At 42.3% G+C, this 71,486-nt stretch overlaps 4 protein-coding genes across 7 annotated transcripts; 1 reads left to right on the top strand and 3 right to left on the bottom strand.

Moving 5' to 3' along the window:
* Positions 1–25,091: 25,091 nt before the first annotated feature.
* On the bottom strand, positions 25,092–32,791 carry cdca8 (cell division cycle associated 8). Its single transcript, XM_030064258.1, has 11 exons — positions 32,656–32,791; positions 32,304–32,396; positions 30,987–31,115; positions 30,542–30,582; positions 30,238–30,313; positions 28,954–29,027; positions 28,683–28,765; positions 28,101–28,199; positions 26,960–27,089; positions 25,970–26,056; positions 25,092–25,796 (listed from the first exon to the last, which is right to left on the bottom strand). The coding sequence occupies exons 2-11, from the start codon at positions 32,392–32,394 to the stop codon at positions 25,761–25,763; spliced, it is 846 nt and encodes a 281-aa protein (XP_029920118.1). The 5' UTR covers positions 32,395–32,396; positions 32,656–32,791; the 3' UTR covers positions 25,092–25,760.
* A 71-nt stretch (positions 32,792–32,862) lies between these two features.
* Positions 32,863–35,167, top strand: airim (AFG2 interacting ribosome maturation factor). Its single transcript, XM_030064260.1, has 4 exons — positions 32,863–33,286; positions 33,473–33,652; positions 34,022–34,140; positions 34,616–35,167. Exons 1-4 carry the CDS (start codon positions 33,018–33,020, stop codon positions 34,654–34,656), a joined length of 609 nt encoding a protein of 202 aa, XP_029920120.1. The 5' UTR covers positions 32,863–33,017; the 3' UTR covers positions 34,657–35,167.
* Positions 35,168–35,931: 764 nt separating this feature from the next.
* Positions 35,932–36,664, bottom strand: cldn35 (claudin 35). Its single transcript, XM_030064259.1, has one exon. The coding sequence runs from the start codon at positions 36,662–36,664 to the stop codon at positions 35,978–35,980; it is 687 nt and encodes a 228-aa protein (XP_029920119.1). The 3' UTR covers positions 35,932–35,977.
* Positions 36,665–41,444: 4,780 nt separating this feature from the next.
* Positions 41,445–69,199, bottom strand: ago4 (argonaute RISC component 4). Of its 4 annotated transcripts, none has more exons than XM_030064254.1 (19): positions 69,016–69,199; positions 62,263–62,434; positions 61,728–61,848; positions 60,200–60,381; positions 58,964–59,100; positions 57,042–57,176; positions 55,960–56,047; positions 55,611–55,758; positions 55,319–55,438; positions 53,857–54,018; positions 50,664–50,812; positions 49,832–50,016; positions 49,406–49,565; positions 48,626–48,797; positions 48,031–48,174; positions 47,278–47,412; positions 47,086–47,187; positions 46,417–46,616; positions 41,445–45,798 (listed from the first exon to the last, which is right to left on the bottom strand). In XM_030064254.1, exons 1-19 carry the CDS (start codon positions 69,032–69,034, stop codon positions 45,690–45,692), a joined length of 2,640 nt encoding a protein of 879 aa, XP_029920114.1. In that variant the 5' UTR covers positions 69,035–69,199; the 3' UTR covers positions 41,445–45,689. The 4 variants fall into 4 exon arrangements, with proteins under 4 accessions (XP_029920114.1, XP_029920115.1, XP_029920116.1 ...); XM_030064255.1 differs by having other exon boundaries at positions 50,664–50,797; XM_030064256.1 differs by having other exon boundaries at positions 53,890–54,018.
* Positions 69,200–71,486: the final 2,287 nt, after the last annotated feature.

Raw genomic sequence — 71,486 nt, 5'->3', positions numbered from 1 at the left:
TTGCAGGTGGGCCGCCAGAGAGAAAGAGGAAGAGACAGACAGAACAAGCTGCCTCCTCATTTATCAACACCGCCGATTCCAGCGCAACCGCCCTCTGCCTCCGCGCCATGATGGACGGATGAGAAATAAACGAGCGGATAGCTGTCAATGCCACCGCCTGTGTGTCTGTCCGCGCGCTGACAGGTTGAAGAAGTGGATGGCATATGTGTGTAGGCAGGGTCAGCGCAATGAAAGAGGACAGGGTCAGGCAGGCAAGAAGTGCTCAGGTGGAGGGGGGAAGGAGAGGGTGGATTTGCTAATACGGATCCTCTTGGTAAAACAGTCACAGGAGGAGGATGGGAGTTGTTCGGAGGAAACACAGGTGCAGGTGAGGGGTTTTGTCGAGTAGCCATCTAAAACAGACGGACAGACTTCACAGCACAGGAAGCTCAGAGGAAAGACAAGCCGCGCTCAGGAAAAGGGGGGGTGGGGAAGCTGTTGCGGCGATGCAAATGAAAAGTACAGGGTCAGACAGGCAGTCAGGACTCAGGTGGAAGGAAGTGGATTAGTGGATTTTTTTTTTTTTTAAGTGCAATAGAGTTACAGACAGACAGTATCAGCTGTCGGGGTATTTCAAAGGAAGTAAAGGCTTTGTTCAAGTGCAGCCGATCTGGCACTGACGGAGGGAAAACAGAGGACTTAGGGTCAGACGAGCATGGGAGGAAGGCCGGTCAGACCAGACGATAAGGCGGCAGGCTGCGCGGTGGATAATTCAAACACCACCCAGAAAGACGGGTGGGCAGCAAAGTCTAAAAGATGATGTAATGCGCCCAAGACAGACAGCTGAAGCGGCTTTGTAATGATGAAAACGGATAGAGCGGACTATCAGGAGCTGTTCAGGTAAAAACTTTATTTCGTCTTTCTCATCCCCCCCTTTGGACCAGTCTGTTCTCTCCAGCAGCTTGTACCGCTTATGTTTGCTTTGTATTAAATTGTTTTTGTATCGGCGTGGATTTTCTTCTTACTGTTTCGTTTTTTAGTGGTTGTTTTTTTTTTTTTTTTTTTCCCCCACAGCGCTACTGCCACATCATGAAGCAAATTCAGATGATTCACTCAGGGGTGAGAAACTTCGCTCCTCCGTATCGCCGTACTATAAAACTTTATCACAGCGAAAACAACTTTCTGCAAATCATGCCTGTTGTTCCTCGAGCACGATCTGCATATGAAACGTTAAAGTTCTATTATCGTGCGGGCTTAAGTTTAACAATGAATGTTCACACCGAAGCTGCTAATTTTCACACAACTCCCACAATCCTTCTTGTACCCAGAAAGAACAACAGCACCCACTCCTTCCAGTACAGAGAGTGGAGGAGGGGACCTGCTCATCTACATGAGGCAGATTATGCAGCACTCTGCATAGATAGAGGCTTCGCCATTGCATAAGAAATCTCCACGCAAACACGACTGGCACCATCATGGAGGTCCAAGTCCAAATTTAAATGCATACAGCTCAGTATTTATAGCAAATACACTAGAAAGAGGTGCATGAAAAAGATGTGTTGTGGACGCAAGGTAGAGGTTGTCGGGAAGATGACTTGCACGCGTTCACCTAACTTGGAAGGCAAAATAATCAAATGTTACAATTTTTCAAGTCTCCAAAAAAAGCTAATACTATCAATCTGTAAATTTAACAGAATCTGTTCAGTGTTTGAATAAGCAGAGCTGGTTAGATGGTTTAAAACAAGCATGCAAGGTAAAAGAAACACTAAAGTAAAGGATTTATTTGTTTAATGGTTGCTATTTCCATGTTTTTTGTTTTTTGTTTTTTGTTTTTTTGCCTCAGAGTTTTCAGAGAAACATAAAGTTATGAGCTGGATGTTAACATGAAAGCTATATTTAAAAGTCAGAAGGTGGTGCTTATGGTAAACATCACATTAGTAGGCAGCTCCAGATCCCAACAAGTTGTAGGTTGAGAAGTCAGCTCATACAACCGAAAGAATTTCACAGCTGTTTTAATTATGTTGCCAGCTAATTAGCCAGCTAACTGAGCAAAAACATTTTAACCCTCTCCACTCAAAATGGATTTTTCTTTTATTTTAATACTTTTAAGCTTAACTTATTAATTACAGATTCGTATTAGTGTCAAACGTGCCACTTCAGTGCAGTTTTCACATTCCTCCACTGAGGGGGATTGGCTTGTCTTTGCTTCTCTACTCTGCAGTTTGTGTGCCGTGCACATATGAGCACAATTTGTGACAAGACAAATGAGTAGAACTCAACTTCTACTATGGAAAGATATGCAAATTAGAGCATGACATCTGATGCTGCTCAAACTAGCAAAGGTTAGCATTTTGGAAATGTAAAACCTTGTCCACTGTGAACAGCAGAGGCAGCCTGGCAAGCGGTGTGAGCTTAAAATTATATAACTTGCTACACATAAGAAATTTCATCTTCTGAAAATTTGCTTGGCACATACAATCCCTACAATTACAATTTTACTCTATAATAATCCAATAAAATTTATGCATCAACAACAAACGTGTTCTGCACTCATGGCCTGTCATATGGCCACCAAAGTGTGGGCTAATCTCTTGTCAGGTTCCTAATGACCGATAGACAGAAAGACATACACGAGAAGAAGTTGTTACTAATTTTTAGTTAAGAGTGTCAATTATAGCACAGAGAGACAGACAGGTCCACCTCATGCAACAGTCAGACAGACAGGCAGCACAGAGGAAAAGCCCGGCTCAGAGAGGTAGATGGAGAGATTGCTTCCTCAGCACCTTTAACGAAGACAACAGCAGGCACGACTGCTGCAGCAGGTGTACTCTGTATGTGTGTATATGTGCGTGTGTGTGTGTGTGTTTGAGACCTGAGTGAAATGTTCAAACAGAAGCGCGAGCCACAGCAGCCTGCTTTTCCCACTGTATCAGCCATCAGTGAGGCCTGAAGGTGAGTCAGGCTGGGAGAAGAGCGGGGCCTCTGCAGAGTCTGGCCTTGGATGGAGATGTAACAGGAGGTTAAATAAGAAGAGGTGGTGGAGGCCGGGGAGCGCGCTCTCCTTCACTACCACAGGCATATACACATGTATTATTTATCTTAAATGATACTTATTTATCCAGGGAAAGACAACTGACGTGTACGCAACACAATGCCTCAACTTTTCACACAAAGGAGCTGCCCAGTGCAGCTGCAATCCTCTCTGCCTCTGAACAGCTGCAGCAGAGCAGCTGAGGGTTAAGTGCCTTGCTCAAGGGCAGCTTGACGGCAGTTTATGAAGTAGGAGAAAGTGAGCGTTGCTTATTTACCCAGATTTTCACAGCCAACAATCCTACTTACACCAAGTTTGAATCACAGCTTTCACCGGGAGTATCACGCGTAGGTAATGATTCATTTCAAAACAAAAGAAAACAAATGCAGTCGTACATAGCCATACGTACACAGACGTCATAAACCATCTGTGCCCTACAGTACAAAAAATATGACTCAAACTTCACAGCTCTTGTCACCGCTGATGCATTAAATAATGTTTGAGACATTGTTTTCACCTGCAAATTTGCAAATTGACCAAGAAACTGCTTCAGAAAAGCATTTCATGTCGTAAACATGATTGAAACAGGCAAGTATTGACAAATCTTTAAAAACCCAACACAAGGCTGTAAAGTATGTTTTGTTAGATCTCATTGGTTCCTCATTCCAGGAAACATAACTATTTTTTTTCTTGGTCTCAACCGGCTATATTCACCAAATGCACAATAGGAATAAGTGGCATCAGTCAGTATCGTACATAGGAAGCATAATAGATCGATGTATGCCGGAACAGGGAGGAGTGGGAGTGAATCCTGTCCTCCCTTGGATGTGTGCAGTTCAGTTCAACTAAACACAGCAGAATCTAATAAAATATGAGGCAGAAAGCTGAACAGGTTTCTAGCAGATCCCCAAATGGCTGGAGACTAGTACATTTTAATCAGCCGGAGGTCCCCTACAGCATATAAATTTATTCACTAAAAAAAGAAAAAAAAAAAAAAACATCAAAGTTTTGAAAGCCCTGAAAAAGTTTAGGAACCCTTGGTGTTTAAAAAAAAAAAAAAAAAAAAAAAAAAAAAAACATATTCCTGTTTAGGGTACAGTGCCTCTTCAGTATTCTCCTGTAAACTTTTGGACAGCGAAAGAACAGAACGGGAACTCCTACCATCTGGAGGAAGTTGCTGAAATTGCTGGACAGTAATGAGATGACAAGAACACAGACATTTTGCTGACGCCTATAGAACTCCCCAATCCAATTAATAATAAAATCCCCCCATGTCCCTCCATCCCTCCGTATCCCCTTTCCTTTTTATGATGAAACTGTATTTAATTCATGCTTGCAGGGCACCGAGATGCCATTAGAGGCTCCTACAACCCCCCCTCCCCAATGAAAGGTCAAAGGGAGTTGAAAGGCCATCAGCCCCAACCTTATTCACTCACAGATGATTTACTGCCAGTGTTTGCATGTGGCACTCCTCCAGGGATTTTTGTGAGGTGATCTGAGATGGGGAGGGGGGGGGAGCACCATGACAGGGTCAGGTTAGTCGTGTATTAATGAGGTATGGCCTGAGATGGGTGAAAGGGCCTCTGGTGTTGATCAAAAATCTATCTGAGGTATGAATGATTTTGACAATTGGCACATATTTATTTGGAGCGAGTGTGTTCATGCCGTTATGCATGAGCAACACGACTTCAGCCAGGAGACTCTTCAGGCGCCGCAAGGTGAGAGGCGTTCTCAATAACGCACTTCTTCATAGTGGAGCAAAAGCAAGTCACCTTACAGCATTTATATTCTATAGGAGGATTATTTTTATCCCTATGAGATCAGTGTAAGTGATTCATAAAACCATGTGCAGCAGCTGGACAAACATACTGTTTAGTTTAGTTTAGTTCAGTTTAGTTTGTTTATTTGCACAATAAAAGTGACAAAAACAACAACAACAACAACAACAAAGCAGTTAAAAAAATGTGCAGGGTGAGACATGAAACCCAAAGGGCTTATATAGGAGCCTCACCCCAAAAGAGACATAATAACAACACTATACAATACAACAATACTATATGATAATAACAATAACAGTATAATAATACTAATATTCTGTACATCATTTACATATGTACACATGTATGTACATACATATACACATATATATACACACATCCACATCACTCCATCCATATGTATCAACATCTCATATCAATACATCAATATAATACAAAAATAGCCTCAATATTAACTGTGCTAAATAATGTCCAAGATATCCCGACTGAAATGTGTGTATTCAGTATTTGTGTGCATGTGAGTTTGTGTATATTTGGATGTGTGCATTACTGTGTGGTGGTGGTGGTGGCGGTCTGTTTAATGTACTAGCAAGTTGCAAGCTGAATGCCACAGATGAATGATTCCTAATTGATGGGTCACTGTATTGCAGCGTTGCGGGGAGTATGGGCAGCTTGCAGACGTTGATGCATAGCCAACATTTGGAGGAAACAGATGCAAACATACTATCGAGGGATGTTTTGCTGCAAGCGTAACAAGCACCACATCAGTATCACTGCTATTAGACCCTTATAAAAGCTATTATGTCTTTTAATTGATATAGTCTCATATGCGCATGGTGGAGTGTGTTAAAACCCTAGAACAGGCACATTTGCTGTGTCCTGCACCTGTGCTGGTTGACAAAGCCAATAAAGTGTGTTTAAAGCAGCGCCGTTAATGTCACATCAACATTTTTACATCATCCCATGCTATTTTACTTTCAGATTTCAACACTTCAGTAAAAAATATATTCACATTCATGCTACCTGGTCAGTCAATGTAATTTTCACTCTGCTAGACATGAGCTACCATAACATCTTTTCTGTATAGTTCAACCTCATAGAGCAGCGATGTGAGGATAGTTATTGATTTCAGCTTATAAAGTTAATTATTCTTTCTGTTTTATAGTCTGTTGACAGCCGAGGCAGGAGTATAAGTGACACCAGCGGTATAAAAGTCTAAAAATGAAATGAACACTCATTGCTTTCACTTCCTAAATGGAAAACAGTGTATCCTTAATACTGCCCTCATGCTAGACCAGGAAGCTTAAATAAAAATTTCAACCCATAAAGTCTTCACAAATTGCATCCCATCAAATAAAACTGCCTCTCTCCCTGACTGGTTTATACTTCCGAGTGATTCCTCTTCACATTATGCCACACTCCAACATCAACAGGAAACAGGAAATACATCAAATGACGAAAGATGCCATTTCATGTCTTTTTCGACATGAAAACAGTGTATTTTTGCTACTTAAGTTACAGACAGTCAGTAATAATTCCTAAATTGAAATCTTCTAATTTTCCATTTATGTTGCTCATGTCAGACTGAGAACTACTATGACAACGAGGGTTACTGCATGATGCATGTGTGGCTTTTGCAGCGTACAGGCATTAAGAAGAAAGAGCGGTTATAACACGAGGGGCGAGGAGAGGCTGTACGGCCTGGCGAGCAGTAGCTTTGACTAATGGACGATGAACTGGATTAGGTCAAAGGTTACTCGCACCGGGCAGAGGTAACCTCTAACCTGTTCTCTGGCAGATTTGCGGGTTTGTGGAGCTGTAAGGGCCCACCCTGACAGACCTCTAATACCTTTTCGCCTTACAGAATCAGACATATGATGGATTGGGACAGCGCGAAGGTGGTGACTGCCATCTGGGAGTCTGTGATACAGAGGCTTGTGATTGACTGGGATTTAGTGGGAACGAACCTGACTGTGTAGCCTGACAGGGACTGATAGCCTCACTATCATCATTCTGGGTCACAGCAGGGGCGGTCTCCTCTCTCTCTGGGAGGTCAGTAAGGAAGGACAACAACAGTATAGCTGAGGGTATGGACAGTTAATCATCTCATAGTCTGGAGTATATAGAGCACTGGGCAATTTTGTCATATCTATAGTGGTGGAAGTAGATTTCCCCCCTCCATTTTACCTGATTTGCACAGTGAATTGCAGGCATTTCATGACTTCTCTTAATAAGAGGCCACATCTTCTCATTCTCCAATAAATGACCCTCTTTTTATATCAACTGTGCAAAATATTAGGATTAATGCTTTCCACTAAATATACATGAGTCCATATAAAGGTATTATCCCATGCTGATTACACTATTTAATCTACTTCACTCTTGAAGTGAAGAGATAAAGACCGAGTGGAGGTTGAAGGAGAATTAAGTTTAAGCTTTGAGACAATTGAGACATGGATTGTGCGAAAATCGGTGTGGCTCATTTTGATGAATTTTTTCACCCTCTTTCTCTACAGCTGGATGTAGATTTTATACACCTGTCAGCTTTATTATTCTCAGCTTACACAGGAAGATGCAGTCACAGGCAGGCAGTTTATGATCATGATACTCAAAGCTTTTGGTTTAGTTTTAAAAGTTTTATAGTTTAATGATGCCAGAAACAGCAAAACATTGTGTAAAAGTCAACACAACTCACTAAAATATAAATAACTGGCTTAAAAAGAAGAAAATGGATGTTCATAGTTTTGGATGGGGATCTGCAGGTAGGGAATCAGTCTGTAATGTATCAGTGTGTTTTTTCCTAATTTAGAGGAAATGCACAAGATTCCCAGAGATCACTTGTCGATCAAACAGTGTGATATTTTTTTCCCTTGCATCTTTCCACTGATAAAGTTTGAGTTTCTGTAGGTGCCGCTCTTTTATATGCAAATATCACAGATTATTTCCAATTTGCCACTGGATGAAGAGACCTGAGAAGTGATTTCTGAAAGAATGTCTGCATAATTTATAGATATCACTAATGTCCATAAGCATGACTGACAAGGCAAATATGTTTCATTAAAAAAAAAAAACACTTCTCATTGTGCCAATTTTATGTATATGAGTAAATCAGACGGCTAATTTTATTTTTTTACATCCCCGGTTGTGCCATTAAACCCAACATGCAGCTAAAAAGTGTGACTAGCGTGGTGACGTAATAAAAACCCACCGCCCATAAACGCTTCAGTCTTAAATCATGTGGCATCTGCCTCTCAGGGAAAATCATTTACAGCTTCAGCTTTTCTTTTCAAGTAAGATCATGTAAGATCCTCATCCGTTTGTAGCAACCCTTTTCATCAACAGGATGGGGAACAACAACCAATCGCTGTAGCCTGAAGATGTGAAGATGAAAAATCCTTATTATTTCTCCACTAACTCTATCTGACTTTATATTTTCCCCTTTCCCATCTCTCTTTCATTTTCTCCTTTTATTTCTCTCATTTTTTCTCACTCCCTCTCCTATTTTTCTCCATTCCTCTTTTATCCCTTTTTCCCCTCCCCTCTCTCTCTCCACAACTCTTTCTTTCTCCATCTCTCTTACATCGCCCCCCCCTCCACCACCACCACCACCCTGTAAAGCCAATAAATCACATAGTGATAGATTGGCCCCATTGGGAATGTCTCAACCCAAGGCTCCGAGCAAGGGTAGTTCACCAGATATGCCTCTTCTTTGTTCTGAATCTGCGTCACCGGGGGATATTTACATGAAGGGCACACATCCCAGTCATTCTGGCTTGAAGGAGCAAAAGAGAGGGTTGTATTCATGGAAATAGTCCAAGGACAAAAAAAGGCTAAGATAGCAGATATTTCCCAGGGACCAAATTGCAGGTTATATTCAGACACAGACCTCTGGTGGGACTGAACACGGCGATAGTCTCTATTTATAATGCGGCTTTGTGACTAAACTGAGACCTGACCATCAAGCTAAACAGTGTGTTTGAGTTCAAGAGGCGTAACCCAGAATCTGAAACATGGCTGTGCTGCGTGGAAGACGTGCAGAAATAACATCACTGTTATTCCCTTCCTGTGGCCTGGATCGTTGATAAGCGGTTTGCACCATATAGGCCAAAGGCATTGTAGGCATCTCTTTTTTTTTCTTTTTTTTTTTACATTGACATTGTTATGTTGACAAGAGTTCAGTTTAACTCGTGTTTCACACTGTAAATTAGACACTTCAGTTTCAAATGACCTTCATCCCAACATGCCGCCTCGCCGCATCCTCCCGCCAGTGAGCCACCATGGAAATCCTGTGAAAAAGACACGCTGCTAGGGGCTCTCACTATCCATCACACCTTGCGGGCGACGCCGAGGTGGCTGTCACACAACTCGAGCTGCTCATTTCCCTTTAATTTATTTATCTTTCCACAAGAACGCCAAAACCAACAAGGTCACCCTGCGTCATCACCAATTGCCAAAAGCCCCCTCTGCCATAAGTTACTCATCCCAGAGTTTTAACCCCAGGCATCTTTCACAGCAGCTTTAAATATTTATGCAGCACAGCCAGGGTTCACAGCTCCAGCAGCATGGGCAGAACTGTTTAACACAGGGCCTGGATCAGTTTTGTCACCTAACTGTTAATGACTATAGACACTATAGGCAATAGATCATCATCTCATACACTGCAAAAAATAAAAAATCTGGATCTTAACAAGTCATTTATTCACATATTCAGTGTTAAAAAAAAAAAAATCTCAAATCAAAAAAAAAAAAAAATCTGACAATCCCACTTGTTTCTGTTGCACTCACTTGTTACAGATTTTTTTTTTTTTCTGGGAACAAAAATGTTGAAATAAGGCAGAATAAGGCAGATCAGCAAGTGTCAAGAATCTGGACTGAGCAGATTAGCACTGGAAACAAGTAGGATTATCTCATCCCTCATGTCACATTCTTTCATGTTTGAAGAAAAACAAGATTTTAACACTGAAAAAGGAGACTAAATGACTTGTTAAGATTATTGGCAGCGATACCAGAGATACTGATGGCAAACACCATAAAAGGTGGGCAAAATACAGCGTGCGTGTTTAGCCTCATCAAAGTTTATCAAGAAAATGTTTGAGGCTGTAAAACTGACAGCAGCCTGCATGTGTATGAGCAGGATGGTTGAAACTCTACAGATCAAAACAGCAGTGACAAATCAACCGGCTGACCAGTGGCTCACAACACAGCAAGGATTATTAATGCACAAGGACGCTTTGGAGAAACCGACTGAATGTGACAAGACAGTCTGTGGCACTACAAAACAGAAAGCGCTTGCTCAAACCTATCCTTGGCTATAAGCATTTTTCTTTCAGGACTTTGGGGCTTCTGTCACAAATAAAAAGGTTGGTGAAAAAAAACCTCTTCTGCTAAGCCTGTAATTGCTTTTCATTATTAACTGGTCAGATTCAAGATGTGATTTTAAAAACTTGAAGGTTCTCTCCTGTTTTCAGTTCCTCCCGTGCATTAGTCTTACCGGCTCCATGGGAGACGATTCCCTCCAAGAAATTGGGTGCAATAATGCACAATGCACACTGACAAGGAATGAGACTTTTTAATAAACGAGAAGAAAGCTGAAAATCCTGCCAGGAGACGGGACCTGGAACCTTTTGCAAGCTGCCTGTTGAAAGTGTCTCGGTCTATATTATACTGTGGAGTTTTTTGGGGTCTGCTTCAGATAAGGGTAAATAAAGTCTTTTATTGCTTTGATTCCTCCAAAGATAGACTCAGCTGTGTAATATAGCCACCAAGATATCAGGGGACTTGGAGACAAATAAGGGAAGGGAGCAAGGTAAGGAATATATCATATGAAGAAAATGTTTCTTTTTAACTTGGTCGAGTGATGACACAGGAGCACAGATATGGAAGAATAACCTGTGAGCAATAAAAATTTAAAAAAAAAAAAATGTAGTTCATTATCATCCAAAGGCCGAGACATCATCAGAAATGACAATTTGCTTTTTTTGCTGGCTGTTTAATAAAGGTTTACGTTTGCGTTCCTGTGATAAGGTTATGTCTTTATATTACGACGTTAAAAACACATTCAACCGCAGAGTGTAAACAATGTTTTTCTTTAATGCCTGCACCTTTACTCTCTCTCTCTGTATATGATAGGGACCGTAACCTGTGGATGTGCTGACCTATCCTGCTTTCGCTCCACAGTACAGCCTGGTAATAAGGTCATATCTGACATAAAACGGCTTTCTTTTATTACCCACATGTAACATTTAACTGTGTGCGTTCACGTACAGTAGCCTTGACATGTATTGATTCAGTATTAGCGCCGCTATAGGACGAATCAATACACAAATACTTGCCACCTCATAGAAAATTCCTTTTCTGTAAAGTCAAGTCCTCAAGTGGTTTAAGTAATTTGTGTCGGCACAGTTGAATGCTCCTCGAAATTACTCTTTTATTTGTGTCTTATTAGCAGTTATATGATAATATGACAATGATTTATTTCTCAACTCGAGCCTTCTTTCTTGCTCGCATTTTCTAATGTAGTGCCTTCGTGCGGCAAGCGGAGCCACCTGTCATTTCCAACAAGGTCACCGAGAAGTCAATCTCGCCATCGGTTTCTGTACTTTTTCCCCGTCTCCTCCAACTCATACAGGGAGGGATTCAGCTCTTTCCAGGCCTGTCAATCCAAAGCAGAAATGCCAATACCAATTTCTCTCTGTTGCTCTCCCCCTGCCTCTGCCTCTCTCTCTCTCTCTCTCTCTCTCTATCCACCATCATCACCCCATGCTGCAACCATGATCCATGTTGTAAATCTGTTGTGATTTCAGAGCAGCAGGAAGTAATACTGTTTCCTGTTTTTTGGCTCAGGACCAAAATGGCTGCCCTTGGCATGTTGACTAAAACCAGTATCCCCGGCGCGAGGGCGGGGAGCGAGGCAGCGGGCCGGCAGATGGTGTGAGAGGTGGAGGTGATCCTGGGAGGCCAGCGGGGCTGTTAGACGCATCCCGAGCCTTGGACCACAAGTCTCGGCTTCTACCAGGTTTACGCTGCTCGTCCGTCTGTCGTCTCTACAGCAGTTTGAATAAAAAATGTCCTCCCGTATATACAGGTAACAGAACGGAAAGCCCCGGTATTCGGCTTTGCTCAAAACTGGCTTTTTGTAGGACGTTGCGGGGCATATGCAAACAACAGGCAAACAAATGACAAGACCCTTTCAAAAACACGAGCAAATATTGGTATTGCTCATCACACATCGCCTGTACTCACCATCTGCCTCTTCTGCAGCTGTTTGGGCATCACGGACAGCGGTCGCAGCCGTTTTGGGGCGTGAACTTGCCCCAGCTGAGAGACAGGAGGACGGGATTAACAGTCAGCATCGGAAGCGGCATATTGTAGCTTTAAATGCTGTCGAGCAGCCACCAGAAACAAATAAAAAACAGCTAAAATGCTTCTGTGTTTTGGGAGATGATAGAGGGATGGACAGAGACAAAAAAAAGATCAATAGGTTTATTTTATTGTATTTATCAAGTTATCTGTAGGGTACATTTAGATTAGTTTATTTGGCACAATAAAGCCATGAGAGTCATTTCCATCATTGTCCTTGATGATGCAATTACATTATGATGCAGTTAAATGATAAAATAGACACTAGATTGTGTATACAATAGGAGATAGCTAGTATATTTGTTGGGTGATGTCATATGAAGTGGCATATTTCATGTAATTCCCCCTTTCCTGTTGTTTCAGAGTGTGCTACATTTGTGCATCTTCACACAACCTTGATCAAATATAATTCTCCCACTGTACTCCTAGTTATATTTGATTCTTTAGTTTTTACAATAAGACTGTAGGTGAATGGATTAAAATAGACTCAGGTAGACACTGTGCCGTGAATTACAAGATTTTCTCTCCCCTGCTCACATCCATATTTTACTCCACAGTTTCATCCCTTTGGTTCAGTGCCAGGGTTATGAAACTCGTCTAACACGTGTCAGACCATGTCAGCTGTCAATTCCGCTAAAACAAATGGCTATAAAACAGAGATGGAGTCTCCTGCAGGATACTGAGGATGAGCTGTGTTTAGCCCACTGTGCCTCCCCACTGAAGGTGTTGGCAGGTGAAACTACACCGTAGCGGCGCTCAGTCAAGTTTGAGTAAGCTCTGGTGCAGCTATGATCACCGTGAAACTCGAGATTAGAGCGGCTCGCGCTCAGACGTGTCACACGAATGCTGATTCGGCTCCCTGTCATTGGAACGCCGGTGGAAAAGCAATGACGATGCAAATGAGAGACGTGCTTTTGCAGCGGCGGAAACTGTTTGTTTCATTGTTTCCAGGAGACGGTGGACGCGTGTTCACGGAGAGGGGGAACCTTGCACTTCTGTGAGCCAAGCAGAAAGCATTTAATGTTTAAAATAAGTATTTGCACACAGGAGTGGGCCAAGTTTAACAAGTATGAAATTCTCACAACAGCTTTGGAAACTGTTTTGAGCCAATGACAGATATCTAGCTCCAATTTCACAAAAGAAATTGAGGCGAAGTAACTATATGGACGTTAAACATTCTAAAGAAAATATTTGTTGGAAGAGAATAAGTGCTGAATTCATCTTATTTATTCTCTCTTTTGGAACGGCGTGATCTCTTGCATTAACAATGATGCTCCTTTTTACATCCAACAAAAGCAGAAATCGCTCTAAATAATGCACCCAACCCCCTGACTGATTATGCAATGTATTCTTTGATTGCACATGTTTTCCAATATACTGGATGAAAGCGAAACACAGCAATTCGGCGACTGAACAGGCATGATGCTGTGTGTGTGTGTGTGTGTTTCAAGGCATCCTCCGTGGCACTTTACCGCCCTGTTGTTTTCTTGAAAACAGGCGAGAAAATGGGCATCTGTTGGAAGACTGGAGCACTTAAAAACACTTTGCAAGTTTTTGCGGCTGACCAATCGGGCATGGGGGTCTGAGGGCTGACAGCTCTGTGATGCGTGACCGTGGAACAGGGTTTTCCGCTAACGTTACGCCGGTGTTGCTTACAGCGGGGTCAGCACTTTACCAACTTCACTCACACTCACACACACACACACTCCTCTGCTCGTGCTTTCTCCTGCAACACCACGGAGACAGGCCGCCAGACTGATGGGCTGTCTTCTGACGTGTGTGTGTGTATGTGTGTATGTGTGCTGGCCTATTACTGTTACCGTGTGAGAGAGCACACGTATGCAGGTGCCTATATGTCTATTTAAGCATGTGGCTATTTTAGTAAGTGTAAGTGGGTGTGTAAATGGCAGCTGAGGGCTGTTGTTTACGACAGTTTCTCCTGACCTTCTCTCCCTCTCCCTCGCTCGCTCTCTTTCTCTTCATTTTGTGCAGCACGGAGACAAGAGTTCGGTGGGGAAAGACTGAATCAATACGTGCCCCATTTTCAGTTGAAAACTCCCAAAGTCAAACATCTCTTCCCTTCATGGGGTAAGATTTATTGACTGATGACTTGTACCATAAAACCACTTTCATAAGGACATGAAAAAAAAGTATTTAAAGTTGCCTGATCCACTTCCTCAAGAGCAGAACCGCTGTCGCCCATCCTTTACTTTGGCTATGATACATCAGTATTTTGATCTCATTCTCTGCGGGGCGACCATGTAATGAAAAGGCTGTGATGTCGCCTGGTGACTCAGTCTACTGTTAAAAATACCATGTATTCTCAATTACATGGGATTAGATCCTGGCTCATGTGGCGCTTTAACATCTCTCTCCACTGACTTTCCTCGCTCAGTCTCTCTCTCGCTCTCGCTCAACTGACAAAAATGACAAAAGGAAATGTGGATGGACTGCCAAATCATGAAAAAAAAAAAAAAGAAAAAAGAAAAAAAAAGAAATTAGAATATGTTTTTCAACCGTCCAATTTCAACATGAAATTACGACACGGGCACTTCTTCCAAACATCTAGCCAGGATCAGTTTCCTCCATTTCAAATAAAAGACACCCCAACCATCAAACCGGGCATTACACAAGCAAAGCATTATTTGAAATATTGAAATATTCACTGGCTAATGTGGGTTCTTTCAGTGATAAAAATGATTACTGATTAGATATTCCTTTATCTTATTTAAAAACAGAGGACTGTTTGTAATGTTGAAATTCGTGGACTACTGCTGATGTGTTATGTGTGCGTGTGTGTGTGTGGGAGGTGGGGGACTTGGGGGGGTTGAGGCAGGCACCCAAATCATATCAGTCACCGCTGCATCTAATAAAAAGAGAGCCTTGAAATGAAGACAAATTGATCCCCCAACCTATTTTATCATATAACCTGCAGCCAAGAATCCAAGAGAGACAGGTGTTTCTCAAATGATCCAAGAGCTGATGTGTGTCTGTGTGTGTTAATATGTTTGTGTGTTTGTGTGTTTGTGTGTGTGTATGCACATGTGCAATCAATGTCTCATGCCACAGCTAAGTTCATCTCCACATAATGTTGTGTCCAGAATCGCAAGTGCACAGCTGGAGAAGAGCTGCTGCGTCTGCAGGCAGCGAGCAAACACGCCAGAAAAAAATATATCATTCCACGTTGAGGTGATGGTTTTCTTTGAAAGCGACTACCTTGTGCAGCAGCTAGTTTTAATGCCAGGTGTTGGAGATGTGGAGAGCATTATGCACCACTATATACACCACATATGGGGCTCATATTTACTTATGCACCATGAAATTACATACAGTGTAAGACCGGAGGTGGGTTAGGGAATACCACAGAGCAATTCCTGCCAAACCAGCTGAACCAATAATATCAGGGCCCATCCGACTGCAACACCATCATCTCTAATTCTGCGAGCAATTCTGGGAGCAATCACCAAAATTCAAATGTTGAATGGGAAGGAAATGTCTGAAGTTAAACCTGCATTGATGTTGAAAATCAACCTGGGCCATCACTTGTTCCACAGCTCCAGCCGAGGTTATTTCCCAAAACAGTTTCAGAGGCTTTCGACTAGTCTGTCTCTTAAAATACCGTGTGCCCCCAAGATCTCAATGAAAAACTGTCAGCTTGGGTTTTCTTTGTTTTCACACTTGGTGACACCCCGCACAAGCTGTTTTCCTCCAAACCAGGAAGTGAGTTGAGGTGGAGTCAGGCGGGACTAGGTACAGCCTGACTATTTTTCTAGCCTTTGACTATAAAAACCTCCATCTTAACAAGACATTTATTTTCATATTCAGTGTTAAAGCCTCTCTTTTCCCCAAACAAGTAGAAAAATCTGCCAGCAGGATGAGATAAACCAACTTGTTTCCAATGCAGTTTCACTTGTTTCAGGATTTTTTTTTTTTCTTTCTAGGAGGAAGTATATATAAATATGTTTTCAGAATAAGACATTTCAGTCCACTAATTTAAGAAACAAATTGATTAGCATTGGAAACAAGTGGGATTATCTCATCCCACTGGCAGAATGCAAGACTAAATTTTGACAGGTATTTTCTGAAGAGTACAAATTAGTGTTTTACACATTTTGGTGGATTACAACAACAAAACTGTGTTACTGAAGAGCAATATCAACATACAAATTTTTTTTTCCCGACAGCTCTCACAACGTACATGCACACTACTTTACATGATTTCGGGGTATTGAAAATTGTTCAATTACTTGCTTGACGCAGCTTTAACGCACATGAACCACAAGTCATGAGTTCACTGGAAATTGATCATCATCTGCAAACTTTAAAATTCATGTATGCGTATAAAAGAGAAGGAAATCCACATTCTTCGCTATCTTAGATTAACTTAACATAAATGCAACAATGACCACGTTTCACCCCGAGGCTTCATCATGTCCTTGATAGTCATTCTTGTTTGCTGTAAGCCAAAAACTCTTTATTTGAAATGTTAAATAAATCAGACTAGATTATCGTTTTTCAAGAGCAAAGATTCCATTTTCTCCTGTTTTCATTTTTGGATTGCCTTTATTAAAATTGACATGCCAGAGAAAGATTCCTTGAAAACATTTTCTCCAACAACGGGTTTGTCATTTCTCATTATAGTCAGACTTGACAAAACACAAACAGACTTACAAAGTCATTTTAACGGGTGTTAAAAGTCCAGTTTTAATACCTGAGGGGTGCCGCTGCTCAGTTTTATTATGACTTTATAACAGCAAGAGTAAAAAAGTTTGCCCTGACAAAGCAGATGCCATTCACTCTGACTCAAATCGCTCATGACTCTCGTCTTTAATTCATGACTTGCCATCACATATAATCTATAAAACCTGAAAAGACCAAATGAATTGAGGTTCTGCTGCAGTTTCATCACAGTTGTAGTTAAAAAGGAAAGTGGCATGTTTTGCCCTGATAAGAGAGATGCCATTCCCTCTACTTCCCGCACAAATCGCCTGTGACTCCAACCTTTATTTCCATATACTATATGACATATTAAGTAAAAACATCACTCTCCGAAATCACCCCATGACAAGGTTAGAGCGAGGCATCTGAGCATAAAGAGGGATTTTCTATTGGAGGACAGAAATGCCAGATCCTTTGTCTCCTCTCCAGTCTCCTAATGAATTGGTTTTAGCCTGTTTTGGAGCAAATTACCCTTCCCTCTCCTCCTAATTTTCCAATTTGCTGTGTCATTTATACCTAATTGAGGACCGCACTGGGCTGTATTACTCTCACAAATAGGGTGATATAGTTTATTGAAGGTCTGCTTTATACAGAGAGGCTGGTAAACCAAACATCAATTGTAGACCATACAGAAGATGGGGATTTTTCCCGGAGGTTGGGGAGCATTGCAAAGAGGCTTTAATTATTTCTCAAAGGCAATCCTGGCCATTGCTCCACCACTCATTATATGGTCACATTTCTTTTTTTCTGTAATGAATGGGGTGAGAATTCACTTTATTGTATCCCTCCTGTGTCGCCCCTACAAGTATTTGCATCTCATATTTGTCTAACCAAATAAGAAGAGCTTGTTTGCAACCTAGCCAGGCCAGGTCCAGCATAGGAATGAATGAAGTCATGAAGCCTGGGTTGGCGCCCACGTTATTAGTGCCTTTCCACATCACAACAGTGTGCATGCAGGCTGCGCTTCTTCCTGTTAGGAAAGTGTAACTTTGTGCCCTTGACTCTCAAATTGTTCATAACCAGAAAATGGCTGACGATGGAACTTGCATTTATTTATAAAACCAGACACGCTGCCCCTGGACACAAAAGGTGCTGGGCCAAATTGTAAAACGTCCATCCTCCACGTCCAATTAACTTTGGGGACACAAAAAACAAGGATGTGCTGCAACACTCCTATGTAGCAACCTTATCACAACAGACTGGTGACCCAGGAAATTCGTGGGTCAACTGACAGTGTAAAAGGTTTGACCTGGGTATGTTGATCCTGCAAAAAACCTTCTGCTCCTCCGAAGGAGCTGGCTGAGATCCAAAACAAGGTTCTCCACATTCATAGTGCAGCTACCGACTGACTCTTCCCGTGTGTGACTCCTATAGCTCCTATACAGCCTCTGAAATTCAGAAGCAAATGCTCAGAAACGGGCATCTCATTGCTGTGTTTTTCCATTTTAGATGCCCCACGAAATAGCCTTATCTTCATAATGTAATCTGAGCAAGCATGTCCAGAAATCCAGTAATTTCATGCTAATATGCTGCTATAAAAGTGTATACTTTCTCAATTTGATCAAGAATATTTAAACCTGAAAACTATAGTGTTTTTTTAATCAAATGATATATTCGCTATTTTGGAACCAAGGCCCTATTCACAGATTACCTGGCATCATCCTCGGACATAGAGAGCATCATTTCACTGTTTGCTGTTGTAGCTGAGCGAGAGTCTATAGCACATTGATATCAGGATCAGGCCTGAAGCAGTCAATGGGGCAATGATAACAGTTTTGAAAAATTAAGATAATGGGAATATTCTCCTGAAAAAGGGTTTGCAGACTGATGATTAAATCAACAGATGTGCTCCATTTGAAACAGAACTACTTTATTTCACAAACGGGGCACTGCCTTTCAAATGATAAACTTCCACGCTGCAGCTAAAGTCAAAACAAATCACAAATACTACTGTCTAACCGCATATAATTATTGGCAAAATGCTTGGTATGTGAACTCTTTCTAAGGAGAACATACTGACATTATACACTGATCTTGCCATTTCGGCTAAGCAACATTATCTTAGTTTTTCAAACCCATTGACGATAGCCCCACTGACTGCTGTGCTGCAGGTTCCTGCTGGGCGGGAGTCTGCAGCACAGCGATATCAGGCTCAACACTGAAGCCACCGGTGAAATGATGGTCTCTGCATCTGAGGATGAAGCCAGATAATCTGTAAACAGGGCCTACGTTCCAGAGCAGCGAACGTCGTCTATAAGAAGTTTGCTTTTATCGTTATGATACCCATGTGTATGGTGAAATATGGCATATCCGCAGGATTTGAATGGAGTAGAAATGTCATTGTTTGCCATGATCATTTGTCTGGTACAGCACATACAGCACAACACAAGCCAGTAATGCCGTAAGGTGCGATATACCTGCTTGACCAGCAACTAGAACCACTTCTTCTCACAGTGCAAAGATGTCAAAATCAATCCGTAACTGCACCAACAATCTTTAACTCCCCACTGGTAGCAAGGCGAAGGAGATGGTGAGTGAAGCCTATCCAGTTCCTCGCTGCAAAACTCCCACCTCTGAGAGCCAGCAACATGCCACTGTAGGGAAATTCACTCATAAAAATGACCACATCTCCGATTAACCTGAAATGTTGATTTGCATGGGAGAAATTGGTCCATTCCACTAAACTTCTGTAAGTTAAACTGGCACATTTGCTGTGGCTGGAGACTCTCCATGATCTTCTATTGAAAAATGTCCAAAATATCAGTCAGCTTGTTGGGTTGCACCTGTCGTTGTTGACAGTGCCAATAAAGTATGTTCAAAACAGAGCCATTGCATGATTAAACAGATTAATCACAGATATTCCATTTGCCATCTCAGATGCACAGAGATTTGACTAAAGCTATACGGAAAATTGTCTTTTCACATCCAAATTCGTCAGGATGTGAAAAGATCCTGAATGACACAGTGCTAGTTACTGTGAGCTTAGTGAGCTTATGTCTGTTTTGGTTCTATGCAGATAAAGAGGTATATCATGACTTCTTTTGCAGAATTTTTTGAATTTCAAAGTCTCTAAGGAGCCTCTCTCATGTGAAAGTTTGTCTCCATGCAATCAGAAAATGGCATTAACCTCCTGCCTCCTCACAGAACTGCCCGTTATTTTTTTTCCAGGGCCCAATTTTCACCGGCTCCTTTTGGCAGCAGATGTTCCTCTCCTCCCCGCCCATCGTCAGGGGTGCCTGAGTGACAGAGGGGCCGCCCATCAAAACGCCATCAGGACCCTGCCGGCCGCCAGACGAACACATGCCCAGAATGCATCATGTGAGGGCCGTGCGGTCCCATTTACCTCTTCTCCCCTTCTGCCACCTCACTTTAGCGTCAACCCATGTCCTCTTGCCTCTCCATCACAAAACTGCCTCAGCAGACAGAACAAAGAACACCATGTGACATGTTTTTTTGTTTGTGCTGACAACAGCAGACAAAACAACTTAGCAGCAAATGAGTCTCGACCCCTGGCTGGCTCAGTAAGAATTGAGTGAAAGACAGTGGCAGACGGAGGTGTGTGCATGTGAATAAATCGATTACAGGAGCGCTTGACGGATGGGGTTTTTAGGGGGGCACGACGCACCAGACAATTAATTTGGCTAGGAGAACATGCCTCAGCCAGGTCCATTCGTCTTGGCAGAAAATTTGGCAATTTCCCCCAGTCTGGGGGCTCAATTAAGGAACGTTTCCAGCAGTTTGGGGAGGGAAAAGCCATGTTGACGAATACACTGTGTTTCAGTCTCAGACATGGGTTAATGGTAACAGATTTTAGGAATACAAAATGAGAGAGGAAGGGTGAGGGTGGGGTTAGGGAGTGGGATACACGATGGGTGGGGTTGGTTGGGAGACAGAAAGGTAGGTTGAAGAGGGTGGTGACAGCATAAATAGAGATGAGCTTCATGGAAATAAAAGGCAGGTAAAACAAGGCTTCATTAAACTAGAATAATTTTACTGAAACCACTCAGTATGTAACAGAGCAGAGCCAGTCGTTTAACCGTGCTTGTAGGTCTACTGCTTTAAATCCCTCATTCTCTCAGAATCGCCATTAGGCAGGTGCTTGTAAAACTGCACACAGAATAAAAAACACTACTAATAACAGTTTGCCTGCTAAATGTCTAAGCACAGTCTGTGTGCTGTGTTTCTCCCTCCCACCATCTCAGGCTCCAGTCCCTCATTCTGAACGTCTCGGCGGATGATTTATGTAGCAGGGTTGCTCTGTGACCTCAAAATCCGCCCCATCCATACCGCACCTGTCACTGCACCACTGCCTGCGTGCTTACTGAAAACCAAGCCATCCGTGCAAAATGGCAATTTTCCACCCACCTAGAGAATAAAAAAAAAAAAAGGATCCAATCCATTCAGCGGCAAAAGTAGGAAAATTCGATGATAAGTAGAGCAGGTGCGCGAGGGCTCTGTATTTCGCTAACGAGGGAGCTGAACTGCACGCACCGCTGACCACAACATCTGTCGTTGCAGGGATGCAGAGTTTGGTTTTACCTCTGGAACACAGTTTGCACAGCGAGAGACAGCAGATGATGAAGCGTTTAACAGGGATACAAATGGAGGGGACCAGGCCTGGTTTCGGGTGAGGGCACAGGGGCCCCCATGCCAAGGTTTGGTAGCATATGATGCAGGGGAGTCCGGTGGGAATTGCAAAGAGCTATGCCTGCCTGTCTAGGGCCCAAGGTGAGGCCTGGTCTGACCTGTCCCCTATCCCAGGTGGACACCCTAATGAGCTCATCACGCTTAACGAAGCTTAACGAGCTCCTAATTGGCAGCATTATGATCTCCCCAAAGGTCAGAGTGCAGGTTCCCTTGCCAGCAGTGGAACCAGTGGCTTGGCATTTCCTGCCAACTCCACATCACATGACTCACCTCCATCCCTCCGTGTAAACAAAGTCATGGAAGGACAGGGGGAACTTCTTACATAAGCGTAATAAAAGCAGTATGGCAGCTTATGGAGAGAAATTACATACAACACTGACTTGCAGTGGTAGCAAAATTAGAGTTGGGTTTTGGGTGATATAAAATCAATAACAACATCCTTGGTCTGCATTAAACAACACTGAATAAAATCTAGCAAAACACAGTACTGATTTATTTTTTGTTACAGTATTTTACATGATATTTAGCTGCATAAAATAAAACTGGAATAACCAACAAACGTGTTAAAAGTACTTGCAGCTAAGAGCGAGAGACATCCTAAATACAATACTACTCCTCCTGGTCTTTGATGGAGGGAGGGTTCCCCCAAACTTTATGTCAAGGACGCCCCAATCCATGCTCAGTAGACTGTGGACCTCTGTTCGAGGATTGCATCCTCGGGGTTTGTTATGTGGGAAGATAACAAAAACAGTCACAGTCATACAAAGACCTGACTAAGATTACTATAAATAATCAGATCAGTCACACTTTTACATTACCATGTTTTGTTCTACCTTCTAGGGAATGTGATAAAAGTAAAATTATTCTATTCCCCCTTTTGCTAGGGAGTTCCTACAACCCTGTCAAGGACCCCAAGTAGTACTCAGACTCATTTGGGAACCAGTCTGTATGAAGGATTTGTTAAATTTATTAAAAAAAAAATAAAATAAAATAAAAAAAAGCTTAACAATCAGCCATTACAGCACACTGACAACAGTTCATCACCATGGAAAAGGAGAGCAGAGCAGTCAGCGTCTGCAGATGTGGCCCAAGAGAATTACTACTTCTATGGTGAAATGCTACCATCTTGTGGTTAAAATGAAGAGATGCACCTCAGTGTTTTAAATCATGAATACATTGTTTACTAAAATGCTCAGTGTAGAAGGTGCTTCCAGTTCTTTTTTTTATTTTTTATTTTTTGTTCTGGACCCCTAGATTGGCTTTCATTAAGATGCAGACCCCACATGAAGTGACTTTACCTAAGAACACTAATATGAAGAGATTATTTGCTTTAAGAATATAAAATTGTCCAGATGGCACACTTGAACACTGATAAGTAGGTATAAAGTAGTGACATTAAAACATTTAAAATAACCTCTCATGCATTTAGCATCTTAACAATATCCGGTGAATTAAATTTTAATTAAAATATTCTTAATTTTGTTGAGGATGCCCTGGAAGACACTCAAGGACCTCTGGGAGTCCCTGGACCCCACTTTGAAAACCATTGCTTTATAACATTGTATACAGTGCATTCAGAAAGTATTCAGACCCCCTTCACTTTTTTCACTTTTGTTATGTTGCAGCCTGATGCTCCAATCGATTAAATTCATTTTTTCTCTCATTAATCTATACTCAGTACCTCATAATGACAGCACATTTGGCAGCAATTACAGCCTTGAGTCTTTTTAGGTATGACGCAACAAGCCTTGCATACCTGGATTGGGGGATTTTCTGCCGTTCCTCTTTGCAAATCCTCTCAAGCTCGGTCAGGTTGGATGGGGACCGTCGGTAGACAGCCACTTTCAGGTCTCTCCAGAGATGTTGGATAGGGTTCAAGTCAGGGCTCTGGCTGGGCCACTCTGGGACATTGACAGAGTTGTCCCTAAGCCACTCCTGTGTTGTCTTGGCTGTGTGTTCAGGGTCAGTGTCATGTTGGCAGGTGAACCCTCGGCCCAGTCTGAGGTCCTGAGCGCTGTGGAACAGGTTTTTATTGAGGATATCTCTGCACTTTGAATCATTCAGCTGTCCCTCAACCCTGACCAGTCTCCCAGTCCCTGCTGCTGACAAACACCCCCACAGCATGATGCTGCCACCACCATGCTCCACTGTTGGGATGGTATTGGGCAGGTGATGAGCAGTGCCTGGTTTCCTCCAGACATAATGTTTGGAATTGAGGCCAGTTTCTTTTCTTGGTTTCATCAGACCAGAGACTCTTGTTTCTCACAGTCTGAGAGTCCTTCAGGTGCTTTTTTGCAAACTCTAAGTGGGCCTTCATGTGTTTTGCACTGAGGAGAGGCTTCCATCTAGCCACTCTGCCGAAAAGCCCAGATCAGTGGAGGGTCACACTGATGTTTGTCCTTCTGCAACATTGTCCCATCCCTACACAGAATCTCTGGAGCTCAGTTAGAGTGACCATCGGGTTCTTGGTAACCTTTCTTACTAAGGCCCTTCTCCCACAGTTGCTCAGTTTGGCTGGTGACCAGCTCTTGGAAGAGTCCTGGTTGTGTCAAACGTCTTCCATTTGAGAATTATGGAGGCCACTGTGCTCTTAGGAACCTTCAGTGCAGCATTTTTTTTTTTTTTTTTTTGTAGCCTTCCCCAGATCTGTGCCTTGCAACAATCCTGTCTCTGAGCTCTGCAGGCAGCTCCTTTGACCTCATGGCTTGGTTTTTGCTCTGATATGCATTGTCAGCTGTGAGGGCTTTTATAGAGCTGTGTGCCTTTCCAAATCATGTCCAATCAATTTAATTTACCACAGGTGGACTCTAATCAAGGTGTAGAAACATCTCAGCAACCATCAAGAGAAATGGGAGGCACCTGTGCAAAATTTCAAGTGTTGTTGAAAAGGGTCTGAATACCTATGCCACTGTGATATTTGTTTTTCCTTTTTAATCTGTTTTCACTTTGTCATTGTAATCTAGTGTAGATTAATGCAAAAAAATGAATTTAAACAATTGTAGCACCAGGCTGCAAGATAACAAAAGTGAAAAAAGCAAAGGGGGTCTGAATACTTTCTGAATGTACTGTATATGAATGTAACATTACTGCAATGGCATGGCTATGCTAGGTTTTTTCACCTACAAACCCAGGTTATTTAATGGGACAGGTTTTCATGCCAAAAAAAAAAAACTCTCCTGCTCTCCCAGTACATCAAATATACTGACAATTTTTACCCTTCACTGATATTCTTTTTGTCTAATTCATCTTTGTTGTCTTTCTGATGTTTTTTCCTGCAATTTTAACATTTTTGTTTTTGTCTGTCTTTGTAAAGCACTTGTGTACTACCGTGTGTGTGAAATGTGCTATATAAATTAAGTTGCCATGCTACTTTGATCATTTCACTTAAATTTACAGCTGGGGTCAAAATCTGTCAGTTGCATTAATGTTGTTAAAGTCTTTATTTATTTATTTATTTATTTTAAAAATGCAGTGATGTTTGTGCTATCAATACAAAGTTGAATAAGTGAATGATAACTATGAGACATGGTGAGGGATAACAACTGCAACATGATGAAGGAACAGAAACTGACACAACAGAGTGGACTGAAAATATATTTTCAGCAAGATCAAAGAATGGACCATACAGTAAATCATATTTACAAAGACCAAGATGGACGTATCAAAGTGAACAATCTTACAAGCCATCAGACTTAGAGAGTAGAGTAACATCAGAAGTTGTCTGACAGGCCAGCGGGACAAAAACAGGACAGACTGGAATCGTACTGAAGTGAGAAAACAGACATATGAGGCAGATCTTCCCCCAAACATGGATTAAGCCTAATCCTAGAACAAGACCACAGAAAATAGCCATATGGAAATAAAGAGTCCTGGAGCCTGTGAAGCACATCACATGACAATATTACAAAAGAAAGCAGGAGAATCTAAAACAGAGGGTTTTTTTAACCACACTTTACCACATTTACACGCTGCGAAACTGTCATCTGTTGACTCCCACTAAATGTCCTTTATCTGACAAAAAAAAGAAAGAAAGCTATGTACAAGTAAAATGTCGTTCCTTGACAGGTTATAAAAAAATCCATTCATATTATCTCTTAAAATCTGATCAAAAAGATAATGTATACCGATGAAACTTGAAACAGCTACTTTAGGTTTTATAAAAGGCAAACCTCCAAGAAGATAGAAATTCTCAAGAAAAAAAATAATGATAAAAATTTGTACAAGGCGAGAGCAGATCACCGGTGAGGTCACTCTGACGGTCCACACAGTGTTGTGAGGCGATTCTGTCAAGGAGGAAAAACACTGATGAGAATGAAGGCAGCAGGAAATATTTCACAGCTCCTGCTGGACTAAAACTAGAGGCCAAACAAACAAGTTTAATGTGTGTAGTTAAACTCAAATATGACATGTTTTCTTGGGAAATTTTCAATGCTGCGATCATCAGCGATCAATATACCTGCAGCAGCCGAATGCTCTTCAGGGCGGTCTCATCCAGTAACGACAGATCCACCGAGTCCATCTGACTGGCCAGCAGCTGAATGCTCTGGATCAAGACAACATGAACACAGCAACACACAAACACACACACAAATGGGGTTAACAAAGTGATATCCATTTGGCTGTAGCTGGCAAATTTACCTACTCAACTAGCCACTGAACTGGTAACACTTATAAGAACTTATTAGAAAAGTCTTGTCAGCAGGGGGAGAGAAATTCTGGGATGAAACTGAGGTTGTAACTGATGGACTATAAAAAAAACCTGTCTTCTGTTCTGGGAGTCAGCCAAGAGGCTTAGAGTAAAAATGTAAGAAATGAAAGTCATGAAAACATAAACCTTGGCTCACTTTCAACAAGAGCTAGACAATATTATCATAGTAATCCTAAGAAACTGGCAGTGATTACAACAACCTGCTAACAAATGCAAAAAGACACTGATGTCTATCAAGTTGAACTGCACTTAAACAATGTAATATAAAGCTACTTTTCAAATTAGACACCCTAATGTCAGATCTAATGTGATCTTTTAACTAATATTTGCTTTTTAATCACTAAATTTTACAACAAAATCATCGTATCACCATAACTCAAAATAATCATTGTACTGTTACTGTTACATGCATGTATCATTCCCGGTTTAATCCTCTGTGATAAGTAGCTTTACTTTGACTTTGTCAGCATTAAAAAACTGTGAACCCCACACCACCAGCTGCTAAATATCTTCTTTGCTCTCCCATGTTTCCCAACAGATAGCGTGAAGATAGTGGCATGTGAAGTTTTGTTTTATTCTAATCCTAAACTGGTCATTTTCTTTCTTGCCTGTCTGTCAGTGTAAATAAGAATCTGTCCTTTACCCACCTGCCGTTTCATAGTAAAGTTAATTTACTACTTAAATGGACTGATATGCTGGGGGATTAAAAACCCTGAGCCCAGCCTCCTGCATGCTCACCTCTCCGTTGCCAATAGGGACGTTGATGACGACTTCCTCGCTGCCTGCTGCGATGGGAGAGCCGTTGACTGAAATGCTGTAGACCCTCTCTTTGTGGCGGGGAATTCTCACTGCAGGAGTCTTGGGAAGCCTGAGGAAAAGGAGAGAGCCGTGACTGACTGTTCTCATCACCGCACAAAATGGGTAATGTCTCCTATATACAACAAGAAAAAACACAAAAAAATCCCCGAGAACTTCTGAAGTACATTGGACAAGTTGCCCTATTACAGCAGCACTTCAAAGCTGGGAGAACAAGCTTCCAGTGCCCCCACATTTGCAAACGCACAGATACAAAATACATTCACACCACTTCAAAGCACCATGCTGGTGCTTGTTTCCGGCGTTTTAATTTAATAGCAGGGCTTTCCTCTGCTTTTCACAGAATCAGGATCGTTGTAAATGCCAAGTGCAATGAATGTGCGGGAATTTGGCTTGGTGACACTGATGCAGCAGTATACAAATAATGAATAATTTCTAACATAAATACAGTTAAACATAGTAGACTTCACATTCAGGGCAAACAGACCCGGCATAAAAACTAGAACATATGCACTTACACACACTCAGCATTCTGCCACGATGTGCAATAAACTCATTTCTGTTTCATGGTATATTTATATATTCAAATTATGCTCTTTTGTGGTCAGTTTTTATAATATTTTCAGTTAGAGTCGTGGGCCAGATGCAAAGAAATTTTAGTCTGCTGTTCACTTGTCCAGTGTAGAGTCTGAATGCCAATCAAGTTATTCTTGAATCTTGACATTAAACCTGGCAGACAATATGACTGTAAATATGAAGCACAATGTGGAAAGACTATTCAAACTCATTCTTGATGCAGAACAAAGGAAAAGAAACTACTGAAGAAGACCATTCAATACACACAGTGGATACAAAATGTGCGACTGGGGGCAAAGATTAATAATTCAAGAGGAAAAAATGACGCAACAGTTAACTTCACAAGTCAGCAGCTCCTAATACAGTCTGAAAGCTGTTTCTATTTCAACACCGAAAAATCACGTGACACATCAGTGTGCAACTAGTAGTGTAACTAATATTTTCACACAAACATCTTGCCTAATGCAGCTGTATCTATGACGCTCACCTTGGGTCGAATCGTGGCGTGACGAGAGGGGTGGGGCCCATCATCAAAGAAGAGTCCATCATATTCCTGGCAGGAGTGACCAAAGGCTTCCTGTTTGACCTAGCAGCAAAACATCACACATCTTGTTCTGTATCACTGATAACAGGTATAATGTTAATTTGGCCAGACACAAGGCATTTACATACAAGGGGAAGCTGCACAGAGGGTTAACCAGCACTTAAGTGCAACATCTATCTGGCCAATCAGATCAGTCCGTTGAAATGGACCTTGGTGTAAGTATACATTTAAAGATATTACACAGATTTTTAACTCTAAACACAGAAAACAGTATATTTAAGTGTCTACTGGCCACCTGGAATTGATTGTGAGTAAGAAAACTTAACACAACACACAAAAACAGGAATCTGTATTGTCAATTTGGCATCAAGTCTATCTTAACTTCTTATAACTGTAGGCCTTGTATCTAAAAAGATGGTGCTTCTCAAACAAAACAAAATAATAATAATAAGACACTGATCATCGAATAAAAAACAGTTATTCCTCAGACCAGGGGCTTCTTACAGACAAATAGAAGTATCTTACCTTGCAACAGAGGTGTTCTGCTTGCTGACTGACAGAGCCTTGGCTCTTTTGGATGTGGTTGGTGGTTTTCTTGTAGCCCTCGCCTTAAACAAAAGCAAACAGTTAAACGGCTGCTTTCAAGCAGGAGGAGGCTGCACTCCAGCAACCATCCGCTGCACATCTTTCTTCACAGCCTGCGAGTGACAGCCAAACAGGGTTCTTGAACTGTGACTAGTGGCTACACAAATTGTTTTGTTTTGCAATGCGTGTTCTTGTTTGGGGCAGCAGCTACCTTTTTCACTGTGTTGTGGCCCGGGGTGTTCTCGTCCTCTGGGCTTGATTTGGCTTCGGCCTTTTTCTTTGATGCTGTAAATTGGAAACAAGATCAAAAGGATTATATCCCTTCTGTCAGTCCCAAGTTGCATGTGTTCCTCTTTTATTTATATATTTATTTATCGAAGGAAAAAAGGGTTCCTTAACTTTTACCATTTCACAAATCCATGCATTTTCCAGACCGTAATTTTTGAACATTTTTGACATGTTAAACAGTGATGCATGCAATACTGGCTGGGCAATATGACTGACAACATGTGGACACAGTCTATTACATCAAATGTCACAATGTATAATAGGACAGCACTTTCACAATCCGGTGATTATGGATTTATCACGACCAAACAACCATAGCTTCTCCAATTTTTCTGTTTCTTTCAAATGAGGAACATTGCTAAAATCCATTCATTTGTATCCCTCCATGATAAGGAAATACTCGTTCATGCCTTTGTCTCCTCCTCCTGTCTTGATTACTGTAATGCTTTGTTTACCTGTCTCAGCCAAGCCACGATCACCAGTCTACAGCTAATCCAAAATGCAGCTGTGAGGCTACTGACTAAGATACTGTGAAGATCCCACATTAGTTCAGTGCTAGCCTCTCCGCGCTGGCTGCCAGTTAAATACAGAATTGATTTTAAGATTCTTGTAATTACCTACAAGTACTTGCACGGCCTTGCCTCTTGCTACCTCTGTAACCGGCTAACACCTTTTAAAAAAAAAAAAAGCAAGGCCTCTCAGGTCCTCTGATCAAGGTCTTTTGACTGTGCCCCATTCAAATATGAAATCCAGCAGAGACTGCGCATTTGCTGTTAGAGCCCCCAAACTCTGGAATAATCTTCCACCAGCAGTGAGAACAGTAACATCAGCTGAAAGTTTGGACTGAGGCACTTTGATTTAAAAAGGTGCTATAGAAATAAATCCTACTTACTTACTTCTGTGTGCCTTGCAAACTTTTTAACACATGGAAACTTTCAATGGCTCTATTTCTCAGACTGTTTTGACTTGTTTTGGCTAAGATTATATATCATTCGATAATTGGCTTCTAAAATGAGCAGGATCCAGCAGGTGGAAGCACACAAATCTGCCTCCTGTCTGTTTCTTTGACATTTCATTTAAGACAATGCACTTTTATCATCCCAACACAAACTAGCTATCAACTGTGGTAGTGCTTTACTGATCTTCACTGATTCTGAGTTGAATTTTAGAGGATAAGAAGGGACACACAAAAACGGATTTAACATACTTTTCTTGACAGTTTTAGGAAGGACTGCGTGTTCCTCAGCCAGGACACTCTCAACCCGAGCGGCTTCCTCTTCTCTCTGTTAACAGACAGACAGAAGGGAAAAATGTTGAGTGAAAAGCACTTATTCTCTGTCTAGGTATACAGATCAGAACATCTGATTCAGTGCACCCAAAAAAGACATGTTATGAAAGTGACTTCATGCTTAACACGACAGACTGTGCCTGCACAAGCCAAAAGGAATCGGAGACTCAAGATGTAACTGTGATCCAAGGTATGATATGAGACAGATGGATAGTCAACTCACCTTTGCGTCATCCACTTCTGGTGACTTGGGTTTCTCTGACCCTAAAGAGTGTAGCAGACACCGTCTTGTTATCTAACAGATACGACTGAAATGCTGTCTGTCGTTTTACATATTATACACAGCACTACAAAGTACCAGGAACTTATATGATCCTAAACTGAAGAAATTAGGTAATGCAGAAGACACCCTTGGAGCATTATTTGTGAAGCCTGAACATTTCCATTGTTAATTTGACTGTGATCTCTTTCTAGTTTCCATTATTTAAATCACAATGTCACTTAATAAGACAAAAACTATAACTGCAGTTACATTTTTCATAATGACAATGACATGCTACTAAAACGACCCTACTGTAGAATGCTGATACCTCAGTGACACCATGGCACTGCTTCAAATGTGAGTTCACATTTTCACAAGACCAATACGAGGCTGTGTGTCAACTTACTGCAGTGATCCAACCAGTTCATTCCCCTGACCGCCTTGGGGAGCTTGATTATAGCCATGTTGTAGCTGTTGTCAACACTTTTCAACAGATGGTTCCTCTTCTCTATCAGCTGCCCGACAATGGTCTTCACTGTGGAAAAAACATAAGTGTTAGAAGTGGATTTGCCTCCCAAAAACTGAACCACCTTGTTTCCTCACCCTGACTCAAGGGCTGTGGCCTTCCTCACAGACTGACCAAAGCAAATAAGCATCGGCCATATGCTCTTCACACTTTTCACACATGAATGTACACCCATCCACACCTCCCATTTGCAGAAAAGTTTCTGGGCAATTTGAAAGTCCCTACCCTCATGCAGGGATGTTTTTTGGGGTAAGAATAAAGTCCCCAGAACTACATTTTGACCCCGGTCCCTGTTGTCGAAACACACACAGTTCCTCAAAATGTTCCTAATCCATGGGGAAATACCCTGCAGTCAAAATGGACCTTTGATTTCAATTTAGGATTAATTAAGGATTGACTTCCTCCGCCCTTTTCCTCATTCTCTCTCTCTCTCTCTCTCACACACACACACACAACAGCTTTTTTTCCCCAGATAAGTGGCCTATTTTGTAAACTATTTTGTATTCTTGCACAACCTTTAATTTATGTGTTTCATTTTAACTGAGAGAAGCTAGGTGAAATTAATTAATGACAATAAAAATCATTCTATTCTAAATCAAGAGTATCGAGAGGGATTAACCTATTCCATCAGGGCAGAAAAAGGAAAATCCTTATGTTGATAGGTCTTGATAAATAAAGTGACAGTTCCTTCCATGACTGTGGCTTATAGGGCTCCCTGCTGGGTAGCCAGGGTGACTTATAACCCTGAGCTGGCACAGATACTTCACAACAGGCTCACTGTCAGGCTTTATTTAGCTGTGTGTCAGAGAATAAACAACAGGCGGAAACAGAAACCCAAAAGACAGGTCGGTGAACCCTTTTTCTCACATGTCAAAGCATGAACAATGAACAAGAAAATCATACAATCATTCCACCTTTTTAAAAACTATTTTTTACAGGACAACCAGATTTTTAAATGGCTCATAAATTCCACTTTATGGTTGGTTACCAAGAAAAGGGGCATCCCAGCTACAATGAAGATTTGCATAGGAGTGGTAGTCTGTGTTAATATCCGGTTCTGGTTCTCCAGCGAGGGACTGGTAACCTTTACACCAAATACACGACATTACTTTGTAATAACACCACACTGTAGTGAACCATCATAGCCATGGGTGGATTTCCCTGAGTGTAAGCAACATGTAAGTTAACGTGACTCACCCTCATTGTCGAAATCCTGCAGCAGGGCTTCGAGCTTGGCCACCTTCAGGTTGTTTTTACGTTGTTTGGTCGCCCTTTTCCTCGGAGCCATGTCTGCACGGAACAAAAGGAGAAAATTAAATGCATTTGCTCCTCGACAAGACAAAACAAGGCACTTGCGTTGGTAAATTAGGTAAATCGTGACAGTTATCTGGCTAAATGTCGATTACGAAGCTAATGCTAACGTACGACTAACGTTAGCTAGCAATGTGACCCGCTAGTTAAGTGACACTATTTGCCGTCGCTTTAAACACGTGACTTTTATACACGTGTATTTTGTACCATGATGCATATTTTAGAGATGTTTTCTTACCTAATTATGTCTGTTGTATGTGTGTTTTGTCAACTATCTAAAGGTTCGTCTTCTTCTTCTCCTTCGCAGACGGTGATCCCTCCACAAAGCAGTTTTCAAATCTCCGCGCAGGGAGGAGCCAAAGTCTCAGTTTAGCCAATCAGAGCGACGCTGTGCAACGCGTCATGGCAAAATCCACCTCGTCGAATCACATCGGAGAACGTCAGTGTTTACACCAGGAGACCGGAAATGGAGTCCGGCAACATGGCAGAAAGAAAGGCATGGTAGAAACATGGAAGATTTACAATAAACGATCGGGTTGAGATGCGATTTCATAGCAGTGGGTATTAAAACAGAAACCTAGTTGTCTCGTTTGTGTTGAAATGTCCAAGCCTGCATTGCTGTCTCTCCATCAAGCGTTGAGGAAAGGCTTCCAGACTCTGGAGAGCAACCAGAAGCTGTGGAGGTCGGTGCTGGCGGAGTGCACGCCTCTCATGGTGTCTCTGGGAAACTTAGCGGAGCAGCTGAGGGCGCTTTCCAGGGTCCAGCTGTCCAACACACCGCTCAGCGCCTTCCCCGACCTGCAGCAGTGTCTGCACTTCAAACTCGTACAGGCCACGGATACAGTCCTGGGCAAACTCAGTGAGAAAATGTAAGTGTGCAATGGATGATGGAGTACTGCATGCATGGATTTTAAGGCTGCACATGATAATGCACCTCTGCTGTCTGTGCTTTACTTTACTTATTGCACTTAATTCCCAAAAGTGCAGTGGTGTTAGATGGCTCACAGCTTAGACTTTGCTTCACTTTTTTTTTTTTCACCCACCTACCTCCTCAGGTCCTCTCTCCAGGCTGCAAGGGATGCCATCAGTAACCAGGTGTCCGGAGTCTTCCAGGTGTACGAGCAGAACATGGACAGCCTGGATCTGCTCACCTTGACCGAGCGCTCGGCCACAGCTCCATCAGCTGCTGACATGATGGAGTGGCTGCAGGATGCCGAGCGTCACTATCGGCATCAGTATCCTCTCCTCGGGGATAGTCAGATTAATTCTTGTATTACAGTCCGAGAAACGTTTCCAGACTCCTTTTTTTATTTTTGCTGGCGTCATTGATGAACAACGCTGGAAACAGGATTGGTTTGTAATTCATTTATCAAACTGGGTCCGCAAGAAAATATCTTCAAGGACCTCTTCCAAGACCTCATTTGAAAAATTGATGCTTTTAGGGCTGTGTTTCAGGAGTTGGAGTCAAGGTTGAGGTTAGGAATGGTTCATTTTAAATAAGTTATGTTTTTAAAACTTACCAGAAAATCCTCGCAAGTATCATGTGCATGAATAGAGGGCAGAGACAGAGAGATGAGTCGTTTTCCTCAGTTGTGTGCGTTCAGATATCTGAGGAGGAAAACTCTGCTGCAGACCTTCAGAGCCGATGACCTCTCCCTGCTGGAGTCTGCTCCCAAGAGATGGGAATCCTTAGCGTCACCCAGTGCAGAGGACAGAATCACAGGTGAACCTCTCTAGATAATGTGCTGCATGTATGTTGTTTCACTACATCACACACTTTGTCCTGGAATACACCAAACATCACAAATTGATAATATAAAGGTGAAATTTTATTGTGGATAGAGGTTCTCTTAGGACATTTTGCCTGTAGAATAATCACAGATTTTCATATTATGGTGTAAAAACTGTCATACATTTCTGGTAGCACTTTTTTTCCTCAATATGGATAGTGTTATTTGAATTATTTTCTTTATTATCATGTCTGGCACTGGGTTTCAGCGGTATGCATGCATATAGTCCTAATGAATGAATTGGAAAATTGCCATGTTATCACTTCATATGTCTTCAGTCATGTTACAGGGAGAGCTAGCCACAGATTAATGCACAAAGGCCAGAATCAGTTTCAGGAGCTGTCTGTGTAAGCAGCATAGCAGCACGTGTTCTGCTGAAATGTTAATTATTTCTGTCTCCCGTTTCAGATACACTTTTCAAAGTGTCCCTCTTCATGGAGACACAGTGAAGAGAGTAAAATGGCTGAGATTGAGAAGTTTGTCAATCTGATGGCCTTTTCTGTGAAGAAGCTGCCGAGAACACAATTCAAACAATAAGGAACAGATGCACATGTGTACATTAAATGGACATTTTAACATGTAAATCGAGGATGTAAAGATGAAGACTGGATTATTTGGCCAGGAAAAATGTCGCTGGATCTGTTACACATTTTTTGATAGCTACAAAATGTGTGCATGTCCACGGAAATTACATTTTGAAGGAGAGCCTGATTGAAAATGTATTTTTTCTTGGACCAGTACCAGCACAGATATTTTGGAGTAAAGAACTTCCAATAGCAATATGCTGGCAGGAAATTGTTTATCCTCAAAAACATAGCCAAGGCAATCATCAGATTTGGTAATTTAGTTGTCAAGTCATGAAATAATTTTTTCATCGTTTGTAATAATAAAAAAAAAAAAGTACTGGAAGCTTGATATTTTGCAGTTGAACAGTAAACTTAATGAATTCTGGACACGATCTGCACTATCCTCTGCCCAGCTATGATACCCTGCTCACTGCTATATGAAATAATGTAAACAATGAAGTCTGCTGGTCAAACTATTTAATGGCATCAGTGTTTTAAAATGATCTCATCTGCTTTTTACTGCAATATATATTGTCTTTTTTTGCATATTGGCAAACACATAAGTCAGTGTTTGATGCTGTGATTTCACTGTATTTTCTCAGTGACGATTCAAAAGCTAAACCCAAAGGAATTTATGAGTAAAATCCAAAACACAGTAGGAAAAAGGGTCAAGGTGTAATTATTAAAACACTCTTTAAGAAACTTGTTTTATTTCACAGTTTGGATTTACGCACACTCAGTCAAGGTTCTGTGTGACAGTTAAAAGAGGTTATGACATTGCCAGAGAAGAACCACTTAAGAAATCACTGCAATCTTCACAACACAAGCAAAACAGAATATTGATATGTGTTAAGTGTTTGTTGACCCACTGAATGCCATCAAGTCTCTTTAATGATTTTTCACAAAAGAGGCAGTGAGTGATTGCTTCTCCCAGGCACTACTATAAATCACAGTGCAGTAAAGGTCAAACTTCAAATAAATATATAAATTCTGTCAAAGACAATTTCAACATAAGGAAGAGATAGATATACAAAATAAGCCAAACAAATATATATTTATATATATCCCAGTTTATAAATCATAGCCTAAAATTAACTGGTGAAAAACGTGGGACACCTAAATGCAGAAAATAATCAGTTTTTAAAGCTGGTCTTTTTTAATCTACATTCTCATGATTCTGCTGCTCTTTCCACGTCACCTCTTCCTATACATACTCCTTCAATGGTAGATTGTTGGATGTGATTGGTTTTGGGGGATCTGGTGGCAAGACAGGTGAATTAGCGAAGCTCCGGCCTATGTAACCCCTGCGGTAGCCTCTGCTCTCCATGTGGGGGCAGGTGCTGCTCAGCACAGCCCCACTGATCATGAGGATGACCGCAGCCGCCCAGCCCAGATAAATAGCCTGGCCGAGCTCTCGCTTGTGTATGGCGGGCACGTTAGGGTTGTAGAAATCCTGTACGACCGTGTTGGCCGTCCAGGAAACTGGAACCAGCACGCACAGGCCCGTCACAATGAAAAGCACCCCGCCTGAGAGCGCAATGCCCGCCTTGGCCCGGCGGTCGTCCCCGGCACAGGTGGTGCACTTCATGCCACAGCAGGACACGGTGCTGGAGAGCCAGCCCATGAAGATGGCCACGCACATGAGGGCACGGGCCGCCTGGATGTCTGGAGGCAAGGCCAGCATGGAGTCATAAGTCTTACACTGCATGTGGCCCGTGGTCTGGTAGACGCAACTCATCCAAATGCCCTCCCACTTGATCTCCGAGGTCAGGATGTTGTGGCCGATGAAGGCCGTGACCTTCCACTGAGGCAGGGCCGTCACGGCGATCGCCATGATCCAGCCAGTCACGGCGCAGGTGAAGCTGATCAGCTGCATGCCAGTGTTCACCATTATGACGCTTCTTCTGGGAGACTGCAGCTTTCCCTCAATGGTGACTGATTTCTCTGTTCACTTAATCCTCTGTCTGCTACGACCGCTTCTCGGATGAGATCTTCCGCCAAAATAGTATCACAGTATTTACTGTCTTGTTCACTGTTTCATCCGTCTTCTGATGTGCAGAGTTCACTCCTTTGGTATACTTGCTGCCCTCCTCCAGTCCTCCAGCTTCTTCAAATCCTTCCACTAATTTCTCAAATGAAGACCACACTGTCCTGAGCCACTCACTTTTCAACACTCTTGTCTTTTTCCTTGTTTATATGCCCAGCACCTGGTCAGATTCTCTCACGCTTCCCAGTCCCTGTCTTTCCCTGCTATTATCCACTTACCGTTTTTGTCATCCACCTTTTGAAAGCATTGGAGGCTCACGCACTTTCCCTCTTTTCACTCCGTAGTTTAAGTCAATGAATTATTGAGTGCCTCATAGCTGTGCAGCCATTTGTGGCGGCGCACCGATGCCGAATCGATCGACAGTAAGAAGAAGCGCGTTCTAGGCCTTGTTGATGAAATGGATCTCAGCCAGGTTTTTTATTTCAGCTCCAGTGGAAGTGGTCCTTTACCTTTAACGTGGCTCAAGCCCAACAGGCCCTGGGCTGATTATTACGTTCCAGTGTATTTCAGTGTCCATTACTCTCCTGGTTCGGTGTAGCCTTACCTAGATGGGTCAGACTGATATAACCTGATACTTCGATTCCAGGCCAATGAGTGTATCCTGTCACAGCAAGGTTCAAAACGGTGATGCTTGATTACTCAGAATACACCAAGTGTTATGTTTGTATATTTAGTCCCAAGAAACACACACAATCCAAAGTTTAGTCCTTAGAGAGTGGATGAAGCAGAGGTCCGCTGGAAATGAGCAAAACATGAACACAGATGATTCAATCAGCCCCTGAAAAGACGATATTCCAGTCACTCATTTGATCCCATCTTAGCAAAAAATAAAAAAAATCCACCTGCACATTCAACTTCAGCTGATGTTCTCGACAAAATTGTAGCCAGCCTGTGTCTCTACCTCAAAAACAAAAGCGCAGCCCAGGCTTTCAGAGAAAAACCAGAGCGAGCAGACCTCATCATTAGGCACCGCTGCTGCTGCCAGCTGAAGTGTCTTCTTGTTAACAATAAGCGCACAGGGGTCCAAGCCTTGACGAGGCCACTTCAGCCTCGGCGAAGGTTCAGCTGCTGCTCGCCCTGCCTCCCCGCCCCCCTCCCACTTCTCTTCTACTCCTCTGAACACAGCACAGCCCAAATGGGTCAGCCCCGGTCCCAGTTAGGGTATAAATAACAAGCAGGGCCACTCAGTCAGACTTGTGGGTAAGCAGAGCATCAGTTTTCTCCCTCCCATCCTCAGCATCACCGCTGACCGTCACCCTGCGAGCGCAACAGTGTGCCTGGAAACACACAGAGAGGCGAGCGGGATGAGGAGAGGGGGGGGAGAGAGAGTGAAAAGAGGGCGAGACAACAAAGGATGGAGACAGAGCGGTGTCTGTAGTTGGATCAGTTGACACAAAGACGATCCGGGGGGGCCTCCGCAACGGGGCTTACACACTCGTGCCTCGTTTCATACCGCACACACGCACACTTTAAATGAGCTTTCACAAAAATCGGCTTTCACTCACCCTTTTTCTGACAATGCAGTGAAAGAGAGAAACGTTTTTTTTTTTTAAAAGGGAGAGACACAGTTGTTTCTTTTTTTGTGTGTGTGTGTGTGTGTGACAGTGACTGTGGCTGCAATGTTGAAAAGCAACAGGAAAAATAGAGAGGTCACAGGTACAAAGTCACACTCTCTTTAATAATGGGGAGCGGTGTCATTTAAACAAAGAGGGGATTGTAAAACCCTAAATTCTGACAGTTAACCCTTGCAAGACCATTTCAGTTCCATTTCATATTTTTTAGTTTATATTTTCAGTTTAATTTATGAAAACAGCAGTTGCACCACACTGAACATAAAAACAATGTGAAGGTTTAAATTGTCAATTGGGTGATTTTTGCCATAATTATGTCAACATTTGATGTTGAACAGCAAGGTGTTGGCAAAAGAAATCACATCCTACATATCACAGGATGGATCTGAGAGCATTTTTTTTTTCTCTTGATTTTCAAAAATAATAACAATAATAATGTACTCTGCCTTCGGAGTCTCTCCTTCCATCTACATTACATTAAACCCCGGTGTGCCCATGTGTTGATGAATTAAATATTATGGCAACAAGATCTGCGGTTCAGGTTCCTTTCTTGTGTAGCCTCCGCTCTCCTTGGCAACGGTGGTCATGACAACAAGCCAGGACACAGGAAATGGGAGCGGAGCGGGGACGATACACAAAGGGAGACAGAAAAGAGGAGGTGACACATACCAGTGATGGTTATCCGCTGTCAGTGAATAAACTGGCAGATGTGGCGAATGTATTTTGCCCATAGGAGCCCAAGTCTAACACAGGATTACAGCGAAATTATATCACATTTAATGCCATTTAGGCTTTCATAATCAGAGATAAAGACTAGCAGATGAGACTTTAATCTGTTGAGGTGGTTTTCATGGTGTAACATCCTCAAACAGGCACAAAACTGATTGAGTTTGGACCCTCTTTGATTACACCGATCCTAACAGAAACAAAATAATAATCAGTCAACAAACCCTGATTTAGTGCATTTATCCCAGAGGGCTCGTATCAGCGGACGTGTGACCTGCTTTGGCTGCACCACCTCGAGGGGAAACGCTGTCATCACCGGCCAGAGGAGAGAGAGGGAGAGAGGAGGCAGAACTGACCGGCTCGCCCAGATGTGGAAGGCAAATTTAATACAATGATGAGAGAATCTAATCAAATGTGACACTTATCTGTCTTTGTGGGATACAACAAGTTACATCACAGTTGTATTTCTTTTAATTTTGCTTTTTGAATCAGCCTGTGAGGTTACATAAGACCCACTGAACACAAAAGTTTGGAGTTTGCACAGTAGCTTCTCAGCATGCATGTTTATCATACTGATCATTAACCAGATTATGCAAAGCCGCTAATCAAGTAATGCTTATTTATAGATTATTTGTTCTTTTTTTTTCTTCCCCAGGTATGTACTCTGTGTATTCCTTTAATTTTATCCATGTTTTTTCAATCCGGTTTTATACCTCAGTTTTGTTTAATTCATGTTTTATTGTTGTTGCTGTCATATTGTGTTTAAGTTCTCTCTGCTGCCCTTTTTTTTTTTTTTTAATTCATTTATTTAAATTTGTGAGGTCCAGAAAGCAGCAGCCGGGATTTCAACTGGTGCCAAACAAAGAGACTACACACAGTGTCGCATTCAGCCTCTTGATAGCGGTTACTGGTTAAATTTAGAATTAATTTGAGGCATGACTGTCTGGCCCTGAGCTGCATTTCAGATCCTCGTGTGCTGCAGCACGACCCGAGATCCTCGACGCCTGTCCCAGTCTCAACACTACAAACTGAAAATGACCAAGCTCCTACCATCAGGGCTCCTGGAATTAAAACACCCAGCTAATTTACTTTTAATCTTTAAAATCTCCTCAAATGCACTTTCATAGGCTTCCTTCTATGTAATGGTATTCTTTCTGTTATGCTCTTTCATAAAAGACACTTTGACTTTATATTCCTGAGCTTTGGAATCATGTTTTTTCCTTTTTTAATCAAAATGGAGTTATCCTCATAGTATTGATCTTTGAATTCTGCTTCATGCTTATGATGTCTGTGATGTCTCTTTTTTTAATTCAAGGTTAAAATATTTATAAATACATATTTTTGCAAGTTGCGAGTTCAAATCTTTGCTCACAATCTCTCATCTCTGTCTTGATTCATGTCAAGCTCACAAAATGTTTCACATAACGCTGTCCGAGCAAAACCTTGTATCTCAATAACATCAACTCATTAAAAAAACTGAGGGAAACAGACTTGCCTCTGGGTTGATGACTGCACATTTTTCTGTTTATGTATCTAGATTTGTAAAAGTGTCGTAATCCCAAGGGCTGTCGAACTTTCAGAGCCCATAGAGGAGCATGTAGATTAAGATGAGACATGAAAATCACAAATTGGAGATACAAGGTTTTCACTTTTTTCTGTTTTTTGGCACCGTGGGTCAATGGTTTGCACCTTCACCACACAGTAAACAGGATCTAGCTGCGTTTTAACCACTGATCTATGATATACTATTAGTTTTTATTATAGATCTATAATATACTTTGTTTTTAATTCTAGTTCAGTGGTTTGAACCAAAGTCTTTTCTGTGCAGAGTTTGCATGTTCACCTCCAAACACATAAGATCAGATGGAAATAAAGGTGTAAACACAACGAATGAAGGAGTTATTCCTGGCTCAGCTGAAAAAGTTATGACTGTGTGCATACAGATTAATAAAACAAAATAAAAGGAAACCCAGTCTTTAATCCTAAATTTGTGACAACTGAATAAAAACATTATCAAGACCAGTTTGGCGCTTTGAACCATGTCTGATTCAGTGGCTATGACAAGTTAAAAGGACAGCAATGTCTTTAATGTTTGGCTCCTTAGTAATCAAGTGAAACAAATTTCCTCTGGTAAAGAATGCCATCTAGTGACTCAAAACATGAAGAGACCATAATGAAAATTGGTGGACTATTTCTCTCTGTATCTTGAAACCCTCATTCACTTATTTCCATGTTTTGCATCATTCTGTATTTCTGTATTGCCTTCATTTATGAGATTTGCTATAAAAATGAATTAAGTTAAGTTAATGAAGAGAACACACCCCAGCTGTTATAGGCATAAAATACCAATTTATTACTTTGCACATTAACACAAGTAATTCCCTGCAGGCTAAAAAAAACAAAAAAACAAAAACAAAAAAAAAACAATAAACAAAAAAAGTAATTTAACATGTCACATAATAGCAATAACAGCAAATGATTGGGCAGCCTGGTGGGCGGGGCCAGAAGGAGCCCCGCCCCCTCAACAGGTCAGAAAGGGTTCTGTTTCCATTCACAGAATCAGATCGAGCCAATTCCATGGTTCTATTGCTATTGGACAATCACACACAGCTCAGAGACCACTAGCAGAAAAAAAACAAAGAGCAGAACTATAACAAACCCCAAATTAGAACCAAAAAAAAATAAAATAAAATAATAAAATTAAATTACACAATACACAATGTCAAATTACAAATCCGTTAAGATATAACAATATATCAAAGTGAGAGGAATTTAAAAATAAATCATGCTCTCTTTCTATTGGGGCACAGAAAGAATTACGGATCTTCTTTTTTTTTTTTTTATAAAGGTTAAAAAGAGGTAATCCTGCTCCGTGGTTTCGCCATGTGGTGTCGCCAAACCACCTCACAAAGAGGAAGTGCGTTTGCGGGCGGTCAGCAGAGGTGCCGTGGAGACAGGAGAGCCCCGAGAGGCGTGGCCATGGGCGCAAACCAGGAACGAGGAGACAAAACAAACGCTCGCTGCGCTAGCCTGGCCGGAGGAGAGGGGGTGGGCCTTTAACGGGTCCACGTTTGAAGAAAGTACCTCGTTTGAATTTGGACACGACGCAAAGACCGGGCCCCCCCTCACCTCACATAACAGCTTGTACCTCCCAAATTACTGACATTTGTGTAGGAATCTTTAAAATACATCTTAGAGACTGGAGAAATATTGCTAGCCTAAAAACAGTCTCACTAAATTGATAAACATTTACCCCAAAAAAGACTTTATATGTTTTTTTCTCTCATAATAAATATGATTCTAAAGAGTTTTTTTTTTTCTTCTTTTTAAAAGGACAATACTCTGGCATGCAGGCGAGCAAAGTCTACGTTACTTTAAAAAAAAAAGAAAAAAGGAAAAAAAAAAGTTCTCAGAGCCTAAGGAACTATTCCACCGAATGCACATTCCCACTGATTGATACAAGCAAAAAAAAAATAAAAAATAAAAAAGTACAGAGACACAATAGCGAGAGTAGACCAACAGCCACGAGAAGAATTATAGCTTTGATTTTCCACGTTTGAAAACCAGATTTTGGGTTAATATTGCTTTGCAATGCCATGTTAAAAACAGGGAGTGATCGCTGATCCTGCTGTGTATCGCTTCGCGAGAATATCCTGCAGTTTAGCCGTTTTCACGTATTTTGAGGAATTTAAAGCATCATAATCGCCCCCAGTAGAGATGCCAGATAAAATATTCAACCACTGCCCACCTGGCTCGGTAATACTAGTGCACATTTTGAAAAGACAAATCTGCCCCCTTTTGAACGAAGAAATCTTATTGCATGCAATGCCTGGACGACACCCTCCCAAATCCCCAACTAGCCCCCTCCGTCTCCTGCCTCTCCGGCCCTGTCCAGTGCCAAAGCCCACGCCATCAACAGGCAGGCGCCCAAACTCATTCATAGCAAACCTGCTGCTTTACGGGTGGTTTATTACAAAAGGGTTTTCACTGAGCTGTCCCTCCTGTTGAGGCGTGTGCGCTGACGATCCCGTGGCCTCTCTAACCCCTCTCTCTCTCTCTCTCGCTCGCATTGTCACCGTCATTACTGACTCACACCACCGGGGGGCATCACATGTACGACCGTCACCAAAGTCACTGATGCTGAGATGACATGACAACAGCTTGCCAAGTATTAGCACAGGGGGGTCCAAGGGCAGTGCTTCTGCTTACAGTCAATTCATTTAATCCGGTGTTAAAAATGCATAAAAATATGAAACAAACACCATAAGTAGTATAGACTTTTTAGATGGGTATACTTGTTCAAATACACACAAACAGTAATAGAAACCTTTTTTTTTTTCTCCTAAAAATTCAACTCACTGCCTATGGCGAACCTCTTTTAAAAACAACTCTTAAATCCAAGTTCACTCTGATTTCAATCCCTGATTGTCTCCATCTATCTGATCCCAAACAGCTCATACCAGTTCATTTCACGCACACGGTGAAAAAAAATCTGTTTCACCGGAGCGCGAGTCAGAGTGCTACACGATACGTCAAAACAGCCCTGTCAGAAACTACAAACGGAGCGTGAATTCATCCATCCCAGGGCCTACTTTCTCTCGCCATTGGCCAGAATGCTACAAAATATTTTCCAACCCTAAGCTCTACCCCTTAATCTGCAGCTCCACAACTTAAGTCTATTCCTGAAGTCATACTAGTTAACTACACAACTGGCTCTGCTGCCGGCCTTAAAATTTCATCACAATACTAACAACATTAACAACAACAACGATAAGAACAACAACATCAAGGGTAAACTACTAATTCTAAACAACAGTTTTTAAGATAACCACAAAACATCTTATATTAAACTCTTACAAATCTGCTTTGTTGATTCTTATGTATAAATGCATAAAGGTACGAGAGATTGAGAGTGCCCTCTGTTGCTTGCCTAGCGTCCCGGGTCAGTGCAATGAATTGGCCAGTATTAGCAAAGGAGACCTCAAAAAACTAGGTTTGTTTCCGGCCCTTAAAAATGGAAAAGAAAAAAAAAAAAAAAAGAAAAAAGAAAGAAAGGCTACTAGCGCCTTCTTCAAAAACAAAACTTTAAAACAACTCCATGCAACGTCCAGCAGTGTTATTGTATAACCTTTCAGATAATCAGGTCCAAGGATTTTAAAAAAGATCCCGCTTTTCACAGAGACAGCAAGGCGAATAAACCGATACTCTGTCTGTGGTTAATGCCTTCAGCCATTCAACAGGTCCCAATGCCGAGCCAGAGTCACAGGCTAGACCACGGTTACTACTGCTACACGTCAGACCTGGGATCACCCACTGCTTGAAACGCCTTCACTTACTCTTTGTGGGATTCGTTGATCTTGTGAAGCACGAAGGAGCAGCTGGCTCCAAAAAGTGCGAGTCCCACCCGTCCTGCCCGCTCGCAGGTTAAAGCACAAGGTCAAAGTAAATGAAGAATTTCAAGTGATACGTGACCCAGGGCTGCTACAAATACCCACACCAGCCTCCGTGAGGCCTGTATAAGTCATATGTCACAAAGTTGCTCTATAGATGTAAATATATGTTATATATGTACTGTATGTGTGAATATAAAAACAACAAATCTGAGGCATTTACAGCAGTTATCTCCTTGATTTCCCTTTACAATTCAGTGGCCTGCCATAAAAGACATATGCGCACACAAACACACACCCCACACACATACAGCAGTAAATGTATATACAGAAACACGCACGCACGCACGCACACACATACATACACACACACGCACCCGCACAGACTTGAGCACTTATTCTTTGCTAAGATGGGAAGAAAAGTAGTAATGGGCATGGACACCCAGGTCACCTCGCTTGTAAAAGACCGTAAAGGAGAAAAAGTTAAAACACACGCTCATAAAAAGGAAAAAAATATATATATATGTATATATATCATTCTCAAAAGGTCAACTCCCCCACACCTCTTTTCATGCAGAGTTCCCTCCCCACCACCCAAAAAACCCAAGACCTTGTGACAGATTTTGCCCAAAGGGGCTTTGAGGTAAAAGTAGATAAGAGTCCTGCTTAGCTGGGAGAGCTAAAGAGCTGCGCTGACACCGAGAGTGCCAGTCCACTCCCTTGCTCAGTGTATCTTACAAAAACAAGAGTACAGACATTCAAATCGGAATTAAAAAAAACAAAAACAAACTCAAAACAATGGCTCAACTTGTATGTGTGTATATGGTTTGTTTTTGTTTTTTTTGTTGTTGTTGTTTTTCTTTTGTGCATTGGAAACCCTCGGGTCTCTCAGTGCTGGATTGCTGGTTAGAGAGGCGGCTTGATCAGGAACGCCGGTTGGAGTTTGTCCCACGCGACAAAAACTTGCTGGACGGTGGAACGCGGCGGATTCCCCTGGTTTAGAGCCGCTTTGGTACAGATTTAGAAAATGATTTGAGTGTGAGAAAGAGAAAGAGAAAGAGAGACAGACGACAAGGAGAGATAAAGATACAGGAGAAGAGAAAGACTGGCATAAAGATACAGACATAGACAGTGAAAAGGAGTCAGCAGCTGGCTGGCTGGCTGGCAGGCGTGCTGGCTAGCTCAGGCGAAGTACATGGTGTGCTGGGTATCATAATGGATCTGAACTGCCTTGGCCAGTGCCTGGGGGTCCCGGCCATTACTCTGGCCCGATACATGGCTGCCTTCCGCACTGCAAGACAGAGAGGGGCAGATGTTAGATTAGATTGTGTAAGGAGTTTGAGTGGAACACAAAAAGCAGGAAATAAGGGAAGCAGGCAGGAAACAAGATTGCACATTATCAATGACTGGGAGCCGTGTGCCTGGTGGCAGGTAAGTGGTCAAGGGCCGTGCCAGTGAAAACATGCACCCCTGCTCGGCCGGGATCAAATCCCAACACAGCTTTCTCTCCTGCGATTCCCTTTCTTAAAAATGCTACATCTCCCTTTTAAAAACAATGCAAAGCACTGGAAGCTACATGCCCTGCAATCACGCTGGAGAGAAACTGTTAATTTGTGATATAATGATGTTTGACTGAAAGACAGAGGGCTCAAAGGCAGCAGGTAAATACGTGGTAAAGATGAGCAAAAAGATGCATGAGGCGTTTGAACCACTCAGTAATGAGATGCATCTTCCCGCGAAAGTTTTGACCTTTAACACTGGAACATCACCTGATCAGTGTATCACTTTTAACAACAGCCCTCCAGCTTTTACCAAAAATAAAAGAGCAGACGCTGATATATCCCTGGCATTTCTCCTTCTTGAACAAGAATCACAGATGAAGGCCCCTGTGCTGCTCGTGCTGCCTCACCTGTCGTGGTCTTTGTCCACCAGGTGGTAGCGGGCACGGAAAGCCACTAGCCTGGCGTAGTAGGCCGGTGCTGGGATGGAGACGGAGCGCGTGCAGCGGACGTAGGTGTGGCACAGCTGGTAGGTGAGGAGCTGCAGTTCATCAGCCGTGAAACAGTTGTCGTCCCAGAGGACGTGGTAGTGGGAGGGACGACTGGTGCCCTGAGGGAAGACAGAGCGTCCACAGCAACATGTCAATATTGCACAAATACTTTCATGCGACAAATCATTCAGTGTCATGCATAAAACTATCTAATTTTTATTATTATTAGATATTATTAGATAATAGGTAAATGTAATCAAATGTTGATAATAGGAATTTTCAAACCAGCAATGTGATGGGTCAAAGTGGCATTTCCACCATGCTGATTCCCATAAAGCATTGCAAGCTAACTCTTGTGATAGTCACAGTTAATTAGCAGTCTCTTACATCACTACGGAATTCAAGAGAGAAAATAAAAATTTAATTTGTGTCATAATTTCGGTATGCTGTGTGTAAGATGGTTACAAATTAACAGTTACCCTGGATTATTTGGCAATCTGAAATATTCAGCTGACCGCATAGTTCTCCTCTGGGCATCACCTGTCAATCTAAGCGTGTGAGTGTGTGTTAGTGTGTTGTAGCGCTCACCTGAATCCCAGCATGGCTGCACAGGTAGAAGTCGAACTCGGAAGGGTGTGTGATGGTGCTGTCCACTGTGGTGCCAGCTGGGACGTTACCGCTCTTCCCGACCTGCAGGGGGCGACCAGTCAGATGAGACTTCACACACACACACTTTCACACACAGGGACATGTTATGACTGAAAGAGAACGATTACTGACCCGCTCAGCTTTGTCGGAGCAGAAGAGGCGTGTGTGGTGGCGTTTCTGGACCACAATGTAGGTGATGCCCGGCCTGTAGTCCTCCTCCAGACTAATACACGCTTTCCGGATGGCAATCAGCTCCGGCCACGCAACCTAAAAAACACACATACACGAGTTTGTGACTTGATTAAAGACAGCCTAATCAGTGCTACCTTTTCCCTGAAGACAGAATTATAAAGTAACCAGCAAATTAATACTGAGAACTGCTGTCACAACATGGCTTGTGACCCAAAGAGCTGTTTTCTAGTGGCACTGCTGTGTATTTGCATTATAAAATATTCATAAAAAGAATGCAACCCATGGGACGAAGAAGGGCGTGTGTCTTTGAGGTCAAGTCTTGAAGCAAAGAGAAAATGTTGCAAGTAGTAGCCAGACCGTGAGAATAATCTCACTGAATGTCACCCAATTAAAAAAAAAAAAAAAAAAAAAAATCAGGCAGCAAAAACATAATTTACTGCTTTCTGCTGGCACATTGCCATTTTGTACCAGGGCAACTCTCTTGCTCAAACATTCATTTCTGATTAGGAGAAGCAACTGCAGGCGTCTGGGACTCACATGTGCAAAATGCCACCAATGAGGAAGCAACAAGCTCTACTGGACTGGCTGCAAAACACCCTGGCAGTCATGAGAATCAGTTTCTACAGCTTTATCGTAAACATTAGGTGGAAAAGACGGCACACAACTGGTTATATCGACATTGCCATAAATCACCTGTTTCATCTGTCCCTCGGACACTCCCCCTCGGTAATAAATGATGCGTGTGGGCTTGAAGCGCGTGGACTTGTAGAACTGGATGAGCAGCTCCCGCACCATATTGGTCAGGTCCTGGATGACCTCCTGGCTGAAGAGCTGCTCCTGAAAAGCCAGTGATCAAGCAGCGATTGAGACCCATACAAAGACGAAGACATTCTTAAAAAAAAAAAAATCCTAGAAATTGCGGTATTAACATTTACAATCAAAACTGATAGGAGTGATATAAAATGTGGGCGTGAACACACAACAAACCACATCCTATACAATGAAAACTTTAAACAGTCAAACAAACAGTAATGAGCCGGCTTGATTAGGCCAAAATGATCCATTTAAACTCAACATAAAAACACTCAAGTAGATCCATTATATTCATTTGAAAGGAAGTAGTTAATCATACTCAATAACATCCCTTAAAAAGGTTTTCCAATAAGGTTAGGAGCATTATCTAGAATCTGAATATTTCAGTAAAATTTACATTTACCAATTAAAATTTGAGTAAAATAATCATCTTAGCTGTAGGTTTTGAATATGGAAAAGTAAACACATCCAGTACCTGGGACAGGTCTTGTCGGGACGTCTGGACCCGCACCGTGGCGCAGTAACGGCTGGGGTGGCCGTCCATGCTGCCCACCACCGCCGCGATGGACGGCTTCTTCCCATCACCGGCTGGAGGGTGTGTGACGTCGGCACCCAGGAAGATGACGGGCTGCTGGAACACAGAGGGCCTGGACACACACAGGACGGATACAGAGAAAGAAAGGGAAAAAGAGTCAGTAAGTCGTTGTTTGTCAGAGGACTGTAGAGCGTGGGTTTGATTCCAAGAACAAGAACGGCTCATTTTCAAGGAAAAAAGGGCAAGGCACTCCACGAATCAGTTAAACCTTTGATTTGGTTCATCATAACTGCGTGAGAACTCTGTGCCAAATGGACTGACTGACTGGCCTTAAACTGACTGGTCAAGTGGAATAACAGCATTTTCTGGCGACATCTTGGTGCTGCTGGACACAAAACTCACCACTTCCTGTGCACTGGATGAGTTTCCAGGAAATAGCTACTTCACACATGTTGGGAACAATGATTATAAACGCCTTCACAAATCACACTGGCAGAAAACAGACACTTGTTTGCATGAAAATGGATTATCATAAACTGATTTGTGGAGTGCTTTAGACTGCTCTTTCCGCCCACATGATAACCAGAGGACCCTTTTTAACCTCCAATCTGAACTCCAGTGAAGACAAATATGTGTCTAGTGCACGTCGGGTCAGTTCATGTCCGATTCAAACTGATTTTCCGTTTAAAATGAAAATCTAACTCCATGTTGGCGGCTCACCTCTGATGAGGCACCAGGACGTTATTGATGCCCCCGAGCTTGGCGTTGATCTTGAGACAGAGGTTGGACAGGGTCTGAGGGGACGTCTTCACCACGTTCTTCACCTGGACGCACTGGGTGGCCATGCCGAGGAGGGTGTCGCCCACTCGCTTCACCTCAGCTGCAGAAAGGCAAGCAAACACAGGCACCACATCAACAGAAGCCAAAAGTGAAGCTTTGCTTTGTGATAAGGCAGTATAATAAATTATCTACAGTATAATAAACTAATTCCCAGATTCTGAATTTTTTAAAAAAATTAAACACACCTAAACTGCATTCCATTGCAACAGCCCTGCCTTTATTTTATTCCCATACTTTAAAAGGCTTTGCACCTTTTCCTTGTGCAATACAAAACACATGGAAACAAAGGATTCATTAATTTCTTACCATAAACAGGCGTTTTGCCGGGCAGGATGACGACTATGAGCTGCAGGCCTACGTAGGACATCTTGAGGTGTTTGAACATGGGCTCCACGCTGTCGGCTCCCTGGGCGTATTTACAGAAACACGGCTGGCCCTGGATGGGCATCCCAGCGTCCTTGGAGATCTTTCGAAGCTGGTCAGTGAAGCTCCTGTTGGAAATTACACAGCCCATGAGAAATCAGCAGCATTACCAATCTATATTACTTAATTTTACAATTCATTAGTTGGTGATTCGGTTTAGGAACGATTTCTTTTTTGGAGCAATTCAAAATGATTAAAGTTTGTAAACAATGGCTCAGTTCAGCACTTTTAGCAAAAATGTTATGTCCATTAAATGCTTTTTTCCTCTGAAACGTGAGAAAAATAGTAATACCATAATGAGACAACACCATTACTTAAACATTTACTGTAAAAGAAACAAAATGCTACAGTTCGTTTTGCTCGCCCTGAGGTCTTTATTTTATTGTTTTTCATCAATCATGAATGATTTGATTCAAAGCAGGCCAAGGTCAATGTTTGTTTCTTTTAGCAGGTCAAATCAGCATTATTTATAACCCATGCATCGGTGCAATGAATGAATTGTTAAACTGTTTAGAAGTAGACACTGTCTGGGAACGGCACAGATAACAGGCGTATGTACAATAACTAAATGTATCAGAGAACACAACAGTGAAATGAGAAAAACATCGGATAAAGTCTCGTCTGTTTTTGCCTCGGTTTGTAACTTTCTCTTGTCCTTGTGCAGTAAATGTCCCAGACGATTATAAAGATTATAACAGCAAACGGCACGACTCACTTGAGCAGGTCCTCTCGACACTGTTTCTGCGGGGCGAAGCAGGCCACGGCCCAGACCTTGATCTCGATGCCGGCGTAGAACTGCTTCCCTCTCATGTCCCACACGCCCTGGTTGGGCGTGGCCACGGTTTTGTTCTGCGGAGAGAGTCCCTACTCTCTTAGTCAACCCCCCGGTTAGACGAGCCAATACAGCAGATAGTAACACAGACCAACCCACAAATACAGATTCCCTTCTCGTAAAGGACATTAACTTTCCCACCCAAATGGACCACGTGCATGTATGTGGCATAACATTTTGTTAAGGCGTCACACAGATCAAAGTGTTTTAATCACAATGAAAGGCCTCAGACCAGTTTGAATATATTCAGCGTATCTATACAGCATCATAATGAAATGCATGAATATATCAAATATGAAACTGGTCTGAGGTTTTTCAGTGTGCAGTGGAATATTTTTATCTGTGCGTGGACTGTTGTTCCTGCCCTGCTGCTGCGCACAGGGCGTCCACAGACAACACTATGCATCGTTAGGCTTGTTTGGAGGAGAGAAATGTTCAGGACAGACAGAAATTATTACAGATAGTCTCTTTTTCTTCTCAGAGCAGGAGTATTGTCAGTAAACAGTGAACATGAGGATTGCATTTATTCAAAAAGACATCTGACACTTCACAAGTGTTCCTGTTTTGAAAGAGTGTAAGAAAATATGAATCCAGAGGAACAGCATCCTTGTGTGCAGAGACACATTTTCAAGTCTTTTTGTGATGTCCTGAAGGTTCCTCTCTGCACCGCAAGCCATTAATATTAATATTTCATTACAAAACAAATCTACAGGCGACTATCAGCACCTTGGTTAAAATTACAGACAGACAATCATAATGCCTGTGGAGCTACAGAGAAAATAAGACTGTTGCCTTTCCCATCTCAGGTGTTGTGCGTTCAGTCACTTCAGGAGTATTCAGCTTTTTTTCATGGAGACTCTGATGCAACTATAATCAGCACAGTGCTAAAATGAGGTGTGTGTATTTCCATTCATACCGAGTGATTGTGGCAATGGGAAAAGCAGTCAGTCTGCAGTTAAAAGCATTTCATTGGAAGGCGATTAGACTCAATATCCCAACATGCAGAGGGTCAAACCCTTCAGTGAGCGTCTACTGTAACAGATCGTAAATGAATCAACAGACAGATCAGCCAGCCGACAGAGGGATTGCTCCTGGCATTGCCAACTAAGAAAATGATCTTATTGGCCCAAATATAAGACAGTATTTTTTTATCTGGAAATTACATCTGAAAAAGTGAGGTTGTCACTATGCATTCAACACAGCAGATGGCGAAATGGTGCTAGTTAGGGTGAGCAGTGAAGACGGACAGGACCGCTGTAAAAAAATAAATAAATAAATAAATAAATAGTAGTAGTAGTAGTAAAAGTAGTAATAGTAAAAAATAGTCTTGAAAGGAAAAAAAACTGTGGTCAAAAAGAGTTAGGCTAATGAAAATTTCCATTTTCATTTTTTTCAGTTTTATAACAATCTAACCTTGGGTTCTATGGTAGCCTACTATTAGACTATATGTTTGCTGGTTAATGCACTTTTTAATGCACTCAAATGTTTTGAATGATCTAAAATATGCTGTAAATCAGCCTACCTTTCTGTATTTATGGTTTATTTATTTAATTTGTCAGATAAAATTATTTTCTTTCATTAAAAGAAAAAAACAAAATTTGCTCTTCATTTTTCCAAAAACTGATGCTGAAATAAAAAAGGCAGGATCCTCTTGTAATCAGTGTTGTCTTATATTTGGGCCAGTGCGGTATATCAAGCACCAATCTGTTTTCATACTATGAAAAAAACAACAAAATTAAGAGTAAGCTGGCCAAAGCCCTCAACATTCATTTCAAAAGACGGCAGATCCAATTTCCCCACAGGGATGATTCAAGTTTTATCTCACATGAGAAGAACCACTGAACGCTGTGTTATGTTATTTGTAGTTAAGTGTGTTTGCGTAAAATGATCTAAAATCTACAGCGTTTCCATGCATTTGATTTTCATTTGGAGGGTAAACAAGCTTCACTCCCTAGATATTAAAAACAGTAAAAACAAGGGCAGTGCATGTTTCAAAGTGACTGTGCTTAAACACTGGGTGGCAAAGAGTCTGATCCTCCTCCAGCAGGTATCCCCCACCCCCACACTGCCTCCTTCCACACAATCCTTGAATCACAATTCAGCCTCTAACCCCTTACCACTAGGCAAGTCTCAATGGATTTGAGAGGTATGAATAATAATAACAATCATAATAATAATGCACAAAAGTGTAATTTTGGCTCAGATAAAATGCTCCCAGTTGCATCTTCCATTCACAAATTAGGGACAATTATTTTTAACCAGCATTACAGTCTGCACAGTGATGAACACAAAACCTCCCCTTATAAATGCACCACCCAGTCTTGTCAGATTTATCTCCTTGCATAATGGCTAGGGACCATTCAATGGCTGATTTAGGATTCAGCGGGTGCAAGTCAACAATCTGCAGTGACGTCCCCCTCGCCGCCTTTCCTCCTCCCACACAGACACTAGTGAATGCAACAGATGATGCTCGAGTCATCATCTATAGGCTCTATGATATTTCTACCATTTAGTAGATACTTAGAGAAGGAAAAGACCATTCGAGAGGAGAAAAACACATCAGACTGCTGAGATGCACCGCAGGATTTTAAACACACGGGGCCAGCTCCAGGTCTTCCATGTCTGCCAACGTCGCAGCTGTAAGCCAGATCCACCCACCACCTGAATTAGTATCGCTACACATGGGATTAATTAATTATCTGGTTCGGAATATATTAGGTAAATTAATTGTTTAGTGGAAATAAGCAGTGATTACAGCAATAAATTCGCCACTGGTGTTATTTTAATTGTTTAAGATTCATCCACCAGCCGTTTCTTAATTACACGTGGCTCGGAAAAAATCCGCTGTTCAATCACTGATCAAAACGGGTTCAATTAACAGTCTGTTTATTAGGATGACTCATTTGTCTCATTTATTCCGTCTCACCCGTCTGATGGGTGAGCTCTGCCGACCTGGAACACACCCCACGTTCCCAGCATTCACTCTGTCAATGTTCCCCCGTCCCCCTCCCCTCCCTCTCCCGTGCCCCCCAGTCAGGCTTGCGCCCTCAGAGTGCAGCCCCTGCCCAGTACTCACCCTGCCACAGTCCCTCCCTGTGTCTGTACTCACCCGGCCCCCATACTGCAGCATGGGCGCTGGGAGGACACGCCCCGTCACCTCCGTCATGTCGTTGTGCACCACAATGCCAAACTCCTTCAGATAAGGGTCTGGGCCCCCGACCATGCTGTTGCTTTTGACCTGGAGGAGAGGCGAAAAACAAGGAGGAGGGGGTTAAAGACGGTTGTAGGCGAGTAGAGGAGCGAGGAGAGGAAGAAGAGGAGAGTCATAACGAGAAGGGTGAAGAACAGAGAGTGGAAGGAGGGTCAAGGGGATTGAGGAAGAGAGAGATGAGAGAATGCAAAGTGCTTAAACGGGAGTGCAAAGTGGTGTGCTGGTGCTCCCCAGTCAAACATGCCTAAATAACGAGCCGTGGCACTTAATAATTCAGACATTTCACAAATACAAATATCAAGGTGTGTTTATATCCTGCGTTTAATCCTTGTCTTTTAACCAGTAAAGAAGCACATTCAAAAGCTGAAATTGCTGCAGTTCATTCTTCAGGGCAGGGGTGCATATCAAAGAATTCAAAACATAAAGAGGTAGTCTCACATAATGAGGACGGCAACTCCCGAAAATTAACTGCAACAGTGTCTTCAACACATGAAAGCTCTTTTTTTTAGTATTGATTAAAAAACAAGATATAAGCTTGGTGCATTTCAACATGATAAAGGCCAGCGCTAAATAATGAACAGCAGCACTTGATATTCAGACATTTCACAAATACAGAAATCAAAGTGTGATGAGTTTATATCCTGCGTTTAATCCTTGTCTTTTAATCAATAGAGAAGCACATTCATACGCTGAAACTGCTGCGGATTGTGGGTGTACCTTTAGATTAGAAAGCCTTTGAATTCTGTATCAGTTCTTAAAAAAAAAAAAAAATCTGTAGCCAACACAAAAAGTTCAACAGGGCTTTTGTACATACTCTGTAAATGCTATACACCTTTGCAACAAAAAAGCTTCTCATTCTGGCTCAAAGAAAAGTGATTTTTTAGTCTGATGCTATTATTGGTTAAAAATCAGTGCTGAATGCTCTGCCATCTGAAATGTGTTCACTGATTTTGCATCGTGCTCAAAAAAAAAAAAAAGTGCAAGAGCTGTGGTGAGGGGGGAAACAAAAAAGCAAAAGCAATCACGTTCACCACATATATACGGTTTGGTGAAATGAGGACCGCCCAACCAGAGTTTCAGTTTCGACAAGAAATTTTACAACCCTAGTAGATGAGACATAATAAACCGGTAAAACTAATTTCTTGAGAAGTTTATCGATTGCCCCCAAAGTTTAGGGCCGTGTTAAAGAATCAAAGAAAGCAGGTTTTTTTTTTTTTTTTTTGGTCAAGTTCAAAGCAGCAGCTATAATTCGGAGACAAAATAATACACTCGCCTGCTGCACCGGCTGCATTTTGCACTCCCATCCCAAAGGGGAAGCATCACTCACCAGTCTGCTGATCTCTTCCTGTCTGTCAGGGGCTGAGCGGGCGGTAGCTTTGATCATGGTGGACGTCTGGTTGTCTGTCAGTTTCTTGATACAGCGCTGGCCTGCCACTATGTTACAGACCTGCAGAGCAACAAAAAAAGCCCCATGTCATGAATATAACTGCAGGAATGAGGTCACAGGAAATGAAAGGGAAAAAAAAATTCACCCACAAAAGGTGAACAGCGGTTTGGTGTCCAACCTAATAACTACATAAGACGAGTTAATGTATCAAAGCATGCAGCCTCGGCCTCACCTCGAGAGGAAGGTAGGTGTGTTTCTGTTCCTGCCCTACTTGAAGACAGGGGAGGTGTGGATACTTGAGCTGCAGGCTGTACTTCTGCTTGAAATACTGAGCTACCGTACACTCCATCGCTTGGCCGTTCTCAAGCTGCAACGGGAACCTGTGAAATGGAAAACGTGGGCGAACCACACAGAAATGCATATTCATATGTGAAACCCAACAGGAACATATGAGCAAATCCTCGGTAGTTTCATATTTATTAAAAGGGATTGAGATTCTTGCGTTTCTTACTTGGAACTGAAATGTGATAAGCCAACACGTATGGGCAGACAAAGTCGATGTGTGCTGGTGAGGCACTTACGTTTGGTGGCTGGCAGGGCGACGTGTGACATTGCAAACGCGATACTTCCTCTTCATCTGACCACAGTGTGTGACCTCAACTTTCAAACCTGCTCAAAACATAAACACACACGGCACAAACAGGGTGGCAGACTGGTGAGAGAGAGTTTCTTGGCAACTGCATTCTATTTAGAGTTGTAGCTGATGGCAGTCCAGTTGAAAACAGCTAAAACTGCAGTCAGCTGTTGTTTTTTTCTTCACTAGCGACTAGGATTCACATGGTGTCAAGGTGTTACTGACTTTCAGCTTTCTGGAGTTCCTCTTCAGATGTTTACCACAAACCAGCTTTTACCCGGAAAAAAAAATGGGCAATTTAACATCAAACTATCCATTTTGGAATGAAAACAAGTTCTGAAATCTGCCGGTAGCTCACGCAAGACATCTGGTAACATTCAGCTGAGCGAGATTTTATCTCCCTGATGAAGAGAGGGAAACAAAGACAGACAAGAGACACAAGCTGGCTGCCTCAGGTCACTATCTTGTGAATTATACACAAACAGCATGGCTTGATTCAGGTTTTTAGCTGTCGCAATTTGTGTGTGCTTCATAAAACACACAGTTTCAGCGTAACACACGTCAGACTCCTCCAACTGCGCTGCACAGGGTCAAATGGCACCTGATGTCTGACTTGAGACAGCCAACTTTCAGTTTGAAGGCAGATCTGCCAGCATTTGCTACTATGAGAGAAATAAAAAAAAAAAACATGTGCACCGGCATTGGTGTAGCTTAAGCAGTGTGCATTTGTAGTGTGTTTTGCAGCATGTGTGTGAGAGTAGGTGCAGTTTCTCTTGTTTATATGCACTGTATGAAAGACAACTGTCATTTGCCTTGCAGGCCCACACCCACCTGTAACCTCACTGGTAAATTTGATAAGTTAAGAGTCATTAAACCGGTGTATAATGTGTGTGTGAGTTATTGGTGTAGGCCCTTCTTTGACCTCTGGTTAATCCAGAGATCCACCAGGGGTCACTAGGTACCCTTATGTACAGTGTGTGTGTGTGTGTGTGTGTGTGTGTGTGTGTGTGTGTTGTAATGCATGCCCACCTCTTATCTCCTTGGTGAATTTGACGCGTTGGGAGTCGGTGAGCGGTTTGGTCTGCTCGTTGATGTTCTGTATGTCTAGCACCTCACACATGAACTCGATCACAGGTTGGGCACGGTAGAAAGCGGTGGCTGAGACTGCAGGGTAGAGCAGAGGAAACATATACATTATTATTCATCAGTAAATCCTATGAATCAATGGCTATTAGCAATCAGATTCAATCTATAAACCAGAATTACAGAGCTCACGTCCCGGACTCGGACTCGAGCACAGATGACCGACTCAGACTTGGACTTGTGCGTTATCTGCCTTTGAACTCAGAAGCCGTAGTTAGGGACTCATATTGTTTTGCTTTTTCTTTTTTTTTTTTTTTTGTCTTTATCACACAGAGGTGTAGAGAGTTACTTTACTTCCAAAATGAAGTAGTTCAACTTCCTCCCACCTGCTCACATGTGCAGCCCACAGGAAACACCCAGAGCAGTGCGCCAAGCATTTTGTTCCTACAGTAACCACTCCTAATAATGTCATTTGAGTCATTTTTGTGAAGTTAATAAAAGGTTACTGATCACTATATTTGTTTCCTCTGTCAAAATTGGTGGCTATCAATGTGCTTGAAGGAAATCCAGTTAATAAATGTTTAATGTATACCTTTTTAAATGTATGTATGCTCTTTCACTGTGGCAGCTTGAAATATCAACATGCACAGGCCCAGGTAATGCAGACTGAACTTGGACGTGACTCAAACTCAAAATCGGTGACTCAGACTTGGACTCAACTTGAAGTGTGAGGACTTGTGCCTCGACTCCGACTCAAGGTCTTAGCAGCTTGACTACAGGACGTCCTCCGGGGGTCTTTATTAGAAATGGTTGTTTTATGTGGTGTTAAAAGATCCTTTTACCACTGGCACATCTGATCATCTGTGTTACAGTCAGAATGTCACCGTCCTGCTTCGAATACATCACATTTGTACATAGGCTAACACATTTAGGAGAATCTAAAATAAGTATTAAGCAGAAGTTGCATGTTGACATTAACATCAGTTGCTTTTCTAAATTAGTTTGCTACCTTGTTAGCTAACAGAGCCAGTCTGTTTAGAGGAACTGAGCAGATGCTTTAAGCTACAACTTGTGCACCGGTGGAAAGAAATAAATACTAGTGGGGCAAAGGTTACACATGAGACAGTTTCCTGCGTCACTGCCACCTAATTTTGTAAGTAAATGCACTGTAGTATTCACTTTTATCTACAGCATTACCACACTACAATGATCTCTCTCAGTCTCTTTTTTTTTTTTTTCTAGCCCGCTTGTTATACATTCAGCTATTATTTGTGCACAGGCAGCTCTCCACTGGACCTCCGTGATGGCACCAGACGCTGCCGCCAGCAGATTTGTGACAACTGCAAAACTTCTATAAAAAGATATTAACTGTGAGTCTGGCTTTACATGGTGCAACCGAAACGCAACCTCAGCTCCATATGGGTTTGGTGGCATACCAGCAGTAAAAGTTTCATTTGCAACCTGCACCCAGCAGCATGGGGGCTGCACTGTGTTAAAGGCAGCCTGGCAGACGAGGCACGGTATGAAGTTGTGGCTGATGCTGACGGACAGTGAAGAGGAGGCTCATGACACACAATCAGCTGCTGATTATTTGTGATTCCATGCATACAAACTCAGGAATTAAATCATGTTTTCTGGCCACAGCAGAAAACTGTGGCAGTGCCTACGTAATGCATGATATCTATCAGTCATATCTGTTAACAATATAAAAGCATGGCCCAAAATGCAATATGCAAACAGCAGTGTAAGAGCTATTGTCATGTTGCATCAAGAGCAAATTAGTTATTTTCATTTTTTCTTATATGAATGCACTCTTGAGGAAACAAAATGATTATTTGAACCACAAATACAAATGCAGCAGGTCTTACCATCGATGTTGAGCATCATGTTCCACATGGCAGGACGGACAGACTGATGGAAACCGAACCACACCTCCCTGCCCCCGCCCAGGGGATGGTAGTAGCCCTCCGGCGGGGAGAAAAACGAACGCCCCACTGGAGTGTACCTGTACGTACAGGCACAAAAAGACAGTGACAGAATCCCATCAATGCACATCCGTCATCTGAATGAAAAATTTTTCCACAAGAGCACCCTCTGCTTTTGAAGCCAGGCTTGATAACAATCATGAAAAGATCGAAATGGCTCCTTCAATTATGTTGCAGAAATTGGATTTAAACTCTTATAAGCTCTGACAATACAACTGTGTCACAGTGTCCTGCTGCTTGTCAGTGTTCTCCAATCTCCCTGCAACATAATGCTGGCTGAATAAAAATAAGTAATTAAAATGAAATAAATCAAAAAATATGCAAAACATTTCATTCTTACCTATAAACAAGACAATGTGTTGAAATACCCTCCACACACAAACAAACTGGGCTCATTTTTTAAGAAACCGCAGTAGCCCGGGAACCCAGAGTGTGAGTAAGAGTTTAGCAATCTTACAACTGTGCCAGGACACATACATTAAGTATGGTGACATCTCAAAGCAATTTGAATTTCTGGGTACAATATTTGGTGGTAATAGCATTGTGTGACCATCTGAAAAGGCTTGCAAATCAACATTCAAAAAGGTATTAAATCTAGCAAGTATGTCTGCGAAAATGCTAATTTAATTTGTTTGATTTGGGTAAACCACTGGAGGAAATAATCTAGTAATTAGAGGTAAATATTGATAAAAGATGAACCGGAGCATAACCGAGTGCTCAGGATTTCCTCCAGGACTAGTAGAGAGTGACTCATGTTAAGCAGGTGTCATACAATATCCCGAAACGAGTCAAACACATTTCGCAATCCATTTGCAGGGACGAGGCAACAAATACATCAGGAATGCAGTCCCGTGTGGTTCAGTGGTTAGAGTGTGGCAACGAGCAAATCAGGAGGCGGGAAACCAACTCCCTCAAAGTGTAGTCATGATACCGCACGCTGGATAAACACATTCATCAACCGGCATATGCTGAGGTATTTCTTGTGGATATGATCAGGAAAACACAAAACAGCGGGAAATGACAATACGGTGGGAAAAAAAAAAAAACAGAAGGAAAGACGGCGTCTCTCCAACACGAGGAGATGGATGGGGAAGGAAATGTGTGAGTGAGCCGCGGTACCTCATGGAAGGCAGGTGCCGTGTGATGACATCCAGGGCCTGAACGGAGTCCTCCGGGACCTCGTTAAGGTGACCGGACAGGGCCTCGAGCAGCATCTGCAGGCTGACCACAGACACCCACTGCAGAGACACCTTGAACGTCTGATCCTTCCCCTCGCCAGGCAGGGTGACCTCCAGATCCACCTGCGTGAGGAGACGGGACAAGAGTTTAGAGAGAGATTTACATTTCAGTGAAAACAGAGAGACAGAAAAAAAAAAAACAAAGAGGGGCTAGTTTAAATTCATTCTGCTGTGCTTTGTCGCTGATACAGCCGATGTAAAAATGCAAAATTTCCATTAATATAACAGCAAATCAGGAGGTGTAAACAAACGGCTTTTAAGTGGGAATGAATAAACTTAATTTGTTTTATTGAAAAAAAATTGATTCAGTTCTTTTTGCGCACAATATATTAAGGGAAATAACAAGGGAAATATTTCAAACATTTATTAAGTTTAATAGAGAACGCATGCCTTTTATTTACACTGCAACACACATTTGTGCTTGGGATTTCACCGGTGCCACCACAATCTTCTGCAGTTTCCCACTGAGCCATTATTAAAAAAAAGGAAAAACCCACGGCTCAAAAAAAAAGCCTGATAGTGCAAAAAATGCCATTTGGAAGTAACGTTTGTGTAAATGGAGCGACAAGAGCCCTGTTAACGCTGCTTTGTGTGTTGGCTGGGGAGAGAGGGGGCAGGGGGAGCAAACCAAGCCACAATTCTGACTGTGGATGCTGTAGCGGATGGGCTGTCCATTAATGGCGCCGATAGAGAGCCAATTTATTTTGAGGAAAACTTTAAATTTATACCTGAAAAACTATTTGTAAGAACAAAGAAGTTAATCTGTATTAAAGACCAATGTTTCAGTGCCTCCCCCTGGCAAAAATATACACTAAAAATACGAACATTATGTCTTTTAACAACTTGACAGTACTGTAAATATAATAAAACAGCGATAATTATCAATACTTTTCTCCCAACGTATTGATTTTTCAGAACGGCATACTATCCCGGCCCTACTTAAGATCACATATTGATCGTATAACAGCAATAAAGTGTCTCAGAGTGGAAATTCCCCAATTATTGTCTTGTTTAAGGAGAACTTCACGGCGGCAGATGTTTAGCGGTAGTCGCTCTACAATGCAAGCTCTGCTGCATCGACACCGTCTGCCTGCCGCTCAGCAACATGTGCCTGTACAGATTGGTGGCAACAAATTTCCTCATGAAAAAACACAGAATCTATCCTTTCCTCAACAACCCGATCTGCGATTTGAAATTCCACGCTGCCACCTCTCCCGACCCATCGCCCCAATTTAAATGTCCACCGTCTCCTCACTAAAATATCAGTGGTTTGGATTCTTAAATGCCAAATATCTCTCCATAAATGACAATCTCCTTAGAGTGCTCATGAGGTTTACGAGCAGCGTTTTCATTCAGACCCATATATCCATCCACGGACACGCAGAGGGGGAAGTGTTCAGTGTACCAACCCTGTCTCTCCCGATCGGCAGCGGATGTGCTGTGTACATGTTCCTCTTCCCGTCGTAGCCAGGCTGCCGGTCACCAAAGATCTGCATCTTGAAGTGCCGCACCATGGTGTCCACCACCTCCCTGTGGGATGGAGGCAACAGGTTAGCAAATTATACCAACAATTTATATTGCAGTTCAAAATCATTTCAGGCAACCACTATCATTTTAAACAAAATATTTATGTCAATCGCATGTAGAAAAAAAAAGACCTGAGCAGTTTCAAATTGCCAAAGAACATGATGTTCTTCTGCCACATTTGCCATTTACTAGTACTAGAGCTCCCTTCCCCTTACAGCTGTGCTCTTCAATAAACACCCCCCGCCTTTCGCCTATGGTCACCCAACTGGGAATGAATTTTACATCACAAATGGAGGCATGTGTCCTGAAAGCCTAAAATTTTCCAAAAACCATAGGGAAGAAAAAGTCAAATCCTTACATATGGCAACAACCATTCACCGTTTGAGTCTTCAGCTCTCACCCTGCCAGCGTGTTTACCTGTTGACCCTCCGAGGCCGTTTCTCAGGCTTGATGTCGATATCATAGTGATAGACATCAATCTTGGGAATCTGCACCTGGAAGTGGTTGGCCAGCAGGCGGATGGGCTTCCCCACTGTGCCCAAGCCGGGACGCCGTGGAGGCTGGAACAGAGTGGAAGGGGCAGGCGGGCCTGGAGAGGAGAGAGAAAATAATTATTTCTGTAAAGGGCCAGAAGTGTGAAAGAGCTCCCAGTATAATATCACAATAATTAATACCTATTGCTCCAAGGAAATCATTCAGTGGCGTATCATTAGGTTTATATGGGCCTTCACTGGTATCTTTCATGATGCAAATAAGAGTATCAGTACTTGACAACAGGGCTCGGCAATATAAGTATCTTAATAATTAGAGCTGCATGATATATCGTTGCAGCGTCGACAACACAATGTGTACACGTGCAGTCGTCACACTGAAGCACGCCCGATGTCAATTAGTGCACTCCACTTGTCCATGCCGGTGTCAGAGTCGCATTCATGAAACCAGAAGTGGAGGAGTCCAATCTGATTTCTGTGGGGGGTGATAGAGGGCTGAACCAAGTGTGGTAGACACAGGAGGGTTTTTCATTTTATTAGAGGAGGATAGATATCATCTGGGACTTTGAATATCAATATTGCAATATGGTATGTGTTGTCTTTTCCCAGTTTTAAAGACTGCATTACACTAAAGGAGCAATTTTCTGAATTCAGACCGTTCTCTAATTTGTCTCTACCTGTTTGGTCATCATATCCACATTACCAATGTGGATATGATGAGTGTAATATCATTTGAAAGCACTAACAGTCATCCCTACAATCTCAATATTGGGGTATTCAAGTAAAAGATATCATGGTTTTTACCCATACTGCCAGGCACTGAAATATTCGTAACTTTTGTCCATTTAAATTGTGAATTAAAACCCAGTTTTTTAAAAATACTCTCTTTACAGCTTATATTTATCAGAAGGAATACAGTCTACACACAGAAGTGGTAATCCCTCAGATAATGGGAGCTTGCCATTTATTTTAAATGTTATCAAAGTTGATGAGTGGTGTGCGTCTATCTTGCCACTAAATGTCAAATTCAAAAGACTGTAAAAATGTGGTTGACCTTACGCCAAGCTGGTTGCGGTGGATTTGTCCAATACCACCTGCTTGAATGCAGTGAAACGGCCTCACAGCCAAAGACAAACGCACAGTCGCACACACGCGTTTAGACTGATCCACTACACTGGCCCCTGACCTACATAGGTCAACAAGGGGCTGGCGAAACAATGACCCTCAATTATCCTTCATCCCGCCCCCTCGCCCCACCCCGACAAACAGGGCACCCGCCCCACACCCCGAAACAAAGGCCAAGCTCCTCTCAGACAGACAGCAGCAGGGCCATATGGGGGCTGCTGCGGCGAGGGGCAGGGATTACCGTTACACACAGAATAAAACACGCCACACATACACACATACACACACTCCACATAAGCACCATCCCACTCATACACATTACATATGCACATGCATATATACACAAGCCACTGCACTCACCTACCTACGGTGTCCAACCCCATCCCCCACCATGTCTTGAATTGTCATGTAAAACCTGCCGCACTGGAGGCATATTGACACTTAACACCTTTGTTACCAATTAAAACACACAGTACAGTTACTTTGAAGACCACAAGCCTCAGTTACCTGCAGTGAACCTTACAATAGCTCATATAATGGTCAGTACCAAATGTAGACAGCAGCATCATTTATGTAAGATAACCACCACTGCAAGAGAAAATCAAACTGAAATAGCCATCGTAATTTAGTCTTACTAGTATCTAAAACTAGTAGTCCAACTGTTTCCAAAGTAATGAATAAAAACGTGATTTAAAAACATTATGGCACTAGAATTACAACTTAAAACATGTCTGAGATCTAAGCAGCGACAGATACGGGACAACATTAGAATTATCACCCAAAGTACCACAATTGCGTGAAATTATCTAGCAAACACCGGTAGTGAACATAGCCTTGCGTACTATCTTTGTGCTATCTGTTAAGCGTTCACTCTCGCTACTATTTTTGCCAATGAGGTGTCGCTCTCTGCAACTTTGTCTGCAAGAAAGGGAGAAAAAAAAAAACACCTCTTGGCCAAGTCCAGCTGAGACAAAGGAGGACAGTAGTAGTACAGTCAAAGTGTACTCAAAAACAAACAATGCTATAGTAATGGCGGTATGGAAGGAGGCTGGGAGGCAGGGGAGGGGATGCGAGGCTGCTTAATGCTTTTGTCAACTGACAGCTAGGAGACTGTGGGGGTCCTCCTGAACTCCATGCACCCACACGCTCCAGTTAGCAAGTGAAGCGCGAGAGCACGGACAATCGGGACCCTCCCCAGCGCTTCCTAAAAACACGCTTCTCAACGTGCCCTCAGCCACCCCCGGGCCCCCAAAACACCGCCCCTTACTCCCTGCCGCCTCCGCCTCCGCCTCCTCCTCCTCCTCCTCCTCCGTGGAAACAAGCTTGTTAGCTGTATTGTATTATCCCTGAGCTTTACAAAAGGACAATGTATGTGACATGGTTGTCTAAAAAGTAGCCCTTTGTTGGAGACTTGCTTTATTTTGAATTATCAAACGATGTCAAAGTCATTACGCACATTACTGCTTCTTTATCCCACTGTCCTGATCAGCTACAGCAACAGGAGAAGCATCAAGTGTGCGTGGCGCGCCATGTGCATAGGTCTATACTGAAGCTATGCTAGTTTGGTGCCGTCATGTGTACATAGAGCCTATATAAAACAAGCATGTGGGTGTACAACTGTATGCATGTTCTGTGCCGTTAATGCTCGTGTTAGATGTGGATTCTATTCTTGACCAGGGCTGCCTGGAAGAAGAGATATTGTATCTCAATGGGACCTTCCTGGATAAGCAAAAATAAAAATGTGTGAGTGTGTTTTGTGCCACACATGCACAAATCGTCTCCTTATGTGTGTTTGTGTACATACACATGTATATATGTGCATGCACTCCAGGACAAGGGTCACAGTCTGTGCACATGGAGTGCAGCAAGTCCACGGCCTTCCTCTTCCACTTTCACCAAAAACAGAGCTGTCCCTATATATAGCCTCCTCAGCTGCCACATTACTAGGTCTGTGTGTGTGCGCGCGCGTGTGTGTGTGTGTCTGTCAGCATGAAATGCCTGAACCCATCCCTCTTCCACAACCCAACATGTCTACTTACCACCATCAACTCCTCCCCCTCCCTCTCTGAGTTTGTCTGATAATGGAGTTTCTAACTAGAACCTCCCAACACTGAGGTCAAGGCTGCATGGCAGTGTTTTCTCTTCATTCAGAGCAGTTTAGGCTTAGTTTATTTGTGCATACAAAACAAATAGTGTAAAGGGTTGTGAGCCAATACAAACTCTGCAGGTGAGAAAAGAAAATAACCAGCCTTAAAAAAAAAAAAAAAAACTCCCGCTACAAAACAGGTTTTAAAAAAAATATGGCCAACAAAGACAGCGGATAACAACAGAATAAAATCAACAAAATGCATGAGTAAGAAATTAGAAAGAAGAAACAGAACGATACTTGGGTAGATACTGGGCCATACAGCAGAAAGTGAATTTTTACTGATGCAAGACAAAAAAAAGGAAAAGCAAATATTTGTCCCATGTTTAGCATTATTGTTTTTAATCATGATGAATTATGCCATCAAGAATCAGATTAGAGCCACAACCGACACAAGATGTGACTGGAAAAATTAGCACTACTAGGAAAAGATTCTGGAGAAACACTGCTGCATCATATGACCATCCAGGCCATTCAACATCATCCATTACTTAAAATAGAAATTACTTAAATAGAAATGAAATGTACAAAAGTAGCACAGGAATGGCTATCAAATAAGGCTCACTGTTTCAGCTGCTTTCTAACAGTGCACGAACCCTGGGTCTAACCTTTGTATTTCTGCAATTATTGGTCAAGTTTTCTTACAACAGTTGTGGGCTTGTCGCGTGTCGCTGAGCCATTTTGTGTTTTACACATCTGTTTGGCAGACAATTTACGCAATATTCAAGAACACCAGGTTAACAAGGGCCTGTGCAGCCATGTGTGTGTCTGAGGGTATAACATAAATAACTGCTCATTTACATTTAGCCAAATAATCAGATAAAGAGGTCCTACGCAGGCCTGGGTAGTTTAGATTAAAAATGAATTAAAAAACAAAAACAAACAAAAAAAAAAAAACTCAGAGCTGCTGCCTCTCTGATAGGCGTAAATTTATCTTTTGTGGCATAATAAATGGCGCACGCAATGGAGGCAAACAAGTGCCGTGCCTGTGTCTTTCCACTTGGAGCCAAGTTGACCAATAATCAGTTCAAGCAGCAGCACATTATTGGTTCATTTTACCGCATGGTTTGATTGCAAAGATTATCCGCTGCCTAACCGTCTTGGTGTGCTGTTTTCTCAGTTGGTTGTTGTTAAATCATTAGATCACTGTGCTCACACTTGCTAGGAGCGGCTGGCTATTCTCATAGAGCCTGCTAATGCTACAATGTCCCTGGTAACCACTGAGTGTGTGCGTGGAGAGACAGTTGGGCTTAATCTAAGCATGAGGATGATGGCGTGGCCTGGCGATGACTCACAGACTAACAGCGCTGAGCGGGGAGCGCGTTCACCCCCACACACCTGCAAATCACCTGGATTAGGGCACTTTGGTGGACTGTACAAGAGTCTGGATCGCTGCCAAAGAATTACCAACCGACCATTCACAAGATGGATATCATCAGCAGCTTGGTGTAGTGAACATAAGTCAAATGTGTTGCTGTATCCTTCAGCGGCAAATAATGTAGACCTTTAAGATCTCAAACAAATTCCACCTTGCAATAAATCTGTGAATGTTTACGTTGAGGTAAATAAGCCAACATATTAAGAAACTATTGGCACATCACATCATTGCATGCAACTCTTCTTCAGGCCCATGCCTAAAGAATGGCAGCCATACTAAGGCAGAGGTCACAGAGTGCATGTTTCTGGAGAAAATCCCCACAAACAAACCATAGGAGGCCCTGGTGTTGAAAGATGCTGCAAGATGAGATATCCAGCTGGGGTGCAAACTTGTAACCATCCTGCTGTCAAGATCATCCAGTCACACACAAATAATAAGCAAGTCTGGTGCTACTGAATGAATATGAATGAATATAAATGGTGGACAAGCTCACTCAAATGCTGTTAAACCCAGATTGCGACTAGTTTGTCTGTATCGACCAGTCACTTTTTCTAAAAATCTGCCTGTTGAAAACACTAAAGGTGGGCGCTTTATTTTATAATAAACCCCCCATTGTTTTCATGGGTGAAAAAAAAAAAAAAAACATAGTTTCTTGCAGTAATTATGCATCAACATGAGTCAACTGCAGCTCACACACCTGTGGAGGATTGTAAAATATGTCTCTCCAAACAATGCTGCAGGCCCAGATGCAGCACCTTGCATCTGTTCAACCATCTTTGAATATGAAGCAACGCCAATTTCCTCCACAGAAATGCTTAATTTTTTTTTTTCACCCTACTACAGTACCACCGTCCTTCACAAGCTTGTGGGCAATGTGTGAGGACATACAGTGAGTAAACAAAAATAACCCATCGCTCCATTCTACAATGTCCAAATACAGATGTCAGGTGATCTCTGCTGCAATTCATTTGTCATAAAGGTGCTGTCCACGAATGAAAAGCAGATCAGTTGCAGGAAAAAAGGTTCCACATTATATATTTTACAGGTAATGAGGATAAAATGCATTGTGTGTGTGTGTGTGTGTGTGTGGCTGGGTGTGATTTGTGTGGCATCCGCTCCTCCGCATGCCCTATCCTCAGATCTACAGTGCATGGCTGCAAAATAAGTGCCTTTGTTATCATATAGGAGATGAAGAATATGAGCTGGCCTGCAGATCCGATCGATAAAAGCGCCATCCATCGCTTGTGTGCACGAAGGGCGCATGGCTGCTGCTGCTTCCCAATGAGAGGCGCGCAAACCGATGACAGCCACACACAATAACAATGAATTACAAGTCACAAAATGTGCCCGCCAGGTTGTTTAGCTCCAGTAACATGTGTTTTATCGGGGATTCGTTTTTTTATGGCTCTCATCTCGGATGGACAAACAAGCACCGTGAGCGACAGACAGACACACTGTTCCCGATGACGAAGGTTCAAATTTAACCACGCACGATTTGACGTTTGGAAAATGAATTTAAATACACCGTACTGGCGAAAGCATTAAATTTCGACGGGGTTGTTTGGGCCGTACAAATAAGCGTGGTTACGGTTTTGTCGTGAAATGAACACAAACAGCTATGAACGTAAACACGGGCGACGCGGAAGGAGGAAGGAAGGTCCTGGTTAAATCCCCACTCACACACACACACACACACACAATGCCAGCCCCGACACGAGCTCCGACGTGCTTCAGATAAATAAAGCGTGCACACATAATTGGATAATCGAAAAAAAATTAACTCGGAAATACACGTTACATAACAAGAAATGCCCCGGGTTGGGAGCGGGGCTTGCTCTCGGGGTAAATATTGTGTCACACGGGCTGGGCCTCGGCTCGGCTCTCGGTTTGTTTTTCCCCCAGAGCTTCGAGGCCTCACTGCATCCGCGGCCACGAGTGGAGCGACGCATTTGCGCACACGCTCCCTACACACGGGTCGCTCTCCTCCCCGCTCGCTGCGCTTCTCGCCTCTTTTTCTATTTTTTTCTTACCGGGTCCGAGCGCTTCCATGGCCGAGGGCTCTCTCTCCGTCTCTGTCCCGGCCTGGCGGCTCCGTACCGACACTGAAATTGGGGGCGGTATCGCGAAGCTGAAGGTGGCTAATTTAAGAAAGGGAATATAGATAGATGCGCGGATGACCAGCGATGCGTTGTCGACTGACTGACTGACTGACTGACTGAGCCGCTGCTGCTGTTCCTGTGGATTTGTAAGTGCGCACGCGCCGGGGAGCCGCCGAGCGGACCCGTGTGCGCACGCGTAATTTGTTGCTACAGCAAATAGATGAAATTTTAATGATCCCGGTGGGAGAAACTGGGTCGTTGCAGCCGCAGATAGTAATGGGATACAGCAACAGGTTAAATAAAATGTATGGAAGTAAATGGATGAGAGGGGAAATGTGCATTTCAACACTAACAGGGTGTGTAAAATAACATCAGTTAAGACAGAGCTGATGCAGACTCTGCCTATTCATAAAAACCCAGGCTACCGGAAGTATTAAAAATGATATCGGTAAATATCAGTTTATGCCATATAAGCATATACGAAAAAATGCACCAAAGATATTCAATGCATGCATAAAACAAGTGGAGACTTTACAAAGACATTTAAATATGCAAAATGTAACACTGAGGCCACTACTGGGAAATGGAAGTATTAAGAAAACAGTGAATTTATAGAAAATATACATCCTACAGAAGGCAATTCATTCATAAAGAAAGGTTTCCAATATGTAGACTGAAAGAAAAATGCACACACACAAAAAGCAAAGGCCACCAGTGTTCAAAGTGAGGTCTGGGGACCCCAGGGGTCCTTGAGAAGCTTCCAGGGGGTCTTCAACAAAATGATGAATAGTTTAATTTCTCTGTAATTGGATTAATTGCATATTGTTACTTTAAAGAAATTTATGAATTTTTGAAAGTGAAACTTTTTAACATTGCTCTTTTATCCAACAGCATAGAATCTGTTTGTTCAATTATTACATCTAAACAGTTTAATCCTTTAAAAAAAAATCAAAAGACCCATCATCAGGGGCCTGAGGACAAAGTCGCTTCACACTGGAGTCCAGTTGGTGAAAGTCAACTTGGAGGTCTAGAGTATGAAAAAGTTTGAAAACCCCTGGTGCAGGCTACCAAACATATGAAACATATGCTACATGCCATATAAAAGTATGAAACAAGTGGAAAGGCTTCAGGTATGCAGAGAATAATAAAAAATAAATAAATAAATAACTTGTCATATTATATATTCATGGTCATTCAGTTTACTGATGGAAAACAAGAGTAGTGCCCTCAGTAGAGTGCAGATCTTCACCAGCTGTATCTCCTCTTTTCTGGATGATACTGGACTCCCTGTGTGCTGAGTGTAACAGGAGTTAAATGGTTCATTCCACTTGCAGGTTATTACCTGTCATATTTGCAAGTTATTGCCAGTCATATTTGCATTGTAAACATATGGTGGATTCTGATTGGTTAGTGGGCCTTTCCGTGGCACATAGACTCCGCTTCCTGCTTCCGCTCTGTGCCAGTAGTATATGGATTGCGCCCATGGTAGGTTGCTCAGCACACGGCAGCATAAGAAAATTGTAATAAACATGTAAATTTTATGACACAGCTGTATTATATTATGCAGGATTAGATGATAGCTGGGTGTGATCTTATTGCGCTATCTTAGCGGTGCCTAACTGTTATATCTAGTCAGTATTTGTCATTAGCCGTGGTAGTTAGCCTAGGCTAGTTTATGCTAACCCTTGCTACCGCTTTGCTGTAGCTGCCTGTGAGCTGTGCCGACTGCTGTGTGACACTACTCGACCAATCGGTCTCCATTTATGTTCAACAGGTACCTATTTTTGTAAATATATTTTTGGTTTACTCTGATAATTTATGTAATGGCCAGTAGTATATGGATTGCGCCCATGCTGCCTGTGAGCTGTGCCGACTGCTGTGTGACACTACTCGACCAATCGGTCTCCATTTATGTTCAACAGGTTCAACAAGCCAACAGCAGTAAAGTTACACAAAGCATCCCTGGTTGTCGTCATTGTCCCTGAAACACAACACAACACAACGCAGAGTCACAACAAAAATAACAAAGGTTACATGAGCAAAACTTAGGAGAGACTCTGCCAACTGTAAACTGTTGTCAAACACTTTTCAAATCATAATTTGAATTTATTAGTCTTTTGAACCACAACTGGAGCAAACACAGCCACAATAGGATAAAAAAAAAAAAAAAAAAACAGCAAGCAAGACAGTGAATGAAGTGAGGCAGCAGCTGTACCAAAACCAAACATTTTCAAAAGGTTTTGAATCACCACAATTACAACAATGTACAGGCATGACTGTACACAAAACATTTGAGGCTGATGGGCCCTGTGGTTTGTGAGATTGACCTGACAGACACACACACAGATACACAGGACCAAACACGCAATCTCCTCCAGGCTGCTGCCCGTTGGAGGTAATAA

This window comes from Myripristis murdjan, chromosome 11 (assembly GCF_902150065.1).
Source record: "Myripristis murdjan chromosome 11, fMyrMur1.1, whole genome shotgun sequence".
Lineage (NCBI taxonomy): Eukaryota > Metazoa > Chordata > Actinopteri > Holocentriformes > Holocentridae > Myripristis > Myripristis murdjan.
Note: the sequence above shows the minus strand (reverse complement) of the source record. Positions and strands in the feature narration are given on the sequence as shown.

What these genes read in the sequence shown, in the direction of transcription:
- cdca8 (XM_030064258.1), bottom strand. Translation starts at nt 32,394, where the DNA reads ATGGCTCCGAGGAAAAGGGCGACCAAACAACGTAAAAACAACCTGAAG. An exon ending in TCCCTATTGGCAACGGAGAG is followed by an intron (nt 26,057 to 26,959) that starts GTGAGCATGCAG and finishes GTCTTGATCCAG; the next exon opens with AGCATTCAGCTGCTGGCCAG. An exon ending in AGAGCATTCGGCTGCTGCAG is followed by an intron (nt 25,797 to 25,969) that starts GTATATTGATCG and finishes CCTCCTTGACAG; the next exon opens with AATCGCCTCACAACACTGTG.
- airim (XM_030064260.1), top strand. Translation starts at nt 33,018, where the DNA reads ATGTCCAAGCCTGCATTGCTGTCTCTCCATCAAGCGTTGAGGAAAGGC. An exon ending in GGCAAACTCAGTGAGAAAAT is followed by an intron (nt 33,287 to 33,472) that starts GTAAGTGTGCAA and finishes CTACCTCCTCAG; the next exon opens with GTCCTCTCTCCAGGCTGCAA. An exon ending in GAGCGTCACTATCGGCATCA is followed by an intron (nt 33,653 to 34,021) that starts GTATCCTCTCCT and finishes GTGTGCGTTCAG; the next exon opens with ATATCTGAGGAGGAAAACTC.
- cldn35 (XM_030064259.1), bottom strand. Translation starts at nt 36,664, where the DNA reads ATGGTGAACACTGGCATGCAGCTGATCAGCTTCACCTGCGCCGTGACT.
- ago4 (XM_030064254.1), bottom strand. An exon ending in CAGGGAGGGACTGTGGCAGG is followed by an intron (nt 50,813 to 53,856) that starts GTGAGTACTGGG and finishes CTAAGAGAGTAG; the next exon opens with GGACTCTCTCCGCAGAACAA. An exon ending in CGGCAAAACGCCTGTTTATG is followed by an intron (nt 49,566 to 49,831) that starts GTAAGAAATTAA and finishes GCCTTTCTGCAG; the next exon opens with CTGAGGTGAAGCGAGTGGGC.